At 41.2% G+C, this 72,089-nt stretch overlaps 3 protein-coding genes across 3 annotated transcripts in view; all 3 read left to right on the top strand.

Moving 5' to 3' along the window:
- Window positions 1-12,361: 12,361 nt before the first annotated feature.
- Window positions 12,362-29,850, top strand: rorca (RAR-related orphan receptor C a). The gene is made up of 10 exons (XM_080726456.1): window positions 12,362-12,826; window positions 20,815-20,900; window positions 21,431-21,572; window positions 22,044-22,481; window positions 23,625-23,746; window positions 24,110-24,242; window positions 25,206-25,313; window positions 25,580-25,690; window positions 25,875-25,987; window positions 26,357-29,850. The coding sequence occupies exons 1-10, from the start codon at window positions 12,820-12,822 to the stop codon at window positions 26,516-26,518; spliced, it is 1,422 nt and encodes a 473-aa protein (XP_080582582.1). The 5' UTR covers window positions 12,362-12,819; the 3' UTR covers window positions 26,519-29,850.
- A 3,149-nt stretch (window positions 29,851-32,999) lies between these two features.
- On the top strand, window positions 33,000-67,100 carry sh3gl1b (SH3-domain GRB2-like 1b). Its single transcript, XM_080729366.1, has 9 exons — window positions 33,000-33,203; window positions 41,487-41,555; window positions 45,303-45,375; window positions 46,415-46,558; window positions 47,065-47,198; window positions 51,446-51,604; window positions 54,541-54,644; window positions 55,602-55,741; window positions 62,407-67,100. The coding sequence occupies exons 1-9, from the start codon at window positions 33,159-33,161 to the stop codon at window positions 62,598-62,600; spliced, it is 1,062 nt and encodes a 353-aa protein (XP_080585492.1). The 5' UTR covers window positions 33,000-33,158; the 3' UTR covers window positions 62,601-67,100.
- Window positions 67,101-69,598: 2,498 nt separating this feature from the next.
- Window positions 69,599-72,089, top strand: part of mpnd (MPN domain containing) — an 11,702-nt gene continuing 9,211 nt past the window's right edge. The window contains exons 1-2 of the mRNA XM_080728751.1: window positions 69,599-69,749; window positions 70,895-71,097. Of these exons, the coding sequence (XP_080584877.1) occupies window positions 69,746-69,749; window positions 70,895-71,097 (207 nt within the window). The 5' untranslated portion in view covers window positions 69,599-69,745. The remainder of the gene's footprint in view (window positions 69,750-70,894; window positions 71,098-72,089) is intronic.

The following is a 72,089-nucleotide window of genomic DNA, read 5'->3' as shown; positions in this document are numbered from 1 at the left end:
CTTAGAATAATAATGGTTGTAAACTCACAATATAGGCCTATCCTTCCTTTACATACATCATGCATACTGTACTATACACGCATACATGCACTGTACGTACGTACGTACATACATACATACAATACATACACCAGTAAGACAGCCTAAGGGCGAAAAGCAAGGACGGAAAAAAACGTAATATAAAATATTGAAAGAAATAAAGAAATAAAATAAAAAATGCTATCTAAATTGCATTTATAGTCATTGAGGGTAGGCTATGGGCTACGGTAAGTGCTATAGTAATTAACAACTCCCTACAAAATAGTGAATAGGAATAGCACAACAAATGGACAAGGATGAGGTAATGGAACACTGAAGACTTCCAGACTGCAGCCAGCTCCAGTACTGGATTCATTCTCCATGGCTTCAGTTCACCGTAAACTGGAACAGCACAGTCAGTTATAATGCTACACAGTCAGTTACTGTATACTGTAATGCCACACAGTCAGTTATAATGCTACACAGTCAGTTACTGTATACTGTAATGCTACACAGTCAGTTATAATGCTACACAGTCAGTTACTGTGTACTGTAATGCTACACAGTCAGTTATAATGCTACACAGTCAGTTACTGTATACTGTAATGCTACACAGTCAGTTATAATGCCACACAGTCAGTTATAATGCTACACAGTCAGTTATAATGCTACACAGTCAGTTATAATGCTACACAGTCAGTTATAACGCTACACAGTCAGTTATAATGCTACACAGTCAGTTATAATGCAACACAGTCAGTTATAATGCTACACAGTCAGTTATAATGCTACACAGTCAGTTATAATGCTACACAGTCAGTTATAATGCTACACAGTCAGTTATAATGCTACACAGTCAGTTATAATGCAACACAGTCAGTTATAATGCTACACAGTCAGTTATAATGCTACACAGTCAGTTATAATGCTACACAGTCAGTTATAATGCTACACAGTCAGTTATAATGCTACACAGTCAGTTATAATGCTACACAGTCAGTTATAACGCTACACAGTCAGTTATAACGCTACACAGTCAGTTATAACGCTACACAGTCAGTTATAACGCTACACAGTCAGTTATAATACTACACAGTCAGTTATAATACTACACAGTCAGTTATAATGCTACACAGTCAGTTATAACGCTACACAGTCAGTTATAACGCTACACAGTCAGTTATAACGCTACACAGTCAGTTATAACGCTACTCAGTCAGTTATAACGCTACACAGTCAGTTATAATGCTACACAGTCAGTTATAATGCTACACAGTCAGTTATAATGCTACACAGTCAGTTATAACGCTACACAGTCAGTTATAATGCAACACAGTCAGTTATAATGCTACACAGTCAGTTATAATTACTTTTTATATATACTGTACTTCAGTAACATCTTTAGGCATTTTTACTTTACTGGAGTATTTCCAATTTTATTTCTACTCCACTACATCTCAGAGGCAAATATTTTACTTATACTCCACTACAAACTTTTGAAAAACTTTAGATATTACTATGTAAAATGTGATTATTATTACAAAACATACATTAAACACTTCAGCCCTATATACATTTCAGCCATTTGAAAATAGCTGATCTACAAGCTCACAATGCAATGCGACGTGACTCATTGTGAGCATGTAGATCTGCTCCTTTCAAAAGATTTTTATACATTTGAAAACTTGAAACGAGTACTTTGATTTTGGTATGTTAAGTACATTTTGATACCAATACTTTTGTACTTTTACTCAAGTACATTTTGAATTCCAGACTTTTACTATACATTGCAGTATTGATACTTTTACGTAAGTAAAACATCTGATTACTTTTCCCACCACTGCTTCCTCTTCCCATCCAAGACATTCAATGAACGCTGAGTCAGCAAAGCTCGCTGAACACTTTCAAGCATCTAAGCACCTGGATAATGGTCAGAACAGTTTTTATTATTTTGTATACTGTACGTTTGTGCTTTACTTAATTTATTTTTCATTACAAATGCAGCTAGAATATCTTAGGCCGAAACAAAAATAAATGTTCCTCTTATGTACAGCACCTGTATACAACACCACTATAGTAACACAATAAATAACACCTTGACCATGACCTTGGTTTACTGTGGAACCTACACCTTGGAGTCAAATGACCGTAATCACCAATGTGTTTAAATAATGACTTGAGACCCAGTTTAAAACCCTGCAATATGTGTTCTTGTTGTTTGCAACATGATCTTCCCACTTTTATTGTTTTATCCTACTGTTTTTAAATGTTGTTTATCTCCAGGAATTGGCCGCTTCATGTTTGCTGCAGAGACTTAAATTCTTTGCTTTATTTTCTGTTCAATTTCAGAGCTTCCAAAGTACACTGTTAGGGATATTCTTTAGTGAAAATATCTGTTTTGAGAGACTATTCTACGGTCTTTTAGATTGTAAAATCCTTTTTTTTTTTCTTTTTTTCATATCACACTTTGAAGCACCTTAAATGGTTTAGATTGGTTTTATATTATAAAGTTGTGGCTACAGTCTAGTCCCAAAGTAATCTGAATAGGCTGCACCCATGTATTTTCAAAATCAGGGATAGGCTTAATGGTTGTCTGCTAATTCTGTAAAGCTCCTAACATTTTGACATGGCTATGATTGGCATAATCTAACCCAGTCCATCGTCAATCTTGACTGTCTTGTTGATGTTTATTGTTTATATATTTATCTATTCCTTCATCAGATTCAGATCCATCTATCTCACGCCTCTGTGCACACCTTTGGTTGTTCCTTGCTATGAAAGCTGCCTTAATGACTGACAACATGTCATACACACATACACGTGGGTGTGTGAGTGTGTAGGCAGAGATTGCCGTGGTTAAATGTCAGATTTAATTGGCTGCTTATCATCTGCATATGACGGGTAAACAGCATGCGTCATTATGACAGGAATTCATTATGATGGATAGGAAGGTGATAAGCTCTGCCATCTCTGGTATCAACAAACACCTGCTGGTGGAGAGTGAATATCAAATTAGTACACACTGGGGCGTTTTTCCCCACGTGCAAAACTTCTCCCTGAATACAGGCCTATTGAACTGTTCTTTATGTCACAAGTTCTTCCACACAGAACATACATTTTAGATTATACATGCAGCGATGCAAATTCTATTTGGAACAATGTTGGTTTCTTTTATTTTGCAAAATACTCGCCAGTGATTTTCATATAGCCTCATATATTTGTCACGCTCACGGTGTGAAAAGACATCTACAGAATTTCTGCTCATACTGCAGGTGAAGGAGCTTGACTAGTGCAGTGGTTCTCAACCTTTTTGGCCGCGACCCCCAAAATAATCATATTTCCCCCCACCCTGACAAGCACTAAGAGTTGAGGCATTACATTTTGTACAACACGGTTCTATTGTGAAAATAGCAGATCTACATGCACACAATGCCTCGAGCATGAATTTGACATAATTTGGCAAATGTTTCATTTGTCATTTTAGAGGTATTAAAAAGTCCTTAAATTGTCACTTGTGCAGATACCCTCTATACTATAGACAGGGTATCTGCACAAGTGACAATTTAGTAGTGTAGACTATAGACTATAGAGTCTATAGTCTACACTTAAACTTTAAGTTGGTTTGTTTACTGTTGAGTGAGAAAACAATGTTGCACATTAGGTTAATCATCTGGGGACCCCCTGGGGGTCACGACCCACAGGTTGAGAACCACTGGACTAGCAAAGCACTGCCAATCATGGAGTTGTGCCAGTTCTATCCATCCATCCATCTTCATTATTGATTCACTATTGACACAGCGCTGCTTATCCGGAGCCGTGTCACAGATGGTAACAGTCCCAGCGGAGAACCCCAGATTTCCCTTTCCCAGAGGCCACAATCATTAGCCACCTCCAACCGGGGGGTCCCCAGGCATTCCAAGGTCAGCGTGGAGATTTCCACCTAAAGCAGTGGTTCTCAACCTGAGGGTCGGGACCCCCAGGGGGGTCGCCAAATTATTTTGGGGGGTCCCCAGGTGATTAACTTAATGTGCAGCATTGCTTTCTCTCTCAACAGTAAACAAAACCAACAAAAAGTTTTAGTGTATAGAGGTTTTATGCACATTTCTAAAGTGTCAATTTAAGGACTTTTTAATACCTCTAAAATGACAAATTAAACATTGGCCAAATTGTCAAATATTAGAGGCGGAAATTGTGAAAATAGCCGATCTACATGCTCACAACGCCTCGCGCTGCGAGGAGTTGTGAGCATGTAGATCTGCTATTTTCACAATAGAACCGTGTTATACAAAATGTAATGCCTCAACTCTTAGTGCTCTTCAGGGTGGGGGGGTCCCCAGTTAAAATATGATTCTTTTGGGGGTCGTGGCCTGAAAAAGGTTGAGAACCACTGACCTAAAGGAGCAGAAGCTCTACTCTAGAGCAGTGGTTCCCAAATATAGGCCTATTGAACCGTGACACAAAAGAGGAATTAGACGTTTGCCCAGGACCCAAACTGGGTCGGGCATGGGACGGCTATTTTCACTACTTCTTAAACATTTGTTTTCTGATTTATGGAATTTCTTAGATTCTTTTTTTTTTTATCATAATTACTTTTATATCTTACCTTTTTGGAATGTATTTAGAATTTTCTTTGAAATAATAATAATTAAAAACAAAATAATGAAAACAAATGAAGGGACCCATAAAGATTTGTCCGCGACCCACACATGGGTCCCGACCCAGTGTTTGGGAAACAGTTCTCTGGTCTAGAGTAACTCTTTCGGGTGGCCGAGCTTCTTGCAGACTTTCCAAGGGATGTAGTCTGCAGAATACCTGTCAAATCTGGGAATAAATTCCTTACCAAACTATTTCTTCACCAATGTGTTCATAAAGGTGTCTAGTAATATACGGTATCTAACAAAGATTGAAATTCAACATCCCTAGGAAAATCTTTGTCAGCTAGGGTAATTCTGGGTCTCATTCACTTATTATACACTATACTATAAGGGAAAAAAAGACTCCCAAAAAAATATGCTTTAAGTGGAATGTGAGGGGCCTAACTAGGTGTTTTTAATTATTCTGAATCCATTGCAAGCATTTGTTTCGCACAGATGCACAGATTTGTTTTCGCAATGGATTCAGAATAATTAAAAACACCTAGTTAGACCCCTCACATCCCACTTGACTTAAAGCATATTTTTGGGAGTCATTTTTTTCCCATAGTATAGTGTATAGTGAGTGAATGAGACCAATAATTACCCTAGCTGTCAAAGATTTTCCTAGGGATGTTGAATTTCAATCTTTGTTAGATATGTTACTAGACACCTGACCTTTACGAACACATTGGTGAAGAAATCGTTTGGTAGGGAATTTATTCCCAGGTTTTTATTAATATTCCCTGACTAATGCTGCAGGCTGAGTAATGAGATACTTCTATAATTGGCACATATGCTCTGGTCCCCCTTTTTGAAAAGAGGAACCACCACCCGGTCTGCATCTCCTTTGGTACTGTCCCAGACTTTCACGCAAAAAAGACGTGTCATCCACACGACCACCAGCAACACCCACACAGCCTTCATAATTTCTGGATTTATCCCAGAGGCTTTATTGTAGATCAGTGACTTCCTCCCGGGAAGCTGATTTTGAACACCACTGTCCATCAAGGTGTTCGAGGGTTACTGCCCTTATCTGTTGACCACCTATGACCTTCTGACCACAGCTCACAGCCGCAGCTTCAGCAATGGAAGCTCTGAACATCAACCATTCTTGTTCGACCTCCACAGCGCTGCGTAATCGTGCAGTACACTTGCTATCCTTGGTTTGTCAAAATGAGAGTGACCAAATAAGAGAGGGAATAGACAATCTGCAGATTTGTAAGAGTGATTGATGCTGATACAGTGTAAAATCCAAACTCTGGCCTGGGCCGCTTGTGTTGGCTTGCACCTTGGCTTGGCTCCATAGACAGAGCAAAATGTGTAAAAACCTGATTAAAGGGTGCACCAATCTTTTCTCAATTGATTCCTATGTATTTTTTCCTGTAGAATCCATTTCTGCAATATACATTTTTATATTGTTCATAATTAATTAGGTAATTAGCATATTTGACTAATTAGCATAATTAGTTTAATTATGTCATTAATTATGCACAATATAAAAATGTATATTGCAGAAATGGATTCTACAGGTAAAAATACATAGGAATCAATTGAGAAAAGTTTGGTGCACCCTTTAATCAGGTTTTTACACGTTTTGTCCTGTCTAAAGGGCCAGTTATAGTTACGTATGGTTGATTTTGTGTACGTTTTGGGTGAGAGGTTACGTACAGTAAATCCGTCGACATGCATAGTTCCTCCTCTACGTTATGTCTGTGCCGTCCGCTCTCTGTTGGGCCGCACGCCACATTGCGCCTCGCAGCACAGAACTATAAGCGAAGCATTTAGCCAAAATATGTAGAACCACAAAATTTCTTGACCCAACGACGTGATGTTATAAGTGGTAACAGTCTGGACTGGTTCTGTTCTGCTGTCTGTCGGCAAAGTTGCATCGCGGATTCGCGGTAAATGTAAAACTCCGCGAGGGTACAGATTTAACCACATATGGATCCGGACCCGGAGTAATTATAACAAAACACACCCGCTCATATAATTCCCAAAGTATATGATGAACCGCTGAGCTAATTAATCAGCTCTTCTTGTGTTCCTCGTCTTGCTGACAGCTGTTGGAGGATAGACGGTGTGTGTGTGACTGAGTGAGAGAGAGTGTGTGTGTGTGTGTGTGTGTGTGTGTGTGTGTGTGTGTGTGTGTGTGTGTGTGTGTGTGTGTGTGTGTGTGTGTGTGTGTGTGTGTGTGTGTGTGTGTGTGTGTGTGGGTGAGGAGTCAACAGTCAAGCCGTCCTCTTCACGTGGTTGCGACGTTACTTTTTCCCCGTTTCTTGATACAATATATTTCTCATTGGGACACATAGTTTGAGAACCGCTGTCACAGAGCAGAGGAAAAGTAATTTTCATCACTAACTGCACCTATGTTTGACAACGGCGGCCGTGGGTACTTCTTGCTACGGACACATCTTGTACGTTCAGTCCGTCCAGTTGGGTGCTACGTACTGGGAGTCAGGACTGGATCAACCGGACGAAATCTCTCTCACCCTCCGTTGCTTGTGTATTCCTGCGGTCCTTATGTATTAGAGTTCTCAAATTCTGCCCGAACCCGACCATACCCGAACCCGACCGACATTTAGGGTAGGGTAGGGCCTAAAATGTATGCTAATTAGTCGGGCCGGGTAGGGCCTCGGGCTCAATGAAAAAAGAAAATATTACTTTTTATTATTTTATTACTATGATAGACCCGACCATACCCGACCATACCCGACCCGACGTTTTCGGGCCGGGTAGGGCCTAAAATGTATGCTAACTAGTAGGGCCTGGTAGGGCCTCGGGCCTGCCTAATTAGGGCCCAGCCTTAATTCTCAGGCCCGTTGAGAACTCTATTATGTATTACTATGCATGGTACTTAAGCAGTCTGACAGCGTCCCGGGTTCGAGTCCTGATCCTGACTGCCTTTGCTGCATGGCAATCCCAGCTCTCTTGCTATTTCCTGTCAATCTACTATCCATTATCAAAAGATCCCCCAAATAAATCTTATTATTATTATTATCTTTTTAAATCCAAATTCTGAGAGCATACAAATGCAACTAAATGGGTAAATTTAGTTACATTTGTACACTCACGACGAGTTGCATATGTAAGGATTTTCTGGGCATTGTCACAAGCCAACAGTATTCATATAATTATCTTGTAAATCAGCACTCATTGTCTAGGCTTCCAGAAGGGTTTAATTGGCTGTGCATATTCAAGACATTTACAGTAGCTTGTTAGGATGAGTGTGGTGTATGGGCCTGCCTTTGTGCAGCATCCTCTTGGCCCCTCACTTTGACATTTGTCTGCACAATATCTTCTTTTGTTAGCCGTTCATTGTATTAACATTGAAGATGCAGACAATAACTCTCTCGTTATCTCTATTCTCTAGTCCTATATGGAGATCCCTGATGTCATCAATATTAAGCCCATATCTGGGAATGCCCATATATGGACATATTGTGTCAATCTCATGTGGTCTATGACATCAAACATCTATGTCAGATGTCAGTCATCTCCATATTTGGGAAAATATGGCCACATTTTGTCCAACTTAAACAACCAACCAAGTCTGTTCATTTTTTTGGGTCAAAGTTGATCCCATGCCAAAGCGCCAGCGCTCGCCCAGCAGTCTGCGACTGCACGCACCAAGGGCGAGGCCGCTTCTCGCCCTTAGGGCGTCTTACTGGTCTATACATTATATATACCCTATAATATATACACTAAACTATTGTAGTTACCTATCCCATTAAACCTCTCCCTGTACATGACTGATGATTACAACAATGAGATTGACAAACAAGGTGGTGCTGTGGAAGAGAAAGGGATGACGAGGATAAGGTACTAAAGGAAGAGTTTGGCATCCTGCAGTTTGGCACACTGACCTACTGATGTAAACGTTGCACAGGTGAAAGGCAGGTACAAACCAGATTACAGGCCCATAGGGAGTCAGGGGGAGAGATTAGTCTGCATTTGAAAGAGGAGAGGATAGGGGGTTTAGTAGGATGAAGGAGAGGAGAGGAAAGAGGATTATGGAACCTAGAGCTGGATCCTGAAATAATAATCCTCTCAGCATTCTGGGCTCTATGCGCCATAGGCAGGGGCCAGTTGTAGTCATGGACCATCACTGCTTCTCTCTGCTGCCCTCACCCCCGGCACTTTGTCTGGGTACGCATGATGCACACAGTCGCTTTCTCTTTTCTCACCCAGGCTACTGTTTTGGCTGGCACTGGCAGGCAGACAGGGAGGCAGTCTGCTTGCATCAGTACTTGATGTCTTCCTTTAGATCCTGTCTCTTTCTATCGCTATACCCCCACCCTCGTCATTCTCCTGGCTTAATCTGGAAAGCCAGCCCTGGGCATACGTGCCTGACTGTGTGTGAAGTTAAAGCTCCTCCCTCTTTCCATTCTCTCCATCCCAGTGTTCTAATTTGGGCATCGCCATGGTTACATAAGATTCCAGGTCAGGGGGTCAGTGACGTTGCATGTGAATGCTGGGTAGGTAGTATAATGTAGCTGCACTGGGGTTGAAGATGGCAAGGGCGTATAGTGTAACCCAAGAACCATTGCCGGGGGGATGGGGGTGGGGGTATGGGGGGGTGTTTGGCAGGAATAAGGAAGGAAATCATCTGACTGAAAAAGCTAGAAAAATGGGAGGAAGTGGAAGTTTACAGCAGGGAAAATAAAATAAATTAACATTTTTTTCCCAGGACAGTTGCCTTTTTTAGAAGTGTGCATTCATAAAGAACCAACGTGTTATGGCATTTTCCTCGAGTTTTAACGGTTTTCGTAGTGTTGGGCAAATTTGCGGACGACGAGAGGTGTTGTGGGTATTATGCCAGAGAAAGGCAGTGGCGGTTAAGAGAGGTTTACAACAGAGAACATTTCAGGGTGGTGCTGTCGGGGATGTGGTCATAAAACTGTCAACACTCCTGAGAAACATGTAAAGAAAGGAATGGATACCATGCGACGCAAATGGACACAACAAAAGAGCAGAAGGAGATAGCGAGAACATGAGTTGTCCTGAGAAGATGAACAAAAGAAAAAGAGAGAATGAGAGAAATGAGAGAGAGCGAGAGAGAGCGAGAGAGATGAGGGTTGAAAGGAGCAGATAAAGCGAGAGGAGAGAGAAAGGGAGGGGTGTGAGAGCTGAGTTGCTCCACTAACCTACTTACCATAATCTCTCCTCCTCATTTCATAACTGTTCCCAAGTTACATCATACACTCATCATCTTACCCACGCGTATTAACAGTTTATTTTCATTTAGGATTTGTTTTGGCTCCGCCAGTGGATTTTCCCAACCTATGCCAACAATAACGCACTCTTCTTCACTGAAATAAAATATTATTAATACAAATAATATGTAAATACAAATAAATCACAAGCAAATGAACAACCAAGTTTTGACAAAAGTCAAAGAAACAGAGAAGCAAAACAGCATTAGGTGAACAACCTCTGGTGGTATGAGACATCAACACATGGCGTGGGATCACTCTAAAGAGGTGAGCAGGACAACAATGGGGTGCTCAGCCAACATGTCAGATCAAAGCTGTAACACCAAACACCACCAGCTACAACAGTGACAGAGGGCACAAGCCAAAAGAGTGGCAGTATACTAGGCCAACAGGTGCCTTTATAATGCTGAAATTGGCTGGGGAGGAGTTATAGGCCCTGCATGTGTTCGCTTCACCATTGGTTCTCAATGTGGGGTATGGGGACCCCTCAGGGGTCCTCAGTGCGGTTCCAAGGGGTCGCTGGTGAAATGATTGATAGTTGAACTTGACCATTATCACATTCACAAATACAATTACAAATACAAATACAAAAGAGAACATAAGAAATGCCTGGCTCAGGGAGGAGGACGCCCTTGCCATGCATAGTCCACTATGGGCATCCTAGGGGTGCGATAGGCCTAGTAGTGTACAGTGTGTGTGTGTGTGTGTGTGTGTGTGTGTGTGTGTGTGTGTGTGTGCGTGTGTGCGTGCGTGCGTGCGTGCGTGCGTGCGTGTGTGCGTGCGTGTGTGTCTGGACTCTTGGAAGAGTAGCCGATAGCTAAAAGAGATCCAAATAAAATCAAAATCAAATTAAAATTTTAAATGTATTTTGTCTATCAACTGTATATACAATCTGGACCAAACAGTAGAATTCTTCTTGGATTGGGGTCCCAGAAATAAAATCGTATAAAATGGGGGTCCGTGGTCAAATGCATGACAATTTGGGGTCCTTGACACAAAAAAAGGTTGAGAAACAAATGCATTAGCCTACACTACACATGATATGCATTCACTTGCAATATATAGCCTACCGGTATATTGCAAGTGCATATCATGGTGGAGAAAGCTCCCTATATTATATAGGGAGCATTCCCCACCACACAAAAAATGACTGGTATGTAAAGGCCTACGTGCTAAACACAAGTTCACTGCAGTGACCATGCTGTGCACTGTGTTATGTCATGCAAACTATGTAGAATATGTCAGTAGTTGTTTAGTTAATGTAGCATAGGCCTATGCCTTTCTTTGTTTTACACTAAATCATGGGTCTTCAACAGGGCGTCCTCAGAGGGGTCCTCCTTTTTTATATTAACCAATTGAACCTATATAGGCTAGCATCCATATTCTGAGACCTTTAGCCAGAAATAGCAGATCTACAAGCTCACAATGCCTCGCGTGTAGAGCAAAAAGAGTGAAAGGTCAAGTTTATTAAGTATTGATGGTTCAGTGGTTAAATATCTGAAAACACAATTTGACATCCAAAATACACTGATGACTGTGCTGTCAAACAATTAAACTATATGGATATGAACAGGTTGTGGGGGTCCCTGCTTCATCTCTCTCTCAACCAAGGTGTCCTTGGCCTGAAAACGTTGAAGACCCCTGCACTAAATATGTGTTTTGATAATAATAACACATTAATTAGAGATGTCTGAGCTGGAGTGCAACAATGTTGCATCAACCTCATGATTCCAACCAAATGAGATATGGCTATTCATAAAATGGATATATGTAGCCCTCCAGCCCTATAGACAACTTTTTTTCATTTGGGGAAAATAGTCTAAATCGATTTTAAGATTAAACATACAGTAGTGTGGATCAACAGAAACCTAGAAATAAATAAAGCCACAAAGTCTACATGAAGAGACAGATGGGTGTCAGATTTTATTAGATGTTATCTCTGATATGGATACTGTAATTTCGCTTTTTCTGAATACTATAGGTGTGCCAGTTTACCCATTCTCAATGATAACAACACAAAGCGTTTTTTTTTAGGGATCACATATTCGTGGAATTATTATTTCTTTCCTCCCATTTTTATTGTAGGGCCTATCATGATATCATCCTGGGCGTTTCTGATCTCTCTGTTTACGGAAATAAAGCAACCATAACGTTTTGTGTTGCCAAAAAGAGGGGGGAGCGCCGATGTTAATAAATTCCCACGACAGTCCTCTGTGACACACTGCCACACTTTCCCACGCACGCGAGAGAGCTCCCTGCTTGTGCTTGGCCCTGGCTGTGTGTGTGCGAATTATTTCTTCCCTAGCTGAAACTCCTCCTGTGCTCCTTCTCGTCGCTCGATCGCGGAGGGGCGGGTGTGTGTGACAGACTGACGCGGTGACTGACTGTAATTTTACGCGCACGGCGCACCAGCAGTGCACGAGGCGGGCCACTGGCGCTCTGGAGATCATGTGTAGTCCACGCGCCGAAAGTAGGTTAGTGTGGAGCCAAGCAAAGTAGAGAGCAGAGACTGTCCACTACCGCCGTCACGGAGGAGACTACTAGAGTGTTTGCCTTGCAGCTGCCGTGCGTGGAGTCTTTGATATATTGTTTTTTACTGCTTCCAGACCCGAAACAGACAGTACCAGTTCTTAATATTCGCTTTTCAAGCGAATACCTCGCTCGTAATATTCTAGGAAAACAGGGATTACGTTCGTAATCTTAACGTTCTCTCCTCTTCTTCGCGGAATAAAAAATAAATAAAAAAAAGAAGGAAAGTCCTCAGGAAGCTTTTTTCTTTTTTTGTTCGCTTTATACGTTTTCGTCGGGATCTTTTTTTTGGGACAAGTTGCTCAGAAACATATGAGGATTTGTTGTTTTCGCAGTTTCCGACAGCTCCATTTTGGAGCTAAAAAGCCTAGGTCGTTTTCTATATTTTTCGGGAGATAAGTAGCACTGTGGCGCCCGCCGACAACATGAGAGGTGAGTTATATCATGCAAAAAGTTATTCATAGCGAACAATGTCACTTTTAGTCAATGTCATTTGTGTTTTTTTCATTGATTCTTATTATTCCGGAGGGACATGAGTAGGCTATACTTTCAAAGCGAGTCCGAAGTGCGTGTGACAGTGAACAGAATGTCCACTTGCAAGTCTTGCATGCATGCGAGCATGCAGATTGCACGGCCCAGACACTTATTTTTTTGTGCTAAATTGCACATTAGCCTATAAGATAACAGTTATCTCCATTTAATTTTAGACTTACACAAACCTGCATCATGAAAATAATATTGCAGCCAGCCACTATTCTCAATATCGAATACGAAATGTTGTTTTTTAATTTTTGTTTTATGTTATTTTATTGTCGACGCACATCCGTATAGGCTTTGCTTACAGAGGTCTGGTCATGGTCAGGTTGTAAAAAAAGCATTATTGTGCCTTTATTCTTTGTTTTTGCCTCTTGTATTGAGTGTAGCTGGAGGTGTAATTACTCCATTCCACCAGTGGAGCGACTAGTTATGTAACGTGTGGGGAGTGAGTGAATGAGTGGAGATTAAAGAGCTGTCAAACTACACGGTGGAGGAAAAAATATATCGTTTCATAATCTCTTTTTTATTTTTTTTATTTTTTTACCGTGCCAGCCGTGATTGACGTTGCATCATCATAATGGATAGATAGATACTTTTAGGCTATTGTATATTAAACACTAGTCATGTTGTGGCGGTATCATCGCATTTAGTTCAGTTCTGTTAAACTTAACTTGATTTCTTACAGTTGTCTCATAGCTCTGGGCTTTTTCGTATATTTGATTTAATTCTGTGAGTTGCGTGTGTTTTTTTCAAATTCAGCATCATTGCATCATGGCCGTCATTGTGAGGGAGAGAGACAGATCCAGGAGAAGAGAGAGAGAGAGTGGGGGAGAGAGAGAGAGAGGGAGAGAGAGGGGGAGAGAGAGTCCGATGTACCATTGACCCAGTTATGTCACAGAGGATTACACAGCATTCTGTGAGAAGGGAGGGGAGTGGGTATGCAGTATGCACTTGAGGTCTGCCTTCATTACAGAGATAATTAATTATCATAGTTGTTATCATCAGCTGTCAAGGTACCCCTAAGCATGATGGAAACCGGAGGAACCTGATTTCAAACTGATGCCTGTTCCTAACATCAATGCTACCTTTATGGCTGAACACAAGGGCCCTATTTGCAAACTGCTATTTTGGTACAATCAATGCTGTTAAATCAAACCGAGTAAATTATGTGTGCTTAGCTGAACATAGAGCAGCTCTTCTCCCGAAGAGTGGAGTCCTGAGTCAGGATATGGGCACAGCAAGGACCCGTTCACCTTAAAAGCACAGCAGGGCACCTTTAAGCTCGGTTTCCCTTTGTGATCTAAGGTTGCTTACATCAACCAGAATATGTGTCAGCTTGTTTTACTGTCAACCACTGCATGCTGCGCTTACCCTATTGTGTAACGCGGCGGTGACATCATTCATCTCTCTAAAACCCCAAACATAAATTAGTTAGCAAGATACAGGAGACTAGGTTAAGGTAGCAGCACTTTGTTGTACAATGATTTTCCATTAAATGGAATACTGTACTGTAGGCTACGTACAGGTGCATAATATCGCAAATGTTGTTGTGATATTATGCACCTGTAGGTAGCCTACAGTATGCAACAATAAGCTCCAGGCCAGACTAAAAACTCAGTCATCTTACAGCAATTCAAACAGTGTCCATTCCTGTTTCACTGAAACCAACAAGGTACTGCTAGTGCACATATCCATGATAGCCAAAACATTATTAACAGCTGTCTGATGAACATTAATAAAACATTCCTCATCCACAAATCGCACTACCATGCTCATCGTTTAAATAAACCCAACAGCTCATTGAACTAATCAATTTCATTTAAATAGTATAAATAATCAATCATTTAATCGATTAGAAAATAATCAAGCCACATGTTGGGCATGCTATTATAGGCAAAAATATAATATCTTTCTTAAAATATTTCCAAACAATTTGCAACGCATTGTGAGTTTGTAGATTGGCTTTTTCCCCCCCGCTGTTTTTGCATGACACCGGTGTGCAGCAAAGTATGAAATAGGGTGGTTAAACGATTCATTGATATAACAAAACAAAAGTGCTTCTCGACTATTTGATTAAAGAAAACATCATCGATAGAATAATCACTGTGAAAATAATCGACAGTTGCAGCCCTAGCCATGATACCATAGAGGACAGAGGTGCCAGACCACTCTGGAAATCAAGGGTAACCTTACTGGAGACTGGCAGCTCTATTCTCCAAGGGCACTGCTGTGCCTGTGCTGAGTTCAGGCTCAAAGCCACTATCTATCTGTTAGGCCCAGGGGGAAGTTCACAGTTGGCTACAGTATGTGTCAAGGTGCCCCTTCTCTCTGACAGCTGGACGCTAAGTTTCCACTCCCCTCAACATTCCCCTGCCATGCACATTATGGCTCTTCAAGTAACAACGTGTTATAGTGAACCGCACCATACTGTACCCTTGACAGTATTATGACATTTCGAAGAACTTAATTTGGCAGCGCAAACCTAATATACTCATACGTCATTCTGTAGATGCTGTATCAATTGATGTCAATATTACAGACTTCAGTGTGTTGTCATACAAGTGATTGTGAGGCTTTAGATGTGGCCACTGGGATGGGGTATGGCAAATTACATCTGTTTATCTAATGGTGCTTGGGGCAGGGACAGAGAGGTGATTAAAGAGATGTGCAAGAGTAACTGCTCAATTGGGTTTGGGCATGAAGCAGGACAAGTCAAGGCACTTCATCTTGTTCAATCACTGCTAGCCTAGGAGAAGAGAGAAATAATGAATGCGTAATGTGTAGCATGTATGTAATGATTGCAATATAGCGCAGCAGCTAGCTATGCAACAAACTAATTTGTTTTACCTTGCACTTGCATCTGTACCATTGATTGGAACACACAACTTGCACAATATCTAGACATCTGACAGTCGCGTAGGCCTATACAACTTTTGTGAAGTGAAGAAGAGACATACTGTATGCAACCAGAACAGGGGCTTGTCATGTTGCAGACTTATTGTACATCGAGTTCAGAATCAGAGTAGAATATGCTGTCAGGAAAGTACTTAAATACTGTAAGTCAAAATCATTCAGCGCAGTGTTGACTCAGACTGTATGAAATGCATGTTCACTGTTGTGTACTGTACCAATGTTACCTAATGCATTGCATACTGTTGGCTACAGATCAGTTCCAGATATAGACTAGCCATTAGATAAGTAAATTCTTAGCTCATACTTGCTGCACTACAAACTCATGGTAGCTGCAGACGGGGGACTTGCTACACTAGTTCAAGAGATATAGTAGTTATAAGAGTTACATAACCTTCAAGTACAAACATATTGAGGTGCGTGTCAGCCCTATTTGACTCCCTTTACTTTCTAGGTAGGTCAAACTGAAGTTATGACTACCCACATAGCTGTTTAGAAAACAGGTGTTAGGTGAGGCCCCCTCTTAGGAAAGAGAGGGCGAGAGAGGGAATTAAGTTTATGAACCAACAAACACATTTTAGCCTGCAATAACCTTTTGATTAACTGGTAACATATCGTATCACAACATAATATACCATACTGTACATGCCTCCTCCCACCTCCATAAGCGGTTCGAATGTAGGTTAAATATACAATATGGGTAAGTAAATGTAAAGTGTACGGTAAATAGGACCTTTGGACTCTGTTTGATTAGGTGGGATGAGAGACCGAAGTCTCCCCAACAACGTGGGGTTTTACAGTGCCGCTTAGGAAAGTGCTGACCAACTGAGACTGCACTGACACGGTTACACCCCGCCATTCCGAAACACCGCCATTCCGAACATTGACTTCTAACCCTAACCCTACCCCTAACCCTAACCCTAACCCTAACCCTTACCCTAACCCTAACCCTAACCCTAACTAACCCTACCCCTAACCCTACCCCTAACCCTAACCCTAACCCTAACCCTAGTCAATGTTCGGAATGGCGGTGTTTCGGAATGGCGGTCTGACACCACTGACGGACTGACTGACACACACAGAGAAAGTCCTTAAATCTCCACAATAGATTAGGGTTGTGAAGCTGCTAGGCTTACCGACTAAACCAGTGGTTCCAAAACCTACAATAGCAGCATCTACAAACGCTCAACGTGTCGCTTCGCGCCGCAATTGCGATTTCCCCACTACTTCTTAATTATTATAATTTTTATTTAAGGATTTTTTTTAGATGTGTTTGTTTGTTTGTTTGAACATTTATACAATTCATAATTTTCTTGTTATTTCAAAAATATATACGTATTTCTGGGGGAGAGGAAAATATTTTTTTTGTAGGAAAAGATAATTAGATTTTCATTCGAGTCGTGACCCATGTTCCTGGTGCACTGGAGTTAAATTCCTAATGTCGATTAAAATGCATTTGCCCACAAGAGGTTACTCCAAAGATCGCCTCCATACTAATTCTAATGGTATTCTTGTGACTTAAATATGAACAGTGGCTATGCTTAAATTATTCCACTGCTTATAGATGGTATCTAATGCACTCACTGAACAAGAAATGATAAATGCTTGATTGATGATTACAATTTCTTAGTACAAATATAAGTCCCCCCCCCCCCCCCCCCATCTTTTCTTTATAATGCTTTCTACAGATGTGAATGGCTTTCCTAGACTGGCAGGATTTCTTTCCTGCTTGTGTAACTACTCTCTTAGAACAAAGCAAAGTGGCAACATTCTAAACATAGCTGGTGAGAATAAAGCAACCATTGTCCACACCTGACGAAGTGAAATGACATGACTTCACACCCACCAATTTAAACAAACATCCTTGACCCACTGACCAAATCACCTAAAGATTTTCTTTCTTTCTTTTTTTTCCAAAGATATTTTGGGCCTTTTCCTTCCTTTATTGATAGTTACAGTGTAGACTAGAGAGAGACAGGAAACAGGGGGAGAGAGAGTCGGGGAGTGACACTGGCTCGGGATTGAACCCGGGACAAGCTGTCAGGCGTCAACGCGCGTGGTACGCACCTTAACCACTCAGCTATCGGCACACCCACCTAAAGTTTAAAATAACACTATATTATCAGAATAAATATTTAGTAGGATGTTGGCTTCAATTCAACTGTTCAGTCGAGCACAACCGACCCTACATGGCGGGCGGTCTATACTCTGAATAGCGTGCTTCAAGTGAGAAACATTCTCCGCGAATTAATTAGTCAGACATGTTAGATGTGTGACAGCACAATAGTATCATATGATAAGCTGTCATGCCATGGTTTATGTAACGTTGTGTTCATGGACTGACTCTCTGGCGAGACAACTGCGCCAGAGTATAAATAGATTTATGGCCGATCTCCAAGACAGCTGAAGCTTCACTCAAATACTTGACGACGTGTTGCAACAAGTCGAGCGCTATGGTAGTATAAGTAGTTACTTCTGTGCCCCCACCTGAAGCTTATTGCACCAGATGCATTTTAAAAGCAATTTGCAAATGTTACATAAGTAATGAAATATCTAGAGGGGAGGCACTACCCTTCCCTACCTCTTCATCAATCTTTCATTAATCAAATCTTAGATCGTTTTTTCCACCACCCGAGAAAGACCCCCCCCCCCCCCCCCGGCCTGGCCCCCCTCACCCTGCCTTCCCTCCCTCCACCCACTCTTTGCCCAGTGAATGAATGAGTCAGATTTGGTTCCACCTTAATACCAGCAAGAAATCAGATTACATCGCTTGCAAGGTTGCCACCAAAAAAGCACCTCCCCCTTTGCTGAATGGGAAACTGTGTCAGTGGAACAGCTCCTGAGCTCGGGCGCAGCGGTGCCGGGCGGGCGCAGGAGGTGCCGAGCGGTGGCAAGTGAAGTGGCGAGTCAGAGGCTAGAGCCGTGTTCGCTGGCAGCCAATGGGGGGAGGAGGAGACGGAGGAGGGGAGGCTTACTGCAGGGTTGCCACGACAACCTCCTTTGAATATGTGTGCTCATGGAATGCGGCCAGACGGCAGTTATATAATAGGGTGATGGGAGGGGGGAGGAGGGGGGGGGGGGAGGCACAGGATGGGGGAGCGAGGAAAGCAGTGACAGAGTGAGAGAGGTTTTTTCCACTGCTCTTTATTTATTTATTTTCCCTCTTTTTTTGTAGGTCAGTAGGAATTCTATACCGCGGAAACTCTCAAATATCTCATTGTTGAAAAAAGACATCGACGTAGACAAAGGAAACTGGCCCTTGTTGTGATATCATTTTTTACCTCCTTTTGATTTCTAAAATGGTGATATCACCCACTAACCTAATTTGCTTTGCATCACATGTGACAAAAATCCACCCATTCACATATTGAAATTTTTTTCTCACCCTTTAATAATATGGATCGTGCTCTGGAGAGCCTGTAAAGGCCAATTCAATACTGTTGCTGCAATTTACAGGTTACCTAACACTTCTGCGTCACCCAGCAGAAGTAGTTGAAAAGAATAATTGTTTTCGCTGGCCCTCCACTGCCGAGTCAAATCAAATCCTAAATGGCGACAATTCGCACACACACAATTGTTATCTTGGAATTGCCATTTTGAAGGCCGGGCTATGCTGGTTTTGCGCGGACGCCTGTGAGAGGGTCCAGAAGGTCTTTGTCAACCTGTTAACATTTAGTTCACCCTGGAGGAGGAGGGACATAGAGTGAGCTGGTGAAACTTTATAACCCCGGGCCTCAAGCTAATGCAATTGACCTGCTATTCTGGGCCTAGAGGAGGCCCTGGTACTTAGATAAACAACATAATGAAAAGAACAGGCTGTTCCTGGAGCAGGCAGCTTAGGCTTTAACAGTGAACACAAGGTGTAAAACATGTAGGCTTGAGTGTTTATTTTATCCATTATAGCGGAGGCAGTGTGTTTTGACCACTTTCTCCTCAGATAATACATATGTTATTATTTCTTTTTTTTTAGAGATAAAACGTCCTTCCTTATATATTGTGCATGCGTGGATGGCCTGACATGACAGAGAGCATGCATTACGCTTGAACAAGGTGAAGTGAGTCTAGCTGCACCGTGTTGTGCCGCATCCAAGGCTGTGTTTACCTAGTTTGACTTCAGGAATCTTGTAAATCTGGGCTGTCTAGAATAAATATTGATTTATTATTAAGCTGCCGCTCATATTCGATATGGATGAGGTGTTTTATTGGCCGATTAGGCAGCTAGTGTGATAAGACCAGAAGACAAACGTTGATTGTTCGCTAAACTGGCACAAAAACACGTCTTTATCGTAGTGCTCTTGAACTGTTGCCAACTTTGTGTGAGGGCAACCCAAGGCCTGATGAAGTAATCTCCTGGCAGCGCTGTAGTCTGCCCCCACTTTAGATGCATATCTTTTTTTCTCACAGTCATCATTTGCTAGAATTGAGAATTGTACTGAGCCCCCCCAAAAGAGTGTTATTTTCATTTGACTGGCACTTATGGCTGCACTTATCCAGGCATTATTATTACATTGTCTTGATCCACATCATGATGTTATTATTATTATTTTTTTACCTTACATTTTTACAGAGGGGAGAGCCCCGAACTGAACTCATGCTTACTTCAATGCATGAGGAGTGACCAGGGCACTTTCCCTGGTAGGATGTAGCGCGGAACACGTTATTCCAACCAGTTCCTTTCCCCTCCTTCAGGCACCCAGACTGGCCAGGGGGAGGCAATATACGTAGAGACCAGGAATACTGCATGGTTTTTGGGAGGGTACTTACCCTAGGGGACATGGGGAGAACATGCAAACTCCACACAGAAATTATTAAATGTTCTGAGTTCGTAGGTCTGTTATTTTAGCGTTTTTTTAACTCTTTTCTTTTTAACTCTCAACTATTATTATGACTTGCTGGCATATATATATCCCAAAATAGGGACGCCAGGCTGAAAGTTGGCTAATGCTTCTTTCTGTCTCTCTTTATGTTCCCAGCCCAAATAGAGGTGATACCCTGCAAGATATGCGGGGACAAGTCATCAGGGATACACTATGGAGTCATTACCTGTGAAGGCTGCAAGGTGAGCCATCCTCCACCATGTTTGATCATTTTAACCAATTAGATCATTGATCAGTTCTGTTTTCCCACACATAATTCAGTTGTAGCATGTACATTCTTTTCCCTCTGTAAATCCCAATCCACACCAATGATTCACAACCCAACAATTTGCAACTAGTTGCAGTGTACAAACATCTTTTGAAAATAGCAGATCTACAAGCTCACAATGCGTTGTGATGCAAGCTTGTAGATCGGCTATTTTCAAATGGCCAAAATTGATATAAATTGAAAGTGTTTTGTATAATATTTAAAATCTACAAAGTAACTAGTAACTAAAGTGTTCAAATAATTGTAGTAAAACTACAGTATTTGAATCGAGATTTAAGTAAAAGTATTGGAAAATGGAAATACTTAAGTAAAGTAAAGTAAAGTATTAACTCCTAACTACTATTATACCCCCAGACACTTTATTTTGCACACCCACACTGCGGTCCCTGTAGAACCTATTATTCATTAGTGTGTGTGCACTGTGCATGTGATCTTTGTACCCAGGGTTTCTTTCGACGCAGCCAACAGAACAACGCCATGTACTCCTGCTCACGTCAGAGGAACTGTCCGATCGACCGGACTAACCGCAACCGCTGTCAACACTGCCGGCTGCAGAAGTGTCTGGCTCTGGGCATGAGCCGTGATGGTGAGTTCAAAAAGGAACTGTCTGTTTGGGCCTCTACTTCAAAGGGATATTGTTTTAGTTTTTGTTGCATTCTCAAGCCAATTATTCGAGGAGACTCTTTGTGTCTCCATCGGGAACAAAGCAGGCTCTTTGTGTCTCCATAAGGAACTTCTGCTGGTTATCAAATTATTGCAGGGTCCCCCACGGTCATGAAATTCCTGTAAATATTTTGAAATATTATTTTTCCAGGACTGAAAAAGTTTGGACTTGATCACGGGCCCTTGAAGGTCCTGAAAAGATATTTGAATATGTATTGTTTTTGGCTATTGATTTTGTTACCACCTTCTATTTGCCGAGCTGCATATCCGACGTGTTGTGAGCTTGTAGATCTGCTGTTTTTTGGCAAATGTTCCACCCCAGGATAATGGGGTAATATCGTAAATCCCGATTTCTTTCGTCACACTAATTGTGTTCATATGGTCCCATCCCTAGCGGTGAAGTTTGGCCGCATGTCTAAGAAGCAGCGTGACAGCCTGTACGCCGAGGTCCAGAAGCACCAGCAGTCCCAGGAGCGTGCCTTGGGCGTGACCCACGACGAAGGCCCCGACATGGGCATCCACGGGCAGCGCGCCTACAGCCGAGGCTCCAGCTCCGCTCTCAGCGATCTGGATGACATAACCACGCTGCCTGAAAGCCTGCTCCTTGATCTCCCCTTGACCCCGGAGGGCAGAGGTGGAGATTACTGCCTAGAGATGTTGAGTGGCAGCGCAGGTAGCAGCTCCTCCTCTCAGAGCTCACCAGAACAGACCGGCTTGGATTTTGTAGATGTACACCACATCAAGCACGAGTACCAGCTGTTGCATGATTCTGGGCTCTTCTCACACGCCATTCTCAACCCCTTGCCTGAAGGTTGCTCCCTGCTTGAGATAGGTCAGTAGAAATCCAATACAAGGCTCACTCTCATCAGAAAGTCAAACGTATTTATCACTTATGTCTCTTGTTGTAACCTCAAAATGTCTGGGGAAAAACGACAACAAAAAACGAAGTTCGTTTTTGTTCCAATACATGTTATTGGGTTATTGTTGCGACCAAAGGTCGCAGTTTACCATGAGAAATGTTGCAGCTTGTCTCCGTCTGGCTGTGTCAGTCAGTACACATTTTTACAGTCTATTGGTTGGTTCCCTTGTCACTATGACATCACAGGTGACATCACCTTTGTAAAAGTCCATATTTGGGTATTCCCCAGAATCTCTTTTATGCCAATATATGAAGATCCCTGATGTTATCAATATATATCACTGGCCAGATGGCCAAGCCATGGCCCATATCTGTGTGGCTGGTTCAGATAGGGCTCCATGTATGGGCATAAAATATGTTGTCCATATTTTATGCCCTTCGGGGATCAATTGAAAAATTTGACATAGCCTGGCAACCTTTCATGTCATTCATAGAGAGCATGAAGGCAGAAATTGTAACCGCAACATAGTGCAATTATATCTATTTTAGTTTAGTTTTTTTTTACTTTTCTTTTCTTTTCCTTGTCTTTGTCATGTGTTTTTCTTTTCTTGTTACAGGTCTGTGGGGTGGGTGGGTGGGGATTTGTATTTGTATTTTCATGTTTGTTTGCATAAAGAAAAAATGATAATAAAAAGACCTTGATCAAAAAAAAATATGTTGTCCATATATGGGCATTCCCTGAAACAAAATCCGTTTTATGCCCATATATGGAGATTTACGATGTCATCAATCCCAGGACCTAAATGGCCCAAGAGTCTGCTTTACTCTGATTTACAGTTTACACCCTACCTTCCCTGAAAACGTTAATATTAAGTCCATATATGTATATGGATAATTAATATATTAATAAAGGATAAAATAAATACAATGTCCATATACATGGGCATTCCCAGATGATGCCCTGTTAGGGTACCCCCTTATGCCCAATTGCCCATATATGGAGAATCCCCAGGCGCCCTGAGGCGTCTTACTAATAATAATAATAATAACTTGAATTTATACTAAACTTGAAATTGAGATTTGACCTGAACTTAACAGTTGCTCCTCCCTATCCAGAGCGCATCACCCAGACTGTGGTGAAGTCCCACATGGAGACCAGTCAATACAGTACAGAGGAGCTGAGGAGGATGGCATGGACACTTTACTGCCCTGAGGAGACGCGCTCCTACCAGACCAAGGTACAGTGTGGCTTGTTTGGACCAATAGGGTGATATATCAGTACCAGACACTGAAGGCAGGTTGGCTTACAGTACAAGATGAACTCTTAAGCGCAAAATCACCACTTCAATCCCCACAACAGCTATGATCCATGTCAAATTGTCTCTGAGCAAGACACAAAACATATGACTGTTTGACCTTGTCTGACACAGTTCAGATCAACGACTCTTTGTTGCAGACAGATATCTCCCAATTTTACCTGAAAAAGCAAGACAGCAGTCAAAAAGTATACCGGTATACTAGTATTATGTATAGGAGAGACCATGCAGGTTTCTCCCAACAACAGCCAAACTTATACTGTGTTTCTTGTCTTTCTCTCTCAGTCGGCGGAGGTGATGTGGCAACAATGTGCCATTCACATCACCAATGCCATCCAGTATGTGGTAGAGTTTGCCAAGCGCATTACTGGCTTCATGGACCTCTGTCAGAACGACCAGATCATCCTCCTCAAAGCAGGTCAGTGTTTCACTTTGGCATCACATTACACTACAGCCCATACATCTTCATTTCTGTTTCTCTACAGTCACATAATTGCTTACTAGTTACTAGTTCTTTATATTTGGTGCCAGGCACCAGTAATGTCCCATCGCGGCTTTATGGAGCTCCTTGTGCAAGCACCCTGAGAGTAAAACATTTTTGAGCATTCATGCTTTTTATTACAGTATTACTAGACACATGCCTTGAAGCAAAATTACTATTATTACAGGTGTCTTTCTATATTTGGTGATTTGCAGATTGTTTTACTGGCTATCATCTAGTTTCTATAACAGGATAATTAAGGATAATTTGTGGTTTGGCAACGAAGTGCGACACGTCACAGACAGGAATTATGCAAATTCAACAGTCAGCGATGGCTGTTAGGCCGGTTTTTGCAAAGTCACAGATGCTGTCTTGAGTATCGTGGAGCAATAATTGGATGTCTGCCACATTCGCAGAATGTAAACCTCAGCTGGACTTGTAGTAGTTATAGTAACAATGGGCACTATTGCTGAACTATAAATGCAAAATGTGGCCAAAGCATATTAGGCTTAACATTGCGGTCAATCTTACAGAGTGCAAATATCACATGCCTATTGAGCGATGTGAAATGGCACTTTTAGATATTAAAGGTTCCTTTGTTCTCCAACAATCGTCTTTTCTTTTGCCCAAATTCCGTCTGTTCAACTTCAAGTGTGCATCTGAATACATTTTACAGTCTTGTTATCTTCCTTTGTACAAGGAGAAATCATTTAGAAATGTGTTTCTTGCTGTGTCCTTTTGTACCTCTCTGTGTGTGTGTGTGTGTGTGTGTGTGTGTGTGTGTGTGTGTGTGTGTGTGTGTGTGTGTGTGTGTGTGTGTGTGTGTGTGTCTTAGCATTATTTACTCTGTTATCCCCATATGCTGGTCCCTACGTCTAAATGTATGTGTTCTTACTACAGGCTGCTTGGACGTTCTGCTGATCCGCATGTGTCGGGCCTACAACCCTATCAATAACACAATGCTCTTTGATGGAAAGTTTTGTGGCCCCCAGCTTTTCAAAGCTCTTGGTGAGTGTACTGGTTTCCTCACTCCTTGCACACACACACACACACACACACACACACACACACACACACACACACACACACACACACACACACACACACACATACAAATACACACTAAACACAAACCCAATGCTTTTTAGTCCCTTTAATGGTTACAACGACAGCACACATCTTTAAAGAACATATTTAATGGCACTTTATTGTACCGACCCATTTGGGAGTTTCTGTTTTAATAATCATCTCATTACCTCCTTCCTCCCCACTAGGCTGTGATGACCTTGTGAATGCAGTGTTTGATTTGGCTAAAAGTCTGAGCCGGATGCAGCTCTCTGATGAGGAAATGGCCCTGTTCAGTGCAGCTGTGCTACTGTCGCCAGGTAAGAACACCCGCACCAACGCCGGAGATGATGATATAAGGCTTTTCTGCATCAAACTTAAAATAAAACCTGGGACCAGCCAAGTGACCAAGATATGGAAACCAATGCAGACATATCTTGTTCACTTAGTTCTCGTGTTGTTGTTACTTAGAGAACTAATGTCGTACGCTGTCTCTCCCTCCAGACCGACCCTGGCTAACAGACCCTCAGCAGATCCAGAAGCTGCAGGAGAAAGTCTACGTGGCTTTGCAGCGCTGCTTACAAAGAGATGGCTCATCAGAGGAGAAACTGGCTAAGGTATAGTGGCTTCAGCCTCCACCATCACTAACACTAAATCCTTAGTGTCCTACTGCAGTGGTTTTCAACCCTTTTCATATCATTTGGCCTCTCAGTCCCAAAACGTAGACTATTTTGTTATCGTTGGATAAGATTTTGTCCACAATTCCATGCTGTGTTGATGTGTTACCATAGCAGAGATAACAGGCAAACGTTGATCAAAATAAGAATTCTTCTGCATTAGTTCTCTATTTGTGTAGACTTCTTGTAAATTAAGTGATGCAGATGTTAAACAATAATTAAGCTCTTGAGATGAATGTATTGTTATGCTTCAACAGAACAGAGTTGCTTATTCTTTTTTTCCCCCCTTCATCTCTCTTTTCTTCTCAGATGGTTTCTAAGCTTCCTGTCATGAAGTCCATTTGCAATCTCCACATCGACAAACTGGAGTTTTTCCGTCTAGTTCACCCCGAGACAGCTTACACTTTCCCTCCCCTGTATAGGGAAGTGTTTGGCAGTGAAATCAACTTCCCCGATTCCACAGAGGGCTAACAATGCTCTGTAAAAAAAAAGAGAGTGATTCAAATATATACATTGAGGTTTAGGGAGGTAGGGAGAAAGGTGGCAACCAGCAGAAGCAAAACCAACCAGCAGCTCAGTGACAATCCTGCACGCTACACTTTAGGACCCACTCCTCTCACCTCTAATCTCTCATCCTTATGGAGTATCTTACACTGCCCTACTAGCCAGTCCAAGTAACTTCACCTTAGTAGTAGGTGCTGCTGGGTAGTCAGTGCACGCTACCTAATTGTTTTCATAAGGGGATGGGAGAAATTATTATATATTAGTTCAAATAATTTGTATTAAAAAAAACAATATGTTTTTTTTTATGAGGTGATCTTGAACATCTTATTAAGTTGAATTCCTCATTAGAACAAGTCTGACTTCCTTCCCAGTTCCCAAGTTCCTTTAAGCTAATGTTGAATGTACCCCTCCTTCACTTAACCGTACAGCACAGCCCCAGGCTTGATACAGAATGTACATATTTACAATCCCGACCCGTTTTTGATGAGATGTGCTGTAATGATTGCTTGTTTTAACTCTCAGTGCATTTTTTTCTTTTTTTCTTTTTTTCATTTCTCATTTTGGTAGTGCCCACACTTGACAGTTTTGTTATTTTATGAACAAGCTGTTTAAAGGGACCAAGATCAAACTCACAGACATGCAGGGTTCCAAACTGTGCAAATCAAGGGTAAAGACCCAAGTGTCTGCCGCCATGCACATTCAAGCTCTTGCACACTCAGCACAAAGACATAGCACTTATGCCGGCATACATGGGTATTTTTTACCAGCACACATTCAGACACTGATATATGTGAGCTCTGTTTTGTTTTTGTTTTGTTTTTTAATGCAATCAGCGACCTCAGTCCCAATACCCCTTCCCTTTGCGAATGCCACTTAGAAAGAGACGAGAGTGAAGAATTACAGAAGTATTGTGAAAGTATTTTAAAATGTTCCTTTTTATATAGTATCTATATTATATATGATAAGAGTTCAGAGAGAGAGAGAGAGAGAGAGAGAGAGAGAGGGAGGAAGAGATAATTGGAAGAAGGAAAAAAGAATGGCAAGGTAATGGTTGTTCTCAGGTCTCTCAAAACAAATACTGCCTGACCATACCTTGGGGCTCTGGGATGAACTGACTGGTGAAAGAGGAATGGTGGACGTATAGTACTTACTGGGTTAACTTTAAAATATGAATGAACACTTCTGTCAACAAGACTTTCTGTTCTCCTGCTCAAGAGACTGCCGCTTGTGCTGCTGAAAAGGTCAGACATTGGACATACCCCTGGACAAACATAGTCCGGGGAAACCAAGCAACGTGGGGTGAAGCGTTTACTCGGAGACGCTCCTGGAACATTTTCACTTCAACCCCCCGTCTACACGAGCCTGCCATCACAAAACCTCTGGCACGGGCAGAATTAGCGGGTCCAACGGTTCCTGGGAGTAATGAAAAGCAAGCTGGGAACATCTGAGACTTACAATAAGAGAGAGAGAACTCTGAGAGACACTGACAATTCTCTAGCCTACAATGTGGCAAAGCAAAGACTAAAGAATGGACTGGTGGTTGGACTGGTGGTTGTCAGTATGAAAGATTCGGTAGACCATCATAGTGGGGATTTATTGTCTTCCCCCTGTTCATATGGTTTCAGGCTTAGATGGCCTGCACTCTCAGTCAACTGAAGGTGCTCTCTCTTCCTAACCCCGCTCCCTTACTACCTCACCCTTTAACACTACATGGCACAGCAAAGGGTTGACAGAGCCATCAGCTACCCCCCTGAGTTAGTATGTTTACATTATCCATACTAGCGTTCTTCAGCAATACTATAGTTCACTGAAATTTGAAGAATAGTGATTTTTTTCTTTTCTTTTTTTGTCTACTCCAAGAACAGCTTTCAGCTCATTCCTTTTGGTCCAGGAAGCCCTACATAGATAGAGATCTCTCACAAGTAAGATCTCGGGAGAGATGTGTCAGGATGAACGTTTTTCATGAATTCTCCTTCCAAGGAGAGGGATTGAATGTCTTTAAGACGATTGTGTCATTCTGAAAATGAAAGCTTGTCCGTAGCATAGACAAGCACTTGCAAATTAACAGTTTGATCAAACATTATTCTTATTAGAATGTTTTTACATAAGGAGACAATCACTTTTGCCGGCCATTGATGGCTAGTTGTATTTAATATAACTAAATCTGGTTTAATTTTGCACTGCTGGAACAGTGCTGTTCTCCATACTCTATATGAGTTTATATAGTTAGTATGTAGGGGGATAGACTTTTTCTGGGTGCTTAAGACGGTGGCACGATGGGATTGTGCAATAATGTCTTTCCCGTTCTCAGTCTTGTGGGCCCTTGTCGCCCATTTAGGTGTTCTTTTTCCACAAGCACTCCGCAGATGGACTGTTAACAGTAGAGAACAAGAGATGACACTAAAGTCAGCATAATAAACATTCAGACAACTTCTGTGCAGATCTAGTATTAACTGACAAGAATGGATGACAGGTTTCTTTCTCTTTTTTTTTCTTTTTAAGACAGAAGATTGTAACAAATGTGCAATGTTTTGTGTTTCAAAGTCTGGAATGTTGAACAATGTTCACATTTAAAAGAAACACGATACGAATTTGCAGACCTACAAACTGCCCATAAAACATCCCTTAAGTAAAAGTGTGTTTTGAAAGCAGTTCCATGGGTTTGCAGTTAAAGTTCCGCTCAAAGTTACTCAGGGAGATAGCTTGGCTCTCGGTCCTATATAGTGTCTTCTTCAATTAGTATAGCAAGACACCTTGCACCAAGATAGAAGACCTTAAACCTTGATCACTGTGTACAGTACATGTTTTTGTGAATGTTTGAACACAGAAGAATCAAAGATTTCACCCCTGTCTAATGTCATTTTCACAAAACCTTTGAGTCTCAGTCGTAGAAGAATTAGGATCTAAGATAAAATGTAAAAAAAAAAGATGAAATATAAAAATTGGATTTTAATCTCTGGATCTTGTATTGGTTTTGTTGTGATCCTTTGTTTCTTCATTTCTATCCTCATCTGTACTGTTTAGTGTCCTGTTTTGTTTTTTGGAGAGATGTAATTCTATTTTTTTTAAAGAGCATTTTTAAAGATGTCTCCCTCAAAGTTTCTCTTTTTGTCATGAACCTTCTCTGTCTATCATATTTTCACTCTATTTTAAGATTATTGTTATTGAAATCAACATAGATTTTAATAAATAATTTATGATATGCTATGGATATAAAACCTAAGAGGTTATTAACACAGTAAAGTGTTATTGTTGTACAATGGGGATACAATATGTGGATTTAAGAATGTAATAAAGCTCTTTTTACAATAAAATGTTATTTGTATTTGTCCTTGTATATAAGACAAACATGAACGCCACACATGATTATTGGCACCCTTGATAACATTTGCCACATGTACCACATAGTCATACATCCTAATCATATTTGCAACATGTTTCAATGGAACTCATGAATGTTTCACACCCTACTTAGAATATTAAGCACCACAACAAAATCAAGGTTTCATTATCATACATATTGTGTATGAGTAAGCTATTGTTCAAGTTCCTCAGACATTGCAGCAGCAGCAGTAGTTAAAGGACAACTTTAGTTTTTTACAACAAGGGTTCATATTTTAGATTGTAATTAAAGAATATAAAAGATGAGTGTAAAAATTATTTCATTTACTTCTTTCTATTGTTTTAGAGATTCTTATTTCAGTGGTTGTGGGCATGCGTACAAGTGGCTAAATATGTCATTTTACACAGAATAAGCCCATTCCCAAGATAGAACGCAACCTTTCATGGTTGGATGTGACTTATGGGGGCTAGAAGTGTTACTGTAAATAGCAATAAAGAAACTGCTGGCTTATTGTGTCTAAAAAGACATATTTAGCCACTTGTACGCATGCCCCCATGCGTACGCATGCCCCACATTTTAGCACGGTAAACTCGATTAAAAAAATAGAACGAAGCAAATGCAAACATTTTAACTCTCACCTTTTCTTTTCTCTAATTGCAATCTAAAATATGAACCTTTGTTGTAAAAAACAAATTATTTAAAATAATAATAATAATAATTTTGTGTAACAGTGAATGCTAATAATAATTAATGATCAGCAGTTTGATTGATCTTAAATGTTTCTTTTTTTTTTTTTTTTTTAAATCACAAGTAGTTTTTCCAATTCCTGGTCCAAATCTTATTATTCTTGAGCCACATCTTATTAAACTGTCTAATAACAGTGGTTTAGTTAATTTTGACATGTGAAAATAGCTTCATCATAATTCTAAGGCTGTTTTGTCGTGGTGTACTGGTTTAGTTTAGACTAGACTATAGAGTCTGTAGGTTCACTCAGTCCCTGAAGATAAAGCAGGAGATATGTTAGGCGGCTAGGCCTTCTGAAAAGTAACCACCCTGTGGTAAGCAGTGTTTTATCTGAGCAACACAGTGCTTATTATCATTTACTTGCCTATAGCAGTAGTTCTCAAAAATGTCATAGGACCCATAAATTCAAGTTTGACCTCGGACCCCCATCTGAAAGTATTATGTCCCGAGGACCCCAAACAAGATATGTGGTGTTACATTTTTCAAAAAGACATTCAAAAGGTCAAAGTAGTTAAACTAATTTTGATATAGTAGGCTATTAACTCATTTTGCTGGGGACCCTCTGGAACCCACTCAAGGGCCCCTGGGGGTCCCCAGACCCCACTTTGAGAACCCCTGCATTAGACCACGGACCACCATAACTCTGAGAGTGTACAAATGGAACCAAATGGACCCTTATTTTGCTGGGGACCCTCTGGAACACAATCAAGGGCCCCTGGCCCCAGACCCCACTTTGAGAACCCCTGCATTAGACCACGGACCACCATAACTCTCAGAGTACAGCCCCATAAGGGTCAATGTCGTTCCTATTTCCAACTAACAATCATCATTTTCCTGGGGACCCCCTGGAACCACCTCAAGGACCCCTGGGGGTCCCCGGACCACACATTGAGAACCACTCCACAGTGGTCATATATGGGTGAATCAAGTGCCCCGCATTATCCGCCAGGAGGCGGTGTGCATTCACTTTCGAACATTGGGCTCTTGTGCTGTTTTGTTTCCTTGAACAGCATGTGTGGTAGTGATGATAGTAGGGTTTTCGCAGGAAGTAACCTTACAGATTAGCTCAGATTTGCAAATTTGTGGTGCAAACTAACTAACTTAGGTAACTATAAGTAAGCCTACATTTGGACAATTTTGAGGTATTTGTACTTTGTACTACAGTCTTTACTTGAGTAGCCTATTTGAGTATTTCCAATTTCCAATACTCTCCACTACATTTCAGATCCAAAAATTGTACTTTTACTGCACTACGTTTATTTGAAAACTTTAGTTAGTTAGTTGGTTAGATTATTTATCATCATAAAACATAGGCTGCATTAACCACCTCGACCATTTTATTTCAAATATGTTTTTTATACTTTTGAAAACTTGTGAAATGAAATGGGAAATTCTGCATAACGAGTTTCTACTTTTGGTACTTTCTCATCTAAGTAGACCTATATTTTGATACCAATACTTTTGTACTTTTTACTCAAGTCAATTTCGCATTCTTGTAAAGTAAACAGAGTAGGCCTATTTCTACACTTTTACTCAAGTAAAGGTGTGAGTACTTTTTCCACCACTGCAGGAACCCCTGATCGTAGACGTGGTCAGCTCAGCTAACAGTCAGGGATGGGATTTATGGCTCTTTGAAGTGAGCCAGATCTCTGGGATCCATTCCTTTCAAAGAGCCGTTCAAAAGACTGTCTCATTTTAGCTACTAGTTACATATTGTGAGCTTGTAGATCTGCTATTTTCAAATGATTTTTCTACATTTTATTCTTTGGAAAACTTGTGAAATGAGACATTCTGCATAATGAGCACTTTCTACTATTGGTACATTTTGATAACAATACTTTTGTACAGTTACGTCACGAGTAGCCTACATTTTAATTCTGTACTTCTACTTACTGGCAGAGTATTTCTACATTGCAGTATTGTATTATTGATACTCTTACTCTCTCTTTTTTAATATGTCAATGGCCGTTTAAAGGGGTACTGTCACCTTAAGAAATCATCTTAAAATATGAGTTGCCGTAATATTTTTATGATGTCATTGTGGGGATGCGCAATTATAAGCCAATCAAATTAATTGACTGTACTTAGACTACTTACTGTACTGGTCAGCTGTTGTTGAGGGGCGAGGGGCAGATTACACTGTGACATGAGTTTCAGACTATTTCAGACCGTTTTCAGAGAGACCACGTGACCTACTGTATCATACTATTATAATTTCGGGGTGTGTCAGCGGGCCTTTAAGTAAAGAATTGACTCCCCCTCACAAAGAGCCGTTCAAAAGACTCGATTCGTTCGCGAACGTCCCACCTCTATCTGTGTTCCGACCTACATACACAGTTACACACACACAGAGAGGAGGGAGTGCGCTTCTATGATTTCTCAACTATTTCTCGGCACTGACTGTTTTTCTGGCTGAAATAAAAACTGTGAAGTGTAATAGTCGCGTTTATTTATAAAGCGGTTTCCGCGCATTTCTTGCGTTTCTGGTGGAAGAGTAACAACAGTCCCCGAGGCTTCAAGATGTCTGTAGCGGGCTTCAAGAAACAGTTTTATAAAGCTAGCCAGGTTTGCAAAAAAACTTTCCTACTACTCTCTCAGTAAAACGTTAGCCCAGCTAGCACCACATTAGCAACATAGGCTAGCATTAGCTATCTAGCTAAATAGCTTATTTCTATTTGTATTTTTTTATGTTTTGAGATTCAACATACGTTTTAGCAGTAAACTAGATACCCAGCCAACTCTCTGCAGCTCTTTTTATGTTATGGTCTGTCGGATATTATAGAGCTGTCCAAGATGAACATGAACTGTTGTAGTCAGAGATATGAGGTTATATCCAAAGCTACATCACTGATGAAGAAAGTGACATGTAATATTTAGCTGTTTTGGCACCAAACTTTGGAAAAACATCTGTCGGAAACATTTCCAGTGATGGAAAAAGTACTCAAATGTTTAAGTTAAGTAAAAATATCAATTCTGCAATGTAGAAATACTCTGTTACAAAAGAAGTGTACTTCAGTAAAAGACTAAAAGTACAAAAGTATTTATTTGGCATCAAAATGTACTTAAAGTACCAAATGTATAAATAGCAGATCTGCTATTTTCAAATGGCCAAAGTATTTGGCTGAAGTGGTTAATGATCAAAATCTACAAAGTAACTAGGCCTAGTAAAGTTTTCAAATAATTGTTGTTGAGTTAAAGTACAATATTTGACTCTTGAGATGTAGTGGAGTTAAAGTAAAAGTATTGGAAATTGGAAATACTCAAGTAAAGTACAAATACCTCAAAATTATACAGTATGCCAGACATTGTTTGTAACTTTGTAATAACTGAATTAACCTGCAGCCTGCATATAGCTTTACCATGACACTCAACCCTCTAGCAGTGGTTCACCTTGTTAATGCATCAAGATAATTATTCACCTTTAAAATGCAGAAACTTTGCGTGATACTTGAGCTCAAAAACTGGGAGGTTATGGGAATTTGTTGGCAATGAACTTTTACACTAACAATTAAAGGGCTAGATCTCATTGACCCAGCTGTGAGCTTTAGTTTTTTACCTTGTTCATTTTGTGGCTTTGTTTAGCTTTATTGGTTGTTATTGTTACTTTTTTTTTATTATTGTTTCCTTTGATAGCCAATTAAATGAAGACCTGGGACATTGATTAAACAAAGTCAGAGAAACTAGACATCAACAATAATTATTTTTTTGAGGAAGTCATGACTTTTAACTTTGTTGTGGTTTTTTTGACACAGAAAACCCTTAGAGTTAAATTTGTAGGAATATGTGTTACATGTTTTGTATTATGTTTTCACTTTGTAAGCCATGACTTTCAGTCATGGGCACTGATGATTTAAAAACAAAGATTGGAGTCTCTTTCTTCCCGTCCCTGCTGATCTCAGCAGGAAAGACATTTGGTTGCTGCCCCAGTTTCCTGTCAGGAATGGGCTCAGCTCCCTGTTGGTTAGGGAGATAAAAAAACAAACGAGATTGTCAGAAGCTGTCATTGGAGAGAAAATCATCACTTTGGTTTAAATTGTGACTGAAAAATCGTGAACTTGCAGGGAAGATGTGTATGCGTGTGTGAGGAAGGAGCACAGTATTTGTTGGAGAGCGTGTGAGTTGAGCTCAAGCATTGCAGTGAAGGAGATGGATGGTAGAGAGTGCTCTCACCTAATTGGGACTGCAATGCAGTTGCTCTGCGTGCCAGGGCTCGGTGTGAGAGTCAATAACAACTTCATACACTAAAGCAGTGGTTCTCAACCTTTTCAGGCTGTGACCCCCAAAATAATCATGTTTTAACTGGGGACCCCCCCACCCTGATGAGCACTAAGAGTTGAGGCATTACATTTTGTATAACAAGGTTCTATTGTGAAAATAGCAGATCTACATGCACACAACACCATGCAACGCGAGGCGTTGTGAGCTATTACGTTGCGGCTATTTTCACAATTTCTGAGCTATTGCGTTGCGGCTATTTTCACAATTTCTGCCTCTAATATTTGACAATTTGGCCAATGTTTAATTTGTCATTTTAAAGGTATTAAAAAGTCCTTAAATTGTCACTTTAGAAATGTGCAGACAGTTAGACACCCTCTATCCACAACTTTCCAACATCCCATCGTGCATTGCGCAGAAGTTGCACAGAGCTTCCGGCGCCGCAGCCGAGTGTTATCTACAAGCTCACAACGATTGCATCTGCGACGCGAGTGCGACGTGAGCTTGTATATCTGCTGTTAACCGGAAGTGTGGTGCAAAAATGTCTCCAGTAAATTCCTTTATGTTGGTTTGTTTACTGTTGAGTGAGAAAACAATGTTGCACATTAAGTTAATCATCTGGGGACCCCCCCCCCCCCCCCCCCCAGGTTGAGAACCACTGCACTAAAGGAATATGATAGCTGTATCTCTGCCAGACACTCCTATTCATTAGAGTCCTTATTTATTAGAGTACTGTCTGTGTGTACACACACAGTGGTGCAGAGTATCTCAATGCCAATGCTAGGACGGTCACGAATCCCAATAATGTCATTTTACTTGAAGATTAATTTTCATACAAATAACAGATTAACAATTTCATTAAAATACATATTTCATAAGTTATAACTTTGTAAAAGCAGATCGCGTTCATGCATCATGATGCCTTGTCGGCGTGTAGATCTGCTATTTCCACACTTCTGCTGATCTGCTGTTTTCAGCATGGAGACGATTATGTAAAATAATTGTGAGTGATTGTCTCAAATAACTGCGATCAGAATAAACATTATTATCACTATAGGAGATTATGTAATAGTTGTGACAGGCCTAGCCAATACATTAGCATTAGCATTGGCCGGGCAGTAGGCATTGACTGGGTCAGACATTTACAGGAATTAGTCTCACATGTCCTGCTGCTGCTTATTTCGCATGTCTTCTTCCAGGAATGCAGGAAGTTGGCTGAAGTGAGTGGATATCTGTGTGGTGTGTTCTGCAGCAACCCAGACATCCTTCTGTCACCTTGACTTGTGTCACTTGTTCCCCTTTGTTTGTTTTTTGTTTTTCCAGAGAATTCTTGTCACATCAGCTATCGAATGTCAGAAAATGTTTTCTCATAGAAAATCCGTACCACCAACAACAAACAAACCTCAGTCCCAGCAGCCGTACCAGATATGCTCGCTAGACTAGAGGAAATGGATGTTTACACTATGAGAGGCTTCTCGCTCAGCCCTTAGGAGACGGTCGACACAGAGATCATTTTGTAGCTCTAAAGCAGGGGTCTTCAACGTTTTCAGGCCAAGGACCCCTTAGTAGAGAGAGAGATGAAGCAGGGACCCCCACAACCTTTTTCATAGTTTCCATATAGTTTCATTGTTTGACAGCACAATCAAGTGTATTTTGGATTCATGTCAATTGTCAATTTGTGTTTTCAGATATTTAACCACTTGAACCGTCAATACTTTCACTCTCACTCTCAGACCTTTCACTCTCTACTACTTACTCTGCTCTTTTTTCCCCTCTACACCAAAGCTTGTTGCCGAAAATAGCCGATCTACAAGCTGCGAGGCGTTGTGAGCTTGTAGATCTACTATTTTTGGCTAAAGTTCTCCGAATATGGACGCTAGGGTTCAACTGGTTAATATAAAAAAGGAGGAAAAACGTTTCTATCACACAAATATTTGGAGGACCCCCTGTAGTAACTCTGAGGACCCCCTAGGGGTCCCGGACACCCTGTTGAAGACCCCTGTTCTAAAGGTTAGTCCAGGATGTTCACTGCCTGCCGCCACATGTAACCTATTTCCCCCCTTGAGTACCGTAATATGTAGGGGAAGTGCAGCAGAGGCTGCTCTTTACAAACGTTTACAGTAGGAATTAATTTATCATGGAAAACATTTAATATATCACATTGTAGTGTACCCTATACTACTGTATAGGTTCTTTAACATAATTATTCTTTTACAATCTGATTGAATGAATCCCTGGAGGGACCTCAACCCCCAGGTTAAGAACATCACTATGTTCTATTTCCATCTTTTAACCCAGTTTGAGGCTTTGGTTTTATTTTTAATGGCTGTTTATATGATGCTGGTCACAAAAACATCTACCGAGAAAGATTTGTATATTCAATATTGTCATACAGGCAGCAGAATCACTTGTCATGTTATGACTCATGACCTTCTCAGTAGACGATTACAGTCACCCTCTTTTCACTGGAAAATGTCTCTCTCATAACTCTGAGACTTGGTAATGTACTGTATGACCTTGTTTGTATCTCATAGCCAGCTCATGATGTGATGCAGTTCCCCTCTGGGAATTCACAAACAGAACTTTATTATCTGTCTGTTATATATTTATTTCTGTCTGAACATTGAGTACTCTCAAAAACATCTCCCTTCAACGCAAAGGTTGAGCAACCGAGCCATAATGAATAGCGCCTTATGATAGTTACGCCTAGCGTATACTGTACGACAGCTGATCCTAGCCGGCAAAGCTTGTTTAGCTTTTTTGTGTGTGGGGTGGCAGCGATAACGGAATGGTTGTCACGTCGTTATCCTGGAACTGGTGCTGCTCACTATCTGATTTTCATATTCATATGCCATCTACATAGTCACTTCCTCTTTCTGGCCACGTATTTTCATATTACGCGTGTATGTCAGTCCTTTTTCAAGGCTCAATGGATCAAATTATGCTGCTGCACGATCCTGGACTACATGTAATCATCAATCACCAATCTCATTCAGGGAGAATATTTATTCAACACCCGACTGGCTGGTTGATTTGGCATACAGTACTTCTAAAGGCAGTTCCTTGCATTGGTGTGGACTGTCCTTAAAATGGTTTTGTTGCAAGGAGTTGCGGCTAGTTGCATTGGTGCGGTGTCGCCGGTGTGGCCATAACACAACGCATCACAGTTTGTCAAATGCGTGGCTTTCCTTGTTTTGCGCACACCTTTCTTTTTTAATGCATTCTAGTATGTGCCAGACAGTGCGCCTCCAATAGAGAAAACGTCTATTTGAAGCAGATAAATGCTCGAGACATTTGTTGCTTTTCTCCCCTCTGTATAATCGGATGAGTCGATGAGGACAGGGACTGCTCTCCATTCCGACATGTCTCCACTCTGACATTGACTTCTTATTGTCAGAGTGGCAACACTTCCATAGAGGTTAGGGTTAGGGTTAGGTATAGGGTTAGTGTCGGAAAGGAGATGTGTAACCGATGAGGACAGACCTGGCAACATCAAGACAAAAGGCGATGCGAGCTACTCTGTTTTTGACCTACACTGGCTGCACAAAACAACCAGCATTTATCAGCCTGCAACAGGTGTGCAGGTGTGACCGTACCCTTGGACTGTTTAATGCTTAAACATGTCTGTGATTGTCGACAGCGTCCACTAGTAAAATAATGGATCATGTGAATGGTTCAAAATGTTTTTTCATCTGGGAGCATGTTACTTTTGTATACAACAGCCACCAGCCTACTTCTTTGTTGTCAGGATTTTCTTTTCGCCTTTATTATTATTATTATTATTTTCTGCTATTTTACCAGGGGGTCATTTTGGTAAATAGCAGCACTATGAACTGAAAGTTTAACTTGCTCCTCTGACTTCAATAAGGGGAATAATGTGTAGGTTGAGTGCTGAGTCATTCTTTGTGTGTTAAACTCCCTCAGGGTCTCTGTTAGGGGTCCATCCACTCCACCCCTATTTCCACAGGAATTCACCACTAGAACCTGAAGATAGCCTAATAAACCACTGAACAAAACTTAGCGTCAGCCCATGATAGACCACGCTCGCAGCTACTATTCCTGAACTGGGGCACACACCACGCGGTGGCGTGTGGACGTCTCCAGGGGTTGCATCATGAGATATTTCTAAAAATAATATAACTGGATAATATTAATAGACGTGTGCTTTAAGAGTCTTGATGTAATCTTTGACACCCAGCTCGCCTTTTCATTCACACAGATCAGGAGAGTTTTTATAGCCTAATGTGTGTGTCTGTGTAGTGTGTAATGATCTAGTTCAGGTTAGTTAGAGTTATAAAGTTATGACTCTTTGTGATTTTAAAGAGCTACATTGTCAATAAATAGAGTGTTTGATTTAGAAATCTTACACATCCTGCTGTACTTGTGGAGACAGTGGTGGAAAGTAAAAGGCCTGTGTTCCAAGTACTAAAATGTTTGAAAATAGCAGATCTACAAGCTCACAGCGCGTCACGATGCAACACGTTGTGAGCTTGTAGATCTGCTATTTTCAAACCTATGTATAAAATGGGGCAAGTATGTTTTTTTTACAATATAATAATGTATATCTGCAAAGTATCTAGTAACTAAAGTTTTCAAATAATTGTAGTGGAGTAAAGTATTGGAAATACTCAAGTAAAGTACAAATACGTCCAAAATGTACTTAGTTACTTTCCACCACTGGAGATACAGCAAGGACATCAGAAACTGGTCTCTTCTAAGACGTGACCACTGACTAGGGATGGGACGATATGAAAATTTCACATCATGATTATTGTGGCAAAAGAAATCGCGATTTACGATATTATCGCGATAATCAAAATCCATTATCCTGGGACGGAACATTTGCCAAAAAATAGCAGATCTACAAAGTGACGCGTTGTGAGCTTGTAGATCGGCGATTTTTTTGGCAAAGACAATTGATAGAGCGTGAAAAAAGACTGTATCAAGTACGGATATTATAGTACCTTTTACCAGTTATAGAGGGTTTAAGTGGTACCGGATAATGCAGTTCGGCAAATAAAAGGTGAATTGATCCCAGTGCATGACGGAGGACGATATCACAATAAATTAAATCTCCGCAATACGATTATCATGAGTGTTTTTTATCACGATAAACGATAATATCACGGATCGTCCCATCCCTACCACTGACCAGTTCTGGCCTGGGTGCATGGGAAGTCTGAGAGTGCAGCGTGGGCTAAATGTGGTGGTGCCTTGGCACCGACTGACTTCTTGCCAGCAGAGTTTGTGTTGCTGTGCTGTAGAAGCGTTCCTTTGTGCGCGCAGCCCGCTGTTACTGTCGTCCTCATTTCCATAACTCAATTTAGAACCTCTGCTCTCCTCACACAGGATGGTATACAGTATACAACAACAACAAGGAACAAAGCTCTGGATATGTTATTGGCCACAAACCATCTGGTAAAACAGAGAGCCTTATTTAACTCCTTTCAGGCACGTGCACACATAGACATCAAAGGGGGCTTGAGCCCCTGCCCTTTTATCCATCTGTAAAAAAAGTGCCCTCTCCAGACCATGAAAGGCATGAATGCAGTTTTTACTATGGTGAAAGAAATGCAAATGCCCTCTTTCCTCTTGCCATACCTGAAGGCAGCATTCAAGAGTGTAGAAATCCATGCCGTTACGCCACATCTCCAGTATTGACTTGATTATGCTTAGTTCAGTGTGGTATCAGGCACCGAAAATAGCCGACCTCCAAGCTCACAACGCCGCGTTTTGAGCTTGGAGGTCTGCTATTTTCGATATTTTCACCAAAAGGCCCTTTTCGAAATTTCAGCCCCTTCCTCTCTAACATTCTCTGCACGTCTCTGACTCCTTACTTGTATGAAAACATCCCACTGGGGGTGTTGGCTCCTAGACTCTCTACAAGCCAGAATTGTAGGAACGCCCAAGTTTGACTTCGTTTAGTCAATCAAATATGAAGTTTTTAACTTTCACTTTTCTTTTTAAAATCAACAAGTGTTCTATTCTTTTTTTCTTCTTTGGGAGTGGGGGCCGGGGGTGGGCTGTTGTTTTCCTTTTGGGAAGGGCAGCCTACTGAGCTGGTTGGCTGTTGCTTACTCTGCATGTGAGCAAAAATCACACGGCCTGATCCCACATGGCAATGCATATGGTCTCAATTAAAATGCTTTGGTAGATGTCAGTTTTGGATCATTGTTTTCGTTGAAGCCAAGGCTTCCAGAAAGGGTTTCATGGAAGAAATGGAATAAGCTGGTTCAACATTCTTTTTGATACATCCTGAAAAAGTGCAAACAGAAAGGGGGTTGCGTAACTGTTATTTATGTTCTGTCTGTGTGTGTGCATCTATCACTACATACAGCTATCTGTTGCTAAAGACAAGTGAAAAATAGGTTTCCAACTAGTGTGTTACAGACATATAAACGCAGAAGCAAACTATAAGGCTGGTGCTCATGGAGAAGAAGGGATTGAAGGGTTTATGCTACATGGCATGCTGAGCAAATTTGAAAGCCATTACGGAGTAGGCCATGTGTAAATGAAAAGACACGCTTAGGCTTGTTCGCAGTTGTCACCTAGAAATGTAGCCCAGATCAATATCTACTGTACAGATATATCATTTGATAATTACTCTTGCCTTCTCTCTCTTTACCCCCGCAGATGGTGAGTGAAAAAGTAGGAGGTGCAGAGGGAACTAAACTAGATGAAGACTTCAAAGACTTGGAACGGGTAAGACATAAATCTTCCTTTGGTATTTAGCCACTTGAGCTCTATATCTACTGTACTTTGTTGTATGACAATAGCGAAAACAGATGATCTACAAGCTCACATGGTGTCGCACCTTTGGAACTTTTGGAACATTTTTGTGTACAAACACAATATAAATCAAATCATACCCAGAATGACACCATAAAATATAATGAAATAGTTCCAATGTGGTCCTGTTAGTGCAACAATACTAGGTGGCGAAACAACCGGTAAAATACATAGTCCAAATTTCAAGTTAACACATTGGGCGCCCACGGTGATTCAGGGTTTACCCTCGCAGGGGCACATCGTCTCCATGGCAACACGTCATTTTACGTACCTTCGCGTGGAAAAAGTATCCGTAATATGTTGAGTAAATGTAATCCAAGTATGTCCAGTTTATTTTCACGATGATCTTTTCTTTCAGTCAGGACAGCTTTTTACCAATCTTGGGCCACAGCGTGTGTGTCACGGGCGGTAGAAAGGGTCGCGTTTTGAACATGGTGATTGAAAAAGCAAGATCAGGAGAGGAATCCGCCATGTTACGTACCTCTGCGTTACTGGGAAAATAGTATCCATGATCCGAGTAAATGTAATCCAAGGATGTCCTGTTTATTTTTACGATAATGTTTTATTTCAGTCAGGACCACTTTTTACCAAACCTGGGCCACAGCGTTTGTGTCACGGTAGGTAGAAAAGACCGCACATTGAACATGGTGATTGAAAAAGCTAGACCAGGAGAAGAATCCGCCATGTTACGTTATCTCCGCGTTACTGGGAAAATAGTATCCATGATACGAGTCGTGCGAGGGGATGATAGAGTGCAGGATCTCAATAATACCGCAACAGAAGCTTGTGATTGGCTGCAGGGAGACTGCACATCCTGGTCACGTGTACCGTGCTGCATTTTGGGAAATGTAGTGTTTTTCCCATATTGTTGGTTTTTGATCACCGTGGTAGATCCTTCATTGCGGTAGCAAAGTACAGTAACTACAGTACAGTATAGATATTGTAAAGAGCAGGTCCGGTGACTGAAGTTATAAACATGGTCCAATGCTCAAGATGTGTCTCTGTCTCAGCTTGCAGACAGGCGTTATCATGTCAAGCCAAGTACATGGTAACCTAACCATGTTGGTATGTAGCGTGGAACATGACAAAAGTACATGCACAGTGTAGTTTGAACTCTAGAGCACAACTAACCAATTGTAACACGAGAACGATATTCAAGTGTAAATGTACCCATTGAAGATCTGATCAACCCAAGCAGATGTATTTACATAAGTCCCATCCCAATAACATACAATAATAAGTTAAAAGATTATGTGACGTCAAGAACCTCCCTTTAAGAAGTGACAACGTGCAGCAATCAGTATTCATTTTGAGTGGGAAGGAGGAACCTTTCTGCACAATTATTCACCAAAATGTTGGTTAACATTCTAGACACATTAATACCAGATATAAAGGTTAATGGACCTCTCTACTCACAAGCACTTCTAAATTTAGATTTGACCTTTGTGCACCATATGCTGGTTGCTTGTTGGGGACCCACAAGTTGAAAGCATGTCCTGCAGTTGCACTATGAGAGTGTCAGCTACAGTAAAGGTACATTAAATCCCTGTTGTGTTGAGGTCTGACTTAGGGATGGGACATTATTTGTTATTATCGTTTGTCTTGATGAAAAAAAAAACACTTAAAATGATCGTTTTGTGGAGAATCGTTTTGTGAAATTGTCATGCACTGGGATCAATTCACCTTTTATTAGCCGAGCTGCTTGTCCGGTATAATTTAAACCCTCTATAATTGGTAAAACGGACCTGGAAATAATGTGCTTAATACAGTCTTTTTTTCACTCTCTACCAAATCTCGTAGCCACAAAATAGCACATAATATCGCAAATCGCAATTTCTTTGTCACAATAATCTTGACATGAAATTCGACCCGTCCTTAGTCTGACTCTGTACAGGCCTAAAGTTTAGGCCCTAGCCTCGCGCTGGCCCAGAACCTTCCCTAAAACATCCGGAACAATCCTCCACACGTCCCAGACTCTTCTCCCTTCTGGCTGCCACACTGTGGAACGAACTCCCCATTGCAGTTAGAAGTTAGAACTGCAGACTCACTCCCCATCTTCCACCGTAATCTGAATACTCACTTTACTCTTCAGACTCCACCTTAGTCTGTAGGACTTGCCCTAGCCTTGATGACCTTGCAGGCTTATGCAAAGTTTAAAATATAATTTAACTAATACTAAGCATGTCATTTAGACAGATGGCAGGTTCATTTGTTGATCTGGCATCCTATAGTTTGTATAGTTTCAATGTACATATTATTATTATTATTTATATTTTTGATGACATTTTACTGATTGCGACCGTAGGTCGCATCTTACTACAGAAAGCTGCTCGAGGTGTCCGTGCGTCAGTCCGTCACACGTCACACGTCAGTCCGTCACACCTCACACGTCACACTTTTGGCCTGCTCATATCTCGGCCACCGTTGGCCCGATCCATGCCAAAATTTCCACACAAACTCCTTGCCTGCCAAACTACAACCTCCAAGGACCCCCGGAGTTCCAGGGACCCCCAGGTGTAAAAAAAATACCAAATGTGCAAAAATGACCAAATGACCACCCCAACGGAGCTGCTCACGGGGAATTCCTGGGGACCACCCACTCCTGGTGCTCCAGAACGGATGCAAAAGTGGTGGCGCCCCCAGTGGAGGACCCCCTGCCACTGCAGCTCACATAAAATGCCGTAACTCAGGCTAGGAGCGTCCGGGAGAGCCGGGGCCAGTACCTATTCGTCCGCCAAGGCAACGCGGACAGCCCACCCCTCATTTCTCACATGGCCCTCTTCTAGCGCCACCTACAGGCCAATTTTTAAAACACATTTTTGGCCACTGCTCCTACAGTTTTGGCCCGAAAAGCACTACACAGTATGTCTACACTCATGTCATCAACATGGATCAGGAAATTTATGGAATAAAAAATGTTTGCCCTATTTGTGGAGATAAGTGACCTACGGTCGCTTATCTCCCGATTAGGGAGTCTTACTGGTGATATGTTCTTGGTTTACCTACGATGCTAGATTACTATCTCTATGCATTACCTCTAAATGCTAAATACCTAAATTGTAAATTGTTTACCGGTATTAACGATAATATGTTTAGCGGAGCAACACAAACTTGTCCAAGAGCATGTCATCTGCTAGATAAGAGATTATTGGCCAAGCCATAATAAGGTAGCTTTGTTTTTTAATTAAATGTTTTTACTTGGTAGTTCTAACTAGTGGCAACACAATAGTCCTGAAATCTGTCAATAATACAGTATGTCAATAGCCTCGACTGTCCGGGCCTCCGGGCAAACATCTGGTCTTGAGCCCTTATGATTTTATGATTTGTAGCCTTGGGTCAAATTGTCATGTTTGCCTAGCTCTACTCTCCTAACACTGCTGCATCATTGTGACTTATTGCCTATGTCCTAAGCCAATCAGAATTCCAAAAATAACTAAGGCAGAAAGTGCTTTTTAGTCAACTTCTTGACTTACTGTAGGCAGAAATTACTTTGAATGTAACAAGCATTCTGATCCAGGCTGGGAACCTTGGCAATAAGGCAGGATGAATGTTAGTGTTAGGAGAGTAGAGTTTTCCGTCTCTCCTGAAAACCTTACAAATATGAGTTGGGCAGTTATGCTATGAGGCTAACGGTATGTTCTCCCTGCCTGTGTTTTATAGAAAGTAGATGTGACTAGCAAAGCAGTGGTGGAGGTTATCTCCAAAACATCAGAATACCTTCAACCCAATCCAGGTAGGCTACTTATTTCTTTTCTTCTTTTCTTCTTTACAATGGATTCATATTACATTCCAACATTTTAAGCGGAGATCTCTATTGTTCAGTGCTGAAATTGACAGATCTATCCCAGATAGAGAACCTACATGTTTACCTTGATGTAGGACTGCCAAGGAATATTCCATATACGAATATTCCTTAGAATATTAAAAATGAAGAATAAAAAAAGGAATCTGCCACAGTACTGTAGGGTGCATGTAACGTTAAAAGGCGGCTAGTCTCGCAAGGCAGAAGTCTCCTCTGAAAGGCGTGTATCAAAAAAGCGTCTGGGTTAAGGCAAGACCCGCCTGCGGAAGCTTGTGATTGGCTGAACCAGAGGGGGGACGAAGATGCCCCTTTAAGAGAAGCTCTATTGCAAAGCTTTGACTGTGCCGCGTGATACTTCAACTGCAAGTTGCCTGCAACTTCACAGTTCACACTGACCGTCTGACTCGCAGACAGACACACAGACACAGTGTCCCTGCTTTGGAGTCATATAGGCTTTAGACTTGCAGTTGCGCTGTATTAGTAAGCACACACGTTTAATCACACAATGTATCTTTAATTTTCAAAATGATAACGAGTCTAGCTGAAAAGGGGGATTAATTTGGTAGTGAAGGCAGACAGTTTACAACAAGACTCGACCACCGAAAACACGATGTAAAAACCATGGATTCTTGTCTCTAACGGTAAAACCTCCTCCATTTCTCTTGTAGCCTGTCTTAATTTGATTTAAACAAAAAACTGCCCGTTTCATGTCGTGGATGCGTCTCTGTTACGTCCGGACTTAGTTGTATCAAAACCATACAGCTAAGTTAAAATAAGGCTGTAGAATAAAATATGTATGAATCATTAATTTGATCTAGCAAGAGATTGCATTTCTCAGCATCCGCAGCTGGCGTATATAGGCTATAGAGAAAGAAATAGACTTCCGCTGTGTTTAATATTTTATTTTATATTGAAGATGTATATACATTCGCTGTCCTCTCATCTCTTCCCTCTCCTTCGGGATGCGTAGCATCGCGGGCGAAGCTGTCAATGTTGAACACCATGTCCAAGATCCGTGGTCAGGTGAAGAATCCAGGCTACCCCCAGGCGGAGGGCCTGCTGGGAGAATGCATGGGAAAATATGGACGGGATCTTGGAGAAGATAATTGTTTTGGTAGGTTATATTCTATTTTATTTTATTATCATGTTTGTTCACATTCATGTTCATGGTAGTTGGTATTCCTTGCCTAAGAATGCAAGGGGGTTGTCAGTATGGGTTTGGAGCATGTCGGAGTGTGCTTGTGTGTCTGTGGTTTAGTGTTGTGTGTGATAGATTGCATTAGGCCATTTCACCATGTGCCCATTAAAAGCCTTTTGACTAGATAAATATTTTTAGTTGTTTGACTCTGGTAGGCCTCCACAGCTGTATCACTGTGTGTGTGTGTGTGTGTGTGTGTGTGTGTGTGTGTGTGTGTGTGTGTGTGTGTGTGTGTGTGTGTGTGTGTGTGTGTGTGTGTGTGTGTGTGTGTGTGTGTGTGTGTGTGTGTGTGTGTGTGTGTGTGTGTGTGTGTGTGTGTGTGTGTGTGTGTGGGGGTATGGTTATATGTGTATAGTCCTGTGGGACTGGATCTGTTGACTTAGCAGAAGCATTAATCTTCTCCGTCTCCCCTTGTGTTCCAGGCGGAGCGCTAGTAGACGCAGGAGAGGCCATGAAGAGATTAGCAGAGGTCAAAGACTCTCTAGACATCGACGTCAAACAGAACTTTATCGATCCGTTACAAGGCTTCTGTGACAAGGACCTCAGAGAGATACAGGTATTTCACAGACTGATATGAGCTCTTTTTTAGTCTGGGAAGGTTCCTTTGATCTTGATCTTGATATTACACCAGTTAACCCATTAAGCATCTGTGTCGTTGACCACTTAAACAATGATGTTATACTTTGGCTATTAAAAAAATAGCAGATACTCTACTAGTAAGACGCCTCAGGGCGGCATGCGACCTCGCCCTAATTCTTGGCCATCTGGCCAGTGATGTATATCGGAGTTACCCATATATTGAGACCTTTAGTACCCATATATGAGATCCATGTACTGTATATGGATATATGCCGTGAGAGCCCAAACATGCTTGCTCAGTTATTCGTTATGTGAAAGTACTATGACATCTGACATTATACCCTTTTATGCCCATACATGGAGTTCCCTGATGTCATCAATATTAAGCCCATATCTAACAGGACTTCGTGTGGTAATGCCCATATATGGAGGCCACATACCAAACTAACAGAATCCATATATGGCCAAGACAGATGGCCAAGACAGCCCGTATCTGTGTGGCTGGTTCTACAGACAGGGATCTCAATGTACAGTATGGGCATAAAAGGGTATGATGTCAGATGTCATAGACGTCATAGGACTTTCACATAACGAATAACTGAGCAAGCATGTTTGGGCTCTGATGTTTGGGCTCTCACAGCATATCTCCACATAACATAACTGAGTAAGCATATTTGGGCTCTCACGGCATATCTCCATTCTGTTAGTGTGACCTCACAGTGAAGCCAGAGCGTGATGTCAGAGCTATTTTTGAAAAAACGTGAAAATGTTTGCAAATCTTTGAAAACATATTCTTTTAAAGTGAACATTTTAAACTCAAATCTTTGCTTCTGGGGGGGTCACTGCTGGAACCAAAATACTTTGAGTTGAGGGTCTGTGGCCAAATACATATAATTCTAGAGGGTCCTTGACTTGAAAAGTTTGAGCACCACTGATCTAGAAACATACGGATTAAGGATTTAGAAGACTTTTCTTAGGTATTTTTCAGGTCTTAATGGGTTAATGAAGGGGCTGTAGGGTGTTTATCTAACCCCACCTTGAATCTAAACAATCACTGTGTGTGTATCATCTCATCAGGCTAATTCATACTACACGGTTGTTGCGATATCTTATTATGTTTCTATTCATTCACGAAACCTTTGGTCTGCCTGTCTCGGGCGTAACTCGGAAAGCGTCTGACTGAACGGTCATAAACCTGGCATGCGTGTCTCATATGACCCAGAGGTGTGCCTGGATAGCACCAAGTTAATCTAAAGGCTGAAAAACAGCCAAAGGGGCACGCACATCCAAGGCCATATAGGCTGGGTGCTGGACTAATCAAAGTATACAGGTAAGAAATAAAAGGGTCCGCAGACCAACTTTCTGCTCCAAACGCTTGTTATTTACTTGCGTTGCCACTAGGAAATATCAAGCTTTGGAGCAGAAAATTGGTGTGCGGACTCTTTTATTTCTTACCTGGATACCAAAACTTCTTACCTGGCACCAAACAAAAAACAAATAAACCCCACAAATATCTGATCGCGGGTCTGCGGAGGACACACCGATTCTGCAGAGCAGGGATACTTTGTGTGTTTGGAGAGTTTGTATGCATCGAGTTCTCTGGTTGGTCAACCCGACCCGTTGGCTTAGCTGACAGTCCGGGCGATAGGGCACAAACTTGTTGCAAAGCGTCCCTGGCGTTTCAGGGAAGCCAGTGCCCAGTGCCCACCACATCAATGTCCATCCTTGTTTGTTTTTTGAGAGTCTTGGCATTGTTCTTAATACCTCTATATAAACAACATTGCTTAGAAATGGGGGTGTTTGTAAAACACAAATTTTACTCTATTTGCTATTTTACCTTGCCAGCTGCTTCAGAGATCGATCTGGGTCTTATTTACAGTCATTGCAAAGCAAGACCTAACAGGAAATTGCCGTCAGTGGAAGGTGATTGTGGTGATCGTGGTTCTTTGGTGGACTGAGGATGCAAATGATATACGTGCGAACACTCTAAAACAAAATACACATTGATAAGCATGGCGTGTAAATTCCAAGCACACATTTATTTTTGTCCTGTTTGTATCTCTATTCAAATGACCACACGTGGGTCCTGGGATATATTGAAATCCCATCAACATCAATGCATTTTTACTAGTTAAAATCACCTGGGAGGTCATTATGCAGCTTTACCCTTTATACACAGACATCCCAATCCATTGCATTGTCAACAAACTAAAGGAACTGGAAATAGTGTTTTTGTCCAGCACCTAGGTCACTGTCAAACTGTCATAGATAATAGATGGTATGGATAAGCAACCTTGTAGCTGCTGAATAAGGAACTGACTTGATAATGTTGGCTGCAGCCTGGAAAAATATGCCGCTGTTGTTATGGTGAAGAAGGCTGTACCTCCTCCGTTGGTGCATTTGAATATATCTAACAAGGAACGATTCTTAATGACAACAATTTGAATGATTATGCTTTTTAGCCCTGTAGTCTCTAAGGGGTGTCTGCGTCATTCTGTCCGTCCAACACTTTGATCCCAAACAACTCAAAAGGTACTCGTAAAAGTACTAAAGTACTAATACTAACTCTATAGCATTTTCTCTAGTGCCACCGTATATCGTCGTTGACGAGTTTGAAGGCGAACCGGATGGTTCTAGAGATGTGTGAACTACAGACGGACGGACCCACAGACTCTGTCTAGAGAGATTCAACCTTTCAATAAATGACTGACTCGGATTTTAGACTGATGTTGACTGGCTGTGTCTGGGGACTGAAAAGGAGAGAGTCAATGTATTTGTTGTGCCTTAGGTTTCCCCTAGACACAGGGGCGTCACCAGGGGTAGGAAAGTGGGACTGAGTTACCAGGGCCCAAGGTGGAGGGGCCCTAGTAACTTTAGCTATTGAAAAATAGCAGATATACAAGCTCACAGCGCGGCACCGAGTGCCGCGCTGCGAGCTTGTAGATCTGCTATTTTTGAAAAGTCGTGAAACTGTGTGCAAATCTTTTAATATATGTATTTTTTAAGTGAACATTTGTAACTCAAAATTTGCTTCTGGGGGGTCCCTGGAACTAAATATTTTGAGATGGGGGATCCTTCACATGAAAAATTTTGAGCATCACTGACATGGAAACAGGTTTCTTGGCACACGTTTTCACGATTTTTCAAAATAGCAGATCTACAAGCTCGCAGCGCGGCACTCGGTGCCGCGCTGTGAGCTTGTATATCTGCTATTTTTCAATAGTTAACATTCATGGGGGCCCCACAGTGAATCCTTGTACCCAGGGCCCAGAATTTGGTGTGACGCCCCTGCCTAGACATGCACATTTATGGTAGATAGACGACTACATAAGCAACGTCCATAAAAAGGGCAGTGAAGTTCATTGTACCCATCATTTAAGACATTACAGAGTCCACAATAGCCTGTCAAGCCCAGAATTCAGTTTCTGGATGATGTTGACATGCCTAACGTGTGTCACCATAATAAGAATATTATTATATACAGTATTACTTGCCAGGACAAGTAGGGGGAAAATGCTGTTAAACTGGAAATCCGAAAACACTCTTCCTTGATAGATGATATTACATCATATTGTAATTCCGAGAAGATCCTGTATAATGTTAGATGGAAATATTTGAGGCTCTTGAGGATGAAATCTTTCCCTTTCAAAAAGCCTAGATTCCTGCTATTTGAACCAGGAAAGTGGCGGCTATAGTGAATCTACTGTTTGGAATATTGTGGAGTGTTCCCATGTTTATCGTTTTGTGTACCTGTTATTTGTAGACTGCATATTATTCATTGTTTTGTGTTATGATTGATGAGGGTCTGTGTGTCATTCCTGGGTTCGAGCAGGGGGAGTTTTGTTCATCTTTGTTTCCATGTCTTTCTGTTGTATTGTAGTTTGGCTATGCCAAATTAACGTAATATATCTTTTATGACCATTTAAGGAGGAGAAAAACTGCTTTATAGGAAAAAGGACACACAGTTTACATCATAATTTTAAGGAAATAACACAGAGTCAACTCGGTATACTTATACAATAGTTCTGTAAAATCTGCAACTTAAGTGCAGTGACACTTTGGTATGGGTTTGGGTTGTGCAGTTATTTTGTTACGATGTACAGTATTAAGTATTATAACAGGGTAACTACACAACCCAAACCAAGACATATTAAGACTGCATTTAGCCCCAAGATGATATGATTCATATGAAAACCAAAACAAAGCTGCGGCCTCTTTTCTCAGCACCACTTGAAGAAGCTGGAAGGCCGCCGCCTGGACTACGACTACAAGAAGAAGCGCCAGGGCAAGATTCCAGACGAGGAGCTCAAGCAGGCCTTGGAGAAGTTCCACGAGTCCAAGGAGGTGGCGGAGACCAGCATGTACAACCTGCTGGAGACTGATGTACGTACGCCTTTATGTGAGAGGACATTATGGGCTCACATGCACTTGTTTTAGAGGCGTGTGTGTGTGTGTGTGTGTGTGTGTGTGTGTGTGTGTGTGTGTGTGTGTGTGTGTGTGTGTGTGTGTGTGTGTGTGTGTGTGTGTGTGTGTGTGTGTGTGTGTGTGTGCACGTGCTTGTGTGTGCGGTGCATGTGCATTTTATCGCATTCCTAAGACAATAATTTGAGGGGACTCTTTGTGTCTCCATTGGGAACTAAGCAGGCTCTTTGTGTCTCCAAAGAGAACCAGGTCATCAATTTATTGGCTTAAAGGAGTAGTTCATCCCCCAAAATGACTTTTTTTCCCCTTGGAGACTTGAGTTCAATAATATTTTTTTAAATGCATTTAATAATAATAGTAATAAAACTTTATTTGTATAGCACCTTTCATGACATGAAATGCAGCTCAAAGCGCTTTACAGAGCAGAAAATGAAGCATAAGTGCTTAACAGAAAAAATACACATGATTACAATAAATACCCACATTGATTCCCCATCCGGAATCAGTGGGGGGTACATTTACTATAATAAACTTTGTCGTAGGAATGCAACAAATACAAAAAAAATGAATGAACTCACGTCCATGGTGTGAGTAATCAATAGAAGAAAAGACATTTTGGGGGTGAACTACTCCTTAACTCATTGAGTGCCAATCCCGAACTAGTTCGGCTTTATTATCGTATCGCAGAGTGCCGATCCCGAACAAGTTCGGCTTTTAAAAAAAAATAAAAAAAAAAATCTTTTTTTTGAAAAAAAAAAATTTTGAATTTTTTTTTTTTTTTTTTTGGACCCCATCAAATCTAGTGAACATGATTTCAATCGTGATTTTGCATGTTCCACCCCCATACAACCCCATCTAACATACAGGGCAGCCATGTTTGTTTACATAACATGTAAAACATAATGGCGATTATCTCAAGAATGCCTGAACGGATTTCCAATCGGATTTTTTTGTTTGAAAGCTGTGAACAAACTGCACAAATCCACTCCAATGCAATCCAGGATTGCATTGGATTTTTTAGAGCTCATTCTTCTCTGTTTTTTTCCCATGCATGAGGTGTGCAAGGTTTAATCATGGCTAAGTTGACGAAAATAAGGCTTCTAAAATGCTTGGTAGCCAATAGCTAACTTCAAGCTAACTTCATCCTCTTCCTGTACATGCACAAAGGAAAGTGTTCAGGCAAGTCATGGCTGCAGGGCTTCTGCATATACCAGCATATCTCTATGGGATTTTCTATGGCCACTGGGCGCCCTCTAGTGGTGAAAGGGGTGGCACTAAATGAGTTAAGAACGCGACAAAACATATCAATGAATTCTAGTCTCCAAGGGGTGAGTAATTGAAAGGGGAACTATTCCTTTAAGGCCAGTCCACACCGATGCAACTCCTTGCAACTGCAGCTACTTGCAACCATTATCCCACCGGTCTGCAACTGGTCAGTCCACTCCAGACCACTGCAGTGTCTTGCAACTAGTTGCTGCATTGGTGCGGGCTTTAGGTGCCGGCTACATGGAGCTGGATATTTCTGAAGCTAGACATTTTTTTGTGCTGTTAGGGCTTGCAGCCACACAAAGCTGGATATTTCGGCTGTGAAACTGGATATTTTTTAAACCGGATAAATAAGTGGAGAGATTGAAAAATATCCGATTCACTGGATCCGTGTAGACAGGGAACCCGGATATCTCTGAAGACTTTACTGTGTGTGTGCTTGTTAGACCTAGATATCTTTGTCGTGTGGACCTAGATATTTTTCTATGTGGATATCTGAAAAACCGGGATATATGAAATATCCAGCTCCGTGTGGACCTAGATATCTCTATGTGGATATCTGAAAAACCGGGATATATGAAAAATCCAGATCCGTGTAGCCATGGCCTTAGTCACTGAGCTGATTGTATCTGCTGTACTTTCTTATTGTCTGTGTTATTGTACAGGAGTCCAGGTGTCAAATTCAATATAACAGAGAATCAGTTCACTGACTTAGATGGGACCGCTACTGCCACCTGGAGGCTAAGATCTTTTGTGTTCCACTACTCATGTCATGTGTTATACTTATTATCCCTTATGTATCAAACTTAAAAGACCCACTCTAGCATATTTGCTACTTAGGATTAAGGCATGAATACTGATGATGAATCATTGTGTCCCTCTGTACATTTGTGAAAGCTCGTCCTAAACCACAGCTGTGGTTGGGTGAGGTTTGTATAAACACTATGCTCACGCTGTTAGTTGGGTTATTTATTAACCAGAATGAAATGCTGTGTATTCACACGAATGTCACTTTGCAAGCCAAGGTGACACGTAGACACATTTTCCTTATGTGCTTAATGTATGTGTTTAATGTGTGTGCGTCAGTGTATGACGATAATTTTTCGTCGACTACCTTTTTTCACTGATGAAAACTAAACAAGAACTAAATGAAGACTAATCTATGATGGCTAAGAAGACTAAATATATGGACAATTTCATCAAAAACTAAAGACTAAAGAGGGACTAGTGGAGAAGAGATCCAGCAGAACTAAAAGACAAGTCGTATTATGTTTGGTTGCGCTCGGGTGTTGCGCCCTAAACATAGCCAATTTACAAGCTCACAACACGTCGCAGCGCTGCGCGTCGTGTGCTTGTAGATCGGCTATTTTCAGCATGCAACCAAGTGTAATATCGGCCTTTACAACGCCACCAAGACCTGCCAAAATAAAGTTTCGTTGACAGAATCAACTGTAGATTTAGATTCGACTGAAATCTTGTGTGTGTTTGTGTGCGTGTGTGCGTGTGTGTGTGTGTGTGTGTGTGTGTGTGTGTGTGTGTGTGTGTGTGTGTGTGTGTGTGTGTGTGTGTGTGTGTGTGTGTGTGTGTGTGTGTGTGTGTGTGTGTGTGTGTGTGTGCATGCACGCCTCCAGATAGAGCAGGTGAGCCAGCTGTCGTCGTTGGTAGAGTCCCAGCTGCAGTACCACAGACAGGCCGTGCAGGTCCTGGAGGAGCTCTCTGATAAACTCAGGGACAGGTACAGTACTGGCCCAGTCTCACACCACCATACACCAGGGGTCTTCAACGTTTTCAGGCCAAGGACCCCTTAGCTGAGAGAGAGATGAAGCAGGGACCTCCTCTACATGTTGTATAAATGTGTAATGCAGATTTTCATCGATTTCATGGATAGATTCATACCGTAGACTTGTTTGACAGCACTGTCATCAGTCTATGTTGGATTCATGTTTTTAGTTAACTTGACCTTTCACTCTGTACTTGGTCTGCTCTTTTTTTACCTCTACACCAAACCTATTTGCCAAAAATAGCCGATCTACAAGCTCTCAGATGGCTATTTTTGGCTAAAGTTCTCCTCAGAATAGGGATGCGAGGGTTCAAGTTGTTAAAAGAATGATCGTATCACAACGATTTGGCGGCCCCCCGTAGTAACTCTGAGGACCCCCTAGGGGACCCGGACCCCCTGTTGAAGACCCCTGTCATAAACCTAAACGTTGCCATGTGTTCTGCTTGGAGTGGCTGAAGTCATATTGGTACAAACAGTATTTGCTGGGGAATGAATGGTTCATTAACAACAGCTTTAAACCTTTGTTATTATGAAAAGCTCCACCGGCTGTCAGTCTGTCCGTCACGTCACGTCACGTCACACTTTTGGCCCTACTCTTATCTCCGGCACTGTTGCCCCTATCCATGCCAAACTTTGCACACATACTCCTTGGCTGGCAAACCACAACCTCTGCCCCTCATTTCTCACATACCCCTCTTCTAGCGCCACCATGAGGTTGCCGACCTAACGGTCACTTATTTACTGATTAGGGAGTCTTACTGGTGATAGTTAGAATGAAGCTAGGAAACGTGATGTATTTTGCATTTGACATACTTCTGTATCCGTAGACTGAAATTTTACTTGCATACCTATATAACTTTAAAAGAAAATTAACCTACCTCATTGATTAACCTTTTTTCTGTGTGTTTTCAGGATGACTGAGGCTCAGTCTCGGCCACGACGTGAATACACACCCAAACCCAAACCTATCTTTGACTATGGAGAAAACGACCAGTCGAATGGCAATGGTGGCTATACAACGTCAGTCGCCCCTCCACCCTCGCGTAACTCTGGTAAGAACGCTGGCGTACCCGTACGCTTTTTTTTGTCCCTTTAATACTGGTGCAACAAACATATTTGTGTGTGTGTGAGAGAGAGAGATACAGAGAGGTTGTCATCAGACTACCCCTCTACATCTGACCGTGTTGTTTTCCTGTGACATCATCAGAGCCTTCGTTCCACTACAGCAGATTGTCCTTTAAGGAGCACAGATTGCGTGAGTCAGACTGTGTGTGCATGTGCGTGTGTGTGTGTTCACGCAAGCTACTTTGTCGCATGGCACACATGATGCTGTGCGAGTCACAGGTGTGAAGCGCTGGATGCAGGAGACGTCTGGTTTTACTAATAGTTAGTTGTGTGCTTTAAAGACCAGAAATAATGTTTGATTCTATACATCATGTAGTTCCTGTAAGAACGGTAGCTGCTGGCACGCTACTATATTGACACAGTTTCATTCTGTGACACGAAGAGGCAAAGTTCAGCTCGATGTGAGCTAATTGTAGCAGTTTACAGACTTATTACCTTTCACCCAGAATTCACCGTTTTAGGCAATACTGGACTTTGTTTTGGACTTTTTTGGTAGATACTTTCCCAGTAATCTGAGTTCTTATAAAGTAGGAGGGTTGAGAGTGACGGGATAGTGGTAAGATTGCGCGTTAACATAGGCCACCTCCATTTCCAGGCTACCAAGAGGCAAAACAGCTTGTGCAATGAGTAAAATGTTGGGAGACATGGTAGGCTGGGAGGCTGGTATATCTCTAGTACTCTATGTGATTGATTGAAGATTTTATGATAAGGTTGCAAAGGAAAAATACAGTTTCGTGACAGTACAGTTCACTGGTACAAGGTCAACTAAAATGAAATCCTAGGAAGCTTTACAGCATTTTTACACAGGAACCCTTTATGTATCTCATATAACATTGGAAGATAGACGACTAGAATACAGTATCATCAATAACAAAAAAGAAAAAAGATGCTGTTATAAAGAAGAGAAAAAAACAAAAATAAAATTAAAAAATAATAAATAATAAGTAAAATAATAAAAACAAATATTTACAGTGGAGAAGGGGAGGTAAGGATGGGCTTAGTAGGTTTCGAGTAGCAGCCGTCTGTAGGTGACTTTTCTGACCAATTTTGAAGGAAGTTGGGGATTTAGACTCCTTTAGGGCTCTCGGTAGGGAGTTCCACATGTTAGTGGTATAGCAGGAGAACGAATTTGAGCCTTTTTTAGAGTCAAATCTGGGTTCAATGTGATTTTTGGAGCTGCCTCTGGTGTTGTAATTGTGGACATCCTTGATGTTTAGGAAATATGTTGTCATGTACATGGGTATCTTGGTGGTGTAGTGTATCGGTACACCAGGCCCATTGCAAGATACTGTACTCAGTCAGCTATCTATCGTGATTTATCTGAGGTCACACGCAGAGAGAGAGGTTAGTGAGAATGATGGCTTGGAAGGGAGACAAGTGAAAGAGACACTTGGGGTCAGGTGTTGACATTGTTTCTGGTTAACAAAAAATGAAGTGGTGTGTGCTGTGATGTTATGCTTATCTGTGTTTGTATGCCTTTGCTGCTAATTACTTATTAACTTGTACCTTGTTAAGTTGCATTGAAGTGGATGTAGCCGATGTACCACCCACTAGTGTGACTCACTAACATATCCTATGTACATAAGTAACGTATTAACACCATATATTTAAGGTGTGGAGTGAGACAGTCACTAACCATTTATTTTACAGTCCCTTAACGACCAGGTATCTATCTGGAAAATAGACACTAAGGCTTGCCCACCTGTCATCGGCAAGTAAATAAAACTTGTGGGCAGGTGAAGTTTGCTTTCAGGTCGCCCGACTGGGCACGTGCTCATTTGAGAGGGGACGCAACCGTCTATAACACAACACCGAGATACGGATGTCCAATTTGAGAACTTATCATGTCATACCATCGGCAAGACAGTGGATTGTCCGTAAATTGTTAGAACATTGACAGTGAGAAAGGAGGGCGTTTGTAAAGGTGTTGTTATGTAAATGCTGTTCAGATTCTTATTTCCAATGAAAAAAAGTGCCGAAAAGTGCTCTTTGTTTTCAGTAACTAAAGAGAAGAATGAGCAAGGCTAAACAGTGAAATAAACCTTGGAAAACAAGTATTTCCAGAAAAAAATGCTGGAAAAGTACAGGAAATGCAGAGGTTTTGAAATGGCACAGCTGTATCTGTCTAAACACCTGAACGTGGCCAGCGCACAGCCAGCGCTTTTCTACGGCCCGCGGCTTCATTCCTAAATTGTATTATAAATAAATGGCCCGCCAGCACCGTCAAACAAGAATATTTTCCCTGTTGTCTCATTTTGAAGGGGTTAAAGAAAGGCTCTTTTATTGTGTTTTTTTAGTTTGCCTGTCTGTTTACATTTGGTGATGTGAAATAAGGCTCAGTTATTTGTGTTTTGTTCAGAGCAGACACCTGACAAAAGACCATTGATATGAAATATTGATGATGATCGTTAAATAAAATGTTTACTTTGTTATGGTCCGACCGAAAGTACATTATGTCAGGCGATAGTCCTCCCTTGGGTGTTTTAATATTTCTTAATGCAGCCCTGGGTTAACTTAAGCCCCTTTTCCACTGACATGGCCCAACACCGCATCACTCCACACCGCCCACTTGTGCCAGGTTTTCCACTACAAGTATGGAGATAGATTCGTTTCAATATGTTGAGCAGTTGTACATTAAGATCTGTGCACTCGTACCTCTGAATTTGCAGACTCGTATGATGGAATCTGAACGTGAAGAGGAAAAAAAAGTTCAACACACGTACGCTTTTCATTTGCAACTACAAATCCTGTCTACGCGCTCGCAAATCGTCAGTTACACTTGCTCAAATGTACCCTGCACGGTTTTGCCAGATTTTGGAAGGGACATATCGATGATTATGTTGCAATATCGCGAGCGACAGTTTACCAAATTTGAGCATGTGTAAATGAGGATTTGCGAGCGCGTAGAAAGGCAGTTGAGGTTGTAAAAGTAAATGCGTGCGTGTGCAGGGCAGGGCACACACATGTATAATGGAATCTGGAAAAAAAAACACTCTGCACACGTACAAATGTCAGTTTACAACCTCTCGAATCATCATGTGCAGATGCTCGCATTTTTTCAGTGTCCCCGGCTCGCTTTTGCCAAATATTGCTACTACATATCGAGGAATATGTTGCAATTTAGAGAGCAACAGTTTCAACTATTTTGAGCAAGTGTAGAAAGGGATTTGAGGTTGTAACTGACGATTTGCGAGCGTGTGAAGGCTAATCTGAGCGTGATCAGAGAGTGTCTGTGTCTGATGCTTGATGCGAGGGAGCGCAGGGATCCCTTGTAGGAACTGCAATGATTTTTCTTCACCACCCGGGGGAGCTGTTTTCAATGTGTAGTCAATTTAGACCATTGGTTCTCAAAATGGACCCCCAGATTGACACTTATTAGCCCGCGGACCCCTATTAAAACACCTTCTAAGCCTGGCCGTACTCCCTCGGACTTCCTACTGGGTCCCATCAGCCACACGTCTATTCCCGGACTTTTGATATAAATTATAATAATAAAAAAAAAAACATCGGAAATTCTTCTCTGTGTCTTTTTGGAGCTATCTGAAAGGGTTAATATGCTCTGACAGTCATTTTCTGGTGCTGGGTGTGATACTCCTAATATCCAGCAGGCCACGCCGTTGACTCACATTCTGAATGGATGGCTGGCCAGGAGGAGCCTCATCCTCTCCCCAGTGTTGAAACTGAACAAGAAGCTCAAACAAGATGGCTGGTCTTTGTCTCTGTTCGTGGATCGCGGTTTCAATCACGTTCGGGCGCCGCTTCTCTATCGCTCCTTTCCCTGCTTCGCCGCACGTAAACGAATGGAATTGATCTCCCCTCCGCCTCGCCAAAGTAAGATCGCCGACCTCTGCAGGATGAATATGTACGCTGTGTCGAGCACTCCATTACGTGTTGTTATCATGTGGGCTTTGTTTTTTTAAAACATGTTTGTAAATAAATGGCTTATTTCTTCGGCGCTACCTCTGTTCAGAGGGTTCTGCCGCGGCTTGCAACGTGTTAATCTAATAACCAGTGATCAAGGAAGCCAAAGTTACGTTGTCACTATCACAGAGATTATCTTGTGTTGTGATGTACAGTAGGCTACCTTACCTCTGTCAAAAAGACGTTTCTATTAACATGCAAATTCATCTAATAACAGTGAAAGTAAAGTTGTCCATACAGTATCACTAGAGATTAACTTGTATTGTGATGAACCCTCTGCTAACAAAAATGCGTTTCTATTAACATGCTAATTAATCTAATAACGATCGTGATCAATCACTAGACATTTAGTCTCATGATATGTGAGACCCCCCCCACCCTTATTATAATTTCCAATACTTTTCATTAACATGTATTGTATGTATAATGGATGTTTTTTATTGACAATAGGTTGCATTCGAGTTGAATGGCTTGGGATAATATATATCCTGTACAAAAGCCTCGCTCTGTTTTATTTATTTGTATTTATTATTTTTTATGTATTTATCATTTCATCTTGGTTGGTCTCTTGTGGTGTTCTGTATTTTGCTGGCATCTTCCAAACTGAAGCTGATGGTGGTGTGTTCTGGTAGACATCACTGGCAATGGGCAGGGGAGGTGGCTGTGTTTTCACCAGGAGTGGCAGCTGGGAAATAATAAAAAATACATACAATACGCAGTAGGGAGCCGTTCCTTTCTAATGAACAGTGGTGGGAAAAGTAGCCTACTCAATTTCTTTACTTAAATAAAAATATCAATACTGCAATCAAGTAGAAGTTTGGAATGTACTCATTAGGCTATGCAGAATGTCCTGTTTCACAGGTTTCCCGTTGAGTAAAATGTAGAAAAATCATTTGAAAAAAGCAGAAAAATCTTTTGAAAATAGCAGATCTACAAACTCACAATGCGTCGCTTTGTGACGCATTGTGAGCTTGTAGATCAGCTATTTTCAAATGGCAGGTTTGCACCTATATATGTCCGAAATAAATGTATATAAGGTTGAAGTTATTTGTAATTATATTCAAAATCTATAAAGTAACTAGTAGAATGAGCCAGTCTTTTGAACGGCTCTTTGAAAGGAACAGATCCCAGAGTTCCGGCTCACTTCAAAGAACCATAAATCCCATCTCTAGTTTGTGTGGTCTGCCCACATCCAGAGCATAGACCTACACTTTTCCAAGGCAGATTATATGGCTTCGGGAAAAAAAAAAGAAAAAAAAAATACTCCTTTAATACGTTCCGGTGCCTAATCACTGTTGCACGTTCCCCAGCAACAACGTTTCACCATGGCGTTATTTTAATTTTGTAATAATATAAATAAATGTTCTTGATTATCTGGCGATTGATTAATAGGCGATCTTGATATGGGGAGTTGACGACACATTGAAAACAGCTCCCCGGGTGGTGAAGAAAAATCATTGCAGTTTCTACAAGGCGCAGAGCTGATCCTGTGCTCTCTCGCTTCTCCTCAGTCACACACACACTCGCACTTCCGTAACAAAATTATTCTGCAAGGCAGATTCACCTCACGAAATTGTCTCTGCTCGCGCTCGGATAAGCCTTTTACACGCTCGCAAATCGACATGTACACTTTCTCAAATCAAGATTAGAAGCGCTCGCATTTTTTCAGTGTCCCCTGCACGGTTTTGGCAGATTTTGGAAGGACATATCGATGATTATGTTGCAATATCGCGAGCGACAGTTTACCAAATTTGAGCATGTGTAAAGGACGATTTGCGAGCGCGTAGAAAGGCAGTTGAGGTTGTAAAAGTAAATGTGTGCGTGAGCACGGCAGGGCACACACGTGTATAATGGAATCTGGAAAAAAAAACACTCTCTACACGTACAGATGTCAGTTTACAACCTCTCGAATCATCATGTGCAGATGCTCGCATTTTTTTAGTGTCGCCTGCTCGCTTTTGCCAAATATTGCATCGGCATATCGAGGAATATGTTTCAATTTAGAGAGCAACAGTTTCAACTAATTTGAGCAAGTGTAGAAAGGGATTTGAGGTCGCAAAAGACGATTTGTGAACGTGTAGACAGGAATTTGTAGTTTTTTTTTCCTTTTCACGTTCAGATTCCATCATACAAGTCTGCAAATTCAGAGGTACGACTGCACAAATCTCAATATACAACTGCTCAACATCAGAAATCTGTTCTCTCCAATAAGATACAATACTAACTCCATATACAAGGACCTGGGTTGAGTGGTGTGAAAGTGGTACTAAACGTGGTACTAAAAAGTATCCAATACAGAGTATGTCTGAGCTGGGCCAAAGAGGGCCAAACACATCATAATGACTGATCACTCACTGATTTTTCATTTAGACCACCAGGATATAGTTTTAATACATGATAATGGATTATATTGTGTTATAACCACTATTATAATCTATTATAGTGTATTATAGTTATAATATTAATACATTAATACTTTAAAGTGTATTATAACCACAGTTATAATCCATTATAGTGTATTATAATTAGAATAGTTGTATACAAATTTATATTGTATTATCACAGTTAATAGGGGCAATTTGTTAATTTGTGTAATGGAAAAGTCGAAAAGGGGCTTTAACCTCTGTTCTTTTCTCTGCCCATCTCTCCCTGGCTCCTGTCTCGCCCACAGCTCCCGAGCAGCCCAGCGCTAAGGCTCTGTACGACTTTGACCCGGAGAACGAGGGGGAGCTGGGCTTCCGCGAGGGCGACATCATCACCCTGACCAATCAGATCGACGAGAACTGGTACGAAGGAATGCTGCGCGGCCAATCAGGATTTTTCCCCCTCAACTATGTCGAGGTCATTGTTGCTCTGCCACACTAAGAGGAGTGCTGCGAAATAGAGCGAGAGTTGGAGGTATAGGACAGATAGAGGGAAGAGGAGAGAGAGAAATTGATCAAGTTAGGGAGGGGCACAAAGAGAAGCCAGGGATGGATCATAGAAAGGTAATTTTCATCTTCGGTACCCAACGTCATCACCGTCACCACAGACTCGCACTTTTTTATTTGGACCTTTGAAAAGATGATGGTGGATTTTCACATTCCAGGTCAGAAAAATGATTTTTTTATATCACCCCCCCACGTCAAGGGTTTCAGTGTTCTAGACTAAAGATGGACTGAAACAAAAATGCCGTTTACATGAAATGACAGATTCAGATGCATATTAACGGACTAACTTATACGATGCTGTAAACATTTAGAAATGTTTATCCTACACGTACTGTAATTATGATAATAGAGATAATTTAAAATAATTCAACCTTGGTTATGAAAATTCTAGTGAGACATGCTCTACTGGTGGTTGTGAACTTAAGTCCCATTTACACCTGGCATGAAATATGTGTCTTGGCTGATTGGACCGTAATCAGACCAGGGATGTCAAACTCATTATGCAGAGATCACACAATATATTTGTCTTTTACGATCGTCACTATGTCAGATTAATAGTGCTATTTTAGTGCCATCAATTCTTGCCGTGTCCTAGTCTGGAGACTGGCAATACTACAAAGTATGACGCCGACCAATCATCCTTTTCCAGTCGTCGCGCGTGTTCGGGGAAGTCAAGAAATTGTCAATCATGGTTACAGAAGCGCCTGATGACAGGGCCAGCGGATTAAATAGACTTTATTTATTATTGCGCTCTCTAGCTTGCTACCAAACAAAGGCAGGAGTCAGGAAACAAGACAACAAAATGGTTTGGGTTTGGATTTGTTAAAGTTCATTATTTAGGAGAGCGCCTGCTCACAGAGATACAAATGTTATCCCAAACATGCAAAAAACCGTTGAAGCAAAATCTATCATCCTGGGGTATATCAGTCGCACAGGCCTAATTTAACTTGAAATTCATAATGTTGTCAAATATAGTATTACCTAACAAGTTGGTTTCGGCCTCACTTGTTAACATTAAGCACTTTTAAGTGCTCTGTTATATACACCGAAAATGCAAAATAGCGAAGCCAGTCCCATTCTCATACATGAATAATCCAATTTATTGGCCGGGTAGGTTCTGGGTTCAATACCAGGCACCGACTACTCAGTACTCAGCATAATGAGTAGTAAAGCTTGGGTAACTCAGACGTGCGGTAAGTACTAGAAGCTGACAGTACGTGTGCCGCTCCACCTCAGCAATCCATCTCCCTTGTCTAGTGCCTTGTAAGGAGGATTAACGCCCTCGTAGCACAGCAGATACCGACAATAAACCACTTCCACTTACTGTACTTACTTATTTAAGTACATAGCAGTGGAGAGAGTGGCGCGAGAGCCGCTGCCGTACAGATACATTGATTGGTTGTAAACAAAATGCATCGTTCCGGCCAGTTTGACACCACTGAGATAATAGATGTTAATGCCAGCCATAAATGGGACATAAGTTAGAAAACTGAAGCCTATTTAAAGGTCCAGTTGTTAGCTAACTGCGGGTAGGTTCTCTGCATCTCTGGACAAGCCAACATAACCTCATTGTACTCTTTAAGTTGACTGATGACCGTTTTCATTTCAAAGACAAATGCAATACATTTCCAGAATGAAGTCACTGCAATGCAATTGATTTCTGTTGTTGAAGACTGGAGCGCCTCTCTTGATGCCACCTGCTGGCCTCACCAAGAATCACACTCGGGTGGGAAAAAACAACTAGTTATGCATGAGCAAATAGCTGTAGTTAAAAGTGGTTTGATCTACAACAACAAAAAAGTGCATTTCTGATCTTTTGTTTTTATTTACCTCAAACGGTAAGAGCAAAAGGCAAGAGCTTCTTTTTTTGTGGATATGTTTTTTGTTTTTGTTTCATTTTCATTTTTAAGTCTGACAAATGTTAAGGCTCATTTTAACAGTAGTTATCCACTATCCAGTACTACAATACACAATACACAAGACACACTGTGCAGCTCTCTCTGTCCAGTGGTCAGAAGAACTCTTCATTGTTCCGGAGAAACTCGCCACGCCTTTTTATGCAGTGTCTCAGTATTTCAATTTATGTTTGTCTCAATATTTGTACAATAGTTTTTTAGTGTAGTTATGTGAGCAAATGTTTGTACAGTATTTGCACCTTGTGGTCTTCAATTGAGATTCATGCCTGCATGTGTGATAGACCTAACCCCACTGTTACACACAGACCCAAAGTTTAAATGCGTAAACGTTGCACGTCTTTTGTTTTCACGTATACTCTTTAATTCATCTCCCTTTTCTCCTTGGTGGCTCAACCTTTGTTTCCTTCCATGTGAAGGACAACGATTCAGTCCTGTTTTTTTTAAGCAATTGTTTCGCTAATCTGTTCCATAGAAGAGACGAAACCAAGAGGTCCTTATTACGGTAAATGCAATATAATCATAATGTCATTATAATAGGCCAGTGCTGCATTAAGGTCTGTTATGGTTTATGAACCTGTCGTTCAGAGTCTGTAAAATAGCCATATGGATCTAGGGCCTGTTTATCTCGGTGCTTTCACCCGGCCTTATTTAACCCCTCCTCACCAGTTTTTCCTCTCTCTTAAGCGCCTGTTTACTCCGTGCAGTGGCTGAATGGACAAAGCGCTGCGGGCAGCGTCTTAAGTTTCTGTCACACTGTTCTTTAAAAACTGTCCTCGTGTCTTTTACTTTTTTAAATGTGAAACTCTGGTCTCTGCATCGCAGTGGAATCATCTCACAGTTTTCTCTCACTCTGTGATTCTGTTGATGGACGATGGTTGGGGGGAAAAATCATTTCCGTTCGGATGTTGGTAGAAAGTATATCGGCTAGTCCAGAAAAGGGTTTTATTTTTTTATGTTTAGCTTTGGTCCAAACCTGCAGATGGAGTCTCCTCCAGCATACAGTGTATGAGGGAAAGACTGAAGGATTGTAAGGGAGGACGTAAAGGGAAAAAAGGAACACTACATGTTACAAGCTGTTCTCTGATTTGTTTAATTTGACAACGTGTCTGCTACCAAATATTTATCACTGATATTATTCAGCCCACCAGATGTTATAGCTGTCCGTGGAGCTGTCATAATTGTGGAGTTTTTTGTTTTTTTTTGGCCTCAGTGATACTCTTCCATTACATGCAAAGTGCTCCGTCTCTGCACTTAACCACTTAAATCCTATACTTAGTTGACCGGAGTCCCCTTCATGCTAGGGCCCCTTTATGTTTTTCTATGGTAAATATCTCATTGTTGCTGTCGGGCAGAAACCTCTGTTCTCCATATTCGTAACCTTTTGTGTTTTCGTAAATGAATGCCCTACTTGATCATACAACAGCATCACTCAAAGGTAGCAGATCCACAAGCTCGAAATGCTTGTAGATCTGCTACTTTTGCTGTTTTTGAATTTGAATCCTGAAAAGTAACAGTTTTGGACATGTGAGCGTTCTACCCGACAAAGACGTTATGTGAAAAATAACAAGTCTACAAGCACTTGTGACTCACGACGCATTGTGATCTTGTGAGCTTTTTAGATCTGCTTTTTTAACCGAATGTTTGCCCCAGAATAGTGCCGCTAGGGTTCAAGTGGTTCATGTTTTGTTCAGGTTTTTGGCTACATTCATTAGCGTTGATCTCTCTCAACTAGTAGCCTATCTCTGTATCACTCCACTCTTGAGTCAAACAACCTCGCCCACTCCTGGGTTTGATCCCTCTTTTGTATGTTTACATGTGTGTTCTTAGTACTAGTAAGTGATCTTCAGGTTCTGGGGAAAGTCGAAAAGGCAATATTGGATGACTGGATCAACACATTGTCCTAGCTATATTAGTTTCAGTGCCTTTGGGAATGGAAGGAAGTAAAGAGGTGGACTATTACAACAACCAAAATAACCTAGCTACTTATCAAATTCTTTCATTTTTGTCCTGTTTTATTTCTAGCCATTGACACTTTGCTGTGTTACAGACATAGATGCATGTACCACTATGCGCCTTTTGTGACACTACGGCCTGTTTCCTGCCATGGATTGAGCAGCCTATTGTGAGTCTAAGAAATGTTGATCGACAGATCTCATAACTTAAACTAGACTCGTCTCAATCCATGTTCAGAAAACTGGCCCTATGATTTCTTTTAAAGGGTTATATATCTGTTTAATCTTTTTAGAGTGCTAGAATAATATTTTGAAAGGCAACAATAAAAACAATTCTGGCACTCTATAGTATTATTATTTTTTATATACAAGACCTTACAAATTTTTTAAATTGAACTTTGCATGTAGTCCTATATGATACCGTGTAAATGTTTGTCTTAGTTTAAGTTTCCTTTTTTCCGTTCTAGTATGTCACAAAGACAGAATTTAACCACAATACTTTGTCATGTATTATGAAAACATTTGTACTTGCCCCTCCCCCACCCCCAATTTTCCTCCTTTAAATAAATAAACAAGAAAAATAATATTGTGTCAGTATTTGATAGACCGTGTGCAATACAATGTGGAAGCAATATGTTTAATTCCACTGTACATTAAAATAATGTTGAGATCAAATGCATTCATCATAGTCAGTTATATCATTGACATACCGGTACACAGGTTTAACCTTAATTTCCGTATTGCAATTGTATTGCTTTTAAGATAAAGAATATCAAATAATCCAGTATATTCTAACCAGATCATTAAAACAAAGGCTGCTCATTAACTTATTATTCATTAACTGAAAAATTAACATTGAATGTACATTGTGGAGTTGGCTGGTTTCTGCCAGACAGCAGAGATACAGTAGGCCTATTAGACTCATGACGTGACCCCAAGATAGGAGAGATGGAGAACAGAATGAGTAGGAATATAGAACATCATTGTGCACAGATGTCAGTCTACCAAATTACCTTGTGACCCAAAACAACAGCGGTCCCCAGGTTCATTCTTAGTCAGGGTGGTTCACACTCCGTTGAAGCACCCTGGTCTATCTGATGAAGTCGTTGAAGCACCCTGGTCTATCTGATGAAGTAGTTGAAGGTCATAGTATCAATTAAGTATCAGTATGTGCTTATGCAGATTAGGGATTCAAAACATGTACAGTATGTACTGCCATTGTACTAGGTCAAGCTGATAAAGTCATAACAGTTACTTATACTAGTAAGACGCCTCAGGGCGACAAGCGACCTCGCCCTAAAGGGCAATACCATTTGGCATAATTAAAGGGGAGGTATAATGGGTACACCTACCCAAAAAACGTAGGTAGACGACCTAATCAGTCAAAACTATAACAATCAGAGCATATAAATTCTATCTAGATTACATGTATGGTCATTGAGGGTAGGAAAGTGCTGTCTTCAGACCACAGCACAGCTCCACACTGTGTTTTATCAAGTTCAGCCAACACAGGGATGCTGACAGAACCCTCGCTAAAAACTCCAGGGCAAAAATCCACTCGTCCGAGACAGTTTGCCCTCCTGGCTCCCAAATTGTGGAATAAACTCCCTGTCGCACTTAGAACAACGGACTCACTCGCTAGCTTTCGCCGTGGACTGAAGACTCACCTTTTCAGACTCCACCTAAACCCTTAGCACTACAGTAAAATCAATGACCATACATGAAGCTAGTTAGCATTTGTTTTTGTTTTTTAGGTTTTTTAGAACTTTGATTATATTGTGTTTTTCTCTAGATAGATATCCATTTACATTGTTATATTGCTGTTAATGTACTGACTTATTATCTTGTTTATTATTGTGATTTTTTTTTTTTTTTTTATCTGCTTATTGTAAGTCGCTTTGGATTAAAAGCGTCTGCTAAATGCCTAAACTGTAAACTGTAAACTGTAAACACAGCCATATAGGTTGACAAGCTTTATGATTTCCTTTAGCCAGAAGCACTTGGCACCTGTCCCCACACAGAGCCAAAACTAGTAACTGGTGTACTGACCATAGTATTAGTGGCCTTAACTAACCAGCCAACTGGCCTGATCTGAACCCCACATAGAATCTGAATCTGTGTTGTGTTGTCAAGAAGAAGATGAGACACCAGATTCAACCAACAGATGAGCTTAAAGGAGTAGTTCACCCCCAAAATGACTTTTTTTCTATTGATTAGTCACGCCATGGAGACTAGAGTTCAATAATATTTTTAGTTTTTTGTCGCATTCCCAAGACAAAAATGTGATAACAATAAATTTACCCCCATTCGTTCCGGATCCATCCGGAATCAATGGGGGTAAATTTACTCGAATCAAATTTTTGTCTTAGGAATGTGACAAAAACCAAAAAATATTATTGAACTCTCTCCATGGCATGAGTAATCAATAGAAAAAAAGTGAACTACTCCTTTAAGGCCTCTATCAAAGTAAACCTGGGCTTCCATGTTCAAAAGTATTCCAGACCAAGTACTGTAAATTAACATAACCTTTCAGATGTTTGACATTTTTGTATTATGAATCCTTGAAATCCTTGATCCATGAAAAGTAATAGCCTTATAATATTTTGAGAAATGGATTTTAGATTTTCATGAGCTGTAGTCTTAAATTAACAAAAGAAAAAAAGGTTCTGAATATTTCACTGCATGCACTGAATCGAGAATATATGAAAGTTAAAAAAGATATAAACGTATATATTTTTCATATATGACCATATAAAAAAATCGAATGTGTATGAGTGACAAGGACGGGGAGTCAGTGAGAGGAGAAAAAGAAAGAAGCCTGACTTTATGCTCCGTCCGCACGGCGGTGTCGCGCGCCGGGGGTAAACAGCCGATCTACAAGCTCACGATGCTTCGCGTCCGCGACGCGTCGTGAGCTTGTAGATTGGCTGTTTTCCAAGCAGAAGAAAGGGGAGGGGAGCTGACGTTAAAGCAACACACAACAAGGAAACGACACCGACTGCAGAGACACAGACAGACCAGACACTATAGCCTTCATTTTATGCTTTTTGAATAATAGCCCTGGCTGGAACGTAATGTGACCAAGTGTTATTTATTTTCAAACCTGTTATATTATTCACAGCTAAAAAAGTGCCTTTTTAAAAAATAAATAAGATAGGAGCACCTTTTTGACGGGAGTTTTTAAAAGGCGATATCCGACGCTTTCGGAGATAATGGGTGAGGATAATGAAACAGCCTTTTAATTATGTGTTTTAGTGAAATTAAAAAAGGACTGAGGAGGGAGGAGGACCCAGGCCTCGTCTTGTTGCGGAGAAAGACAATTCTAATGGGACGTGGAAAAACAAAAGACCCTGTAGACCGCATACTGTTGCTGTGTAACCTATAACCTATGTAATAGCACAGTGGTAATTAATGAAATGGACATTTAGATGATCTATCGGGTCTTTTTGTCCCCGTGCTGTGAGATGACTCAGGTATTGTTTGTTTTCAGCCTACAGCTAGCTATTATGAAAGACGCCGGCTGCCATTACAATAGGCTGACCATTAAAGCCATTATTAGCCTATAGCTACAAATGATCGCACTTGTAACATTACAGCAATCGGGAAATATAGTTATTTATGCCAATTAAGGTAGGCCTATATCATATGAAAGTCAAGTACCTGAACAAAAAATGCAAAAGTTGAACTACACACACACACACACACACACACACACACACACACACACACACACACACACACACACCCTTCAAGAGTTCAAATAAGAACACAATCGCATGATGTTGGTTGTCAGAAATATGATAAACTATCATCTCATATTCTTTATGTTGTATCACGGTGGTTCTCAACCTGTGGGTCTGGACCCCAGGGGGGTCCCCAAGTTATTTTGGGGGGGCCCCCCAGATGATTAACTTAATGTGTAACATTGTTTTCTCACTCAACAGTAAACAAATCAACATACCTTTTAAGTGTATAGAGTGCATCTGCACATTTCAGTGACAATTTAAGGACTTTTTAATACCTCTAAAATGACAAATTAAACGTTGGCAAAATTGTCAAATATTAGAGGCACAAATTGTGAAATTAGAGAAATTGTGAAAATGCTCAGTGAGCATGTAGTTCTATTTTCACAATAGAACTCTTAGTGCTCGTCAGGTTGGGGGGTCCAGTTAAAATATGATTATTTTGGCGGTCTGAAAAGGTTGAGAACCACTGTTGTATCACATCATACTTTGTGTGTGTGTGTGTGTGTGTGTGTGTGTGTGTGTGTGTGTGTGTGTGTGTGTGTGTGTGTGTGTGTGTGTGTGTGTGTGTGCGTACGTGTGTGTGTGTGCGTGCGTGCGTGCGTGCGTGGTCCTCAGACTCTGAGCCACCCAGTTCTCCACAGGCGGTGGAGGATGGAGCAGAGGAGGATGAGGAGGAGCTGAGTGGAGGAGAGGAGGCAGAACTTCGCTCCAGCTCGGGCCGGGGCTCCCTACTGACCAGGAGGGGCATCACGCTGAGAGTGCTGCTCAAAGATGGCCTGGTGGAGCCAGGAGATGGAATACTGTCCATACACTACCTGGTAATGACACATACTGAATACTGTCCATACACTACCTGGTAATGACACATACTGAATACTGTCCATACACTACCTGGTAATGACACATGATGCTATACTGAATACTGTCCATACCCTACCTGGTAATGACACATACATGCCATCAGGGGCGTCGCACCAAACTTTGGGCTCTGGGTACAAGGATTCACTGAGGGCCCCCCATGAATGTTCTTCATAAGGGGAGAGGGGGTTTAACGTGTAATTGCACATTATTTTGTGCTTTAACTGTTGAAAAATAGCAGATCTACAAGCTTGCAGCACGGCACTTGCTATTTTTGAAATATCGAGAAAATTTGTGTCTTTGAATATTTCAAATCCTTCTAAGAAGCAAAATTTGAGTTACAAATCCATAGGCTATATTCAAAGATAGCAGATCTACAGTGCCGCGCTGTGAGCTTGTAGATCTGCTATTTCTCAATAGCTAAAGTATAAAATAATTAAGGCCCCTCCACCTTGGGCCCTAGTAACTCAGTCCCACTTTTCCACCCCTTGTGACGCCCCATGCTATCCTGAATATTGTCCATACACTACCTGGTAATGACCAGTAGCGATTTCAAGGCCGGACGCGACCGGACACCGTGTGGTCAATATATTTCCCACATGCACTCGCACGGACAGCACCGAACGGTGCACGAGTGTGACAACCCCGCGAATCCCCGATAACTACAAGCTAAGTACTTTAATCAGTGGCTACTACTTTGCATAACAGGTTTCTAGTGGTGAATGTGTGAGCATCCTCATCCGCTGTATAAAGCAGGACACAGCACTGAGTGGTGAGCAGCGCATCCCCCCTAGATTCACAAGCCCAAGTCCTCCCTATTCATGTGGATATACTGTAGCCTAGCCTACTTTAACACCTAGGTTTCCAGCGGTGACTGCATGTGCATGTGTCGATGTGTGTGCGTCCTCATACATGGCTCCATTATTGTGGTATTTAGGCTACTGTTTGAGAT

Source organism: Nannobrachium achirus (assembly GCF_963921795.1).
Source record: "Nannobrachium achirus genome assembly, chromosome: 1".
NCBI classification, from domain to species: Eukaryota; Metazoa; Chordata; class Actinopteri; order Myctophiformes; family Myctophidae; genus Nannobrachium; species Nannobrachium achirus.
Note: the sequence above shows the minus strand (reverse complement) of the source record. Positions and strands in the feature narration are given on the sequence as shown.

Coding starts and splice junctions, on each gene's coding strand:
- rorca (XM_080726456.1), top strand. Junction 24,243..25,205: donor GATCATCCTCCTCAAAGCAG/GTCAGTGTTTCA, acceptor TTCTTACTACAG/GCTGCTTGGACGTTCTGCTG. Junction 25,691..25,874: donor AGCTGTGCTACTGTCGCCAG/GTAAGAACACCC, acceptor CTCTCCCTCCAG/ACCGACCCTGGCTAACAGAC.
- sh3gl1b (XM_080729366.1), top strand. CDS start 33,159: ATGTCTGTAGCGGGCTTCAAGAAACAGTTTTATAAAGCTAGCCAG. Junction 47,199..51,445: donor AGGACCTCAGAGAGATACAG/GTATTTCACAGA, acceptor CTCTTTTCTCAG/CACCACTTGAAGAAGCTGGA. Junction 54,645..55,601: donor TCTGATAAACTCAGGGACAG/GTACAGTACTGG, acceptor GTGTGTTTTCAG/GATGACTGAGGCTCAGTCTC.